Here is a 51,752-nt window from a genome sequence, read left to right as displayed (position 1 = left end):
GGTGGTAGTTTATATTGAAACTTGGATTTCATGTATTTAAATACATTTGGAATTACACATTTGTGATAATGAAGATGCTATTTAATACATGAAGGGCCAGACTTACTAACAGCTTGCACCAGCGCAAACCATATTTTGGCATTAAGATAATACTGTCAAGATTTACTAAAGACGCGCAGTGAAGAATTAGCGCTTGAACACAGTTATTTGTGCCTGACCTTATTGTATATGCATTTGTAAGAGATTCCCTTTCAGACGCAAAATTTATGGGAGGAGAGTATTCAAATGAATCACGCAACACGGTTAACCAACATTTACGCTCATCAAATTACTGGTATTTGGGGCATTATTTAACAGCCTTTCTAGATCGTGCTTGTCATTATGTAAATGATCCGGCTGCGTCGGTGTTCTGGAATGTGTGCATTGTTAGGAAATCAGAATTTTCCCCTCCCATCAGCGCATTTACGGAATTGCGCTCTAACGCTAATTTACCCTGTTTAATAAATCTGGCCCTTAATATGATTTTAACACATTTAATTACTATAAACAAAGTGTCCTTTTTAAAAGTGTACTTAAGTGTGTTAAGAAAATCAAAGTTTACTCTCTTTAAGTAGACTTAAATTGCCTTTTACAGTATTTCATCAATTAATGGAGCTGAGGAAGAGTGTTTAGACCCTTCCCATGAAACAAATTTGACTGCAACAAATCAATAAGATGTAGATGGAGTCTGCAGGGAGGCAATAAAGAGGTCTGCGGTCAGGCCAAGTTCTCGTAAGACCAGGGCAATGAAAGCAGCTCTTTACTGCTACTGAAGAACGGAGGAACAGAAAAAGAGCTAAAGAAGTGATGAGAGGGAGGGTGGCTGGAGGAAAATTTACTGAAATCTACTTGGCTCCAGATTCATACTAATTCAACTTAACAAAGACAAATGCAAAACAAGATCCAGCAGAAGAAAATGGCTGCCAAGAGAACAAAAAAACATTGAGGGTTAAGACCAAATACATGCAGTGGGGATAGACAGAGTGACACAATAAATAAGCTAGATGAAAATAGAGAGAAAGATTATTTGTTTTTCTTGTGATGAAGAAGTGGCGCAGATAGGGATTCTAGAAGAACTCGTCTCACGAGGCCGAGATGAGAATCTGTGGTTTAACACTTCTGTTTGTTATCAAATCCAGAACAAACATGTTGTTGGAGCCTAATCTGTGATGGTTTGAGGTATCTCTGGTTGTCATGTCATCTTTCAGTTTGGATTTTGTTCAAGGGCAAATTAGGGCCAATTCTTGCACTAGTCAGAACGTTTCTTGAGTTCCTTATAGTCTGGCTGTGCTCAGGCCCAAAATTCCCCTTAGTTACTCAACACCATCATTGATCACGACCTGTACAATAAGCATTGCACCATAAACACATAGCACTGACGCCCTACATCACCGTAATCCAGCACCGTCCTAAATGAAGCTTGAACCGTCTCCAAGATCAAGGCTGAGAAATCCCCGAGCTTAAAGCACATTCGCTCAAATCAAAGACAGCCAGTATTCGCTGCTTTGTCTCGCCTTCTTTCATTCTCTCTCTCGCTCATCCCGCTAAATGAGGAACATATGTCCCCACCCCATCCCTCACGGAATAAAACTTTCTCTGCTTGCCTTCATTACTTCCTCTTCTTCATCTGTCTCTCAGTCCACGCTTTCTGAGCTGCTCATTCCTCTGTTCGACTCATTCCACTTTGATGCTGCAGCAAACTCCAGAGAGAGGGAAAAATAGAGAAAGTTATGAGCATGAGAACACATCTTCAATTAATACTGCTTCTTCAATTTCATTTTAATTGCTACTTTTACAGTTTACTCTGCACTGTTGGATGGTCTTGTCATGCAAGAAATTTACTCAAAATTGAAATTGAAACTGAAAGCACGAGAGAGGGAGACGGTGAGAGATCAAATAGCAGTGTTCTCATTACCAGGATGATTAGCTGCTCTGGAACAGTAACAGAAAGGTTGAATAACACTACAACACAAGATCACTCACTCTCTCCTATAAATAAAGAGCTGAGCTCTGCTCATTAGCCAGAATACAACTTACTGCAGTAATATTACACAGAACAAAAATCTAGCACATTACTTTTATTATTTGTAGCTTCAATGAGAAACCCCCTTTTTTTGATGAGGTGAGGTATTTTGAGGAAATGAATTTAAAAAAAAAGTGATTATTCATGTAATTGTACTTTTGTCTGGAAATCTTGAAACGCTTACTCACATTCTGTTGCATCTATGAATGAAATATTTTCATTTAGATCATTTGCATTTAGATCTTATTTAAATCACATTTATCTGTACATTTTCAACTTTATTTGCATGTAAATGCTACCATCATTTACATAATTAAATACACCATTTTTTTTTGTTTTTATGTGTAAAGGCCTGGAACTTCTAGGCAAAAATGTACACTTCTATAAATGGAAACACAAAGACAATCTGAGAATGCATCATGTATTTGGCCTAAACTGCTGTCATGACATGAAAAAAAAAAAAAAAAACTTCATTCCATAATCCTGTCACAATAATAATAACTGAATTCCATTTTTTTGTTTGTTCAGAATGCATGTCTTTAAAAAAAAAAACATTTTAAAAAATAAAAAAATGAAGAAATGCAGCTTATAAGGCTTGAGTGCCAAATAGACAAAAAAAAAAAAACATTTTCAAAACTTTAAAATACATAAATACAAAAATAAACTGAAATTTACATAAAAACAAACAAAAACTAATCATTCCATTAAAGGTATTGTGAAAACCTGTTTAAATTGTGTTTTTTTTTTTTTTTTTGCTAAAAACAATTTTTCAGGAGACAAAGCAATTAGCTTTAAGCTATTACAATCTGTTTTAAAGACTTTTTCATTCAAATCAAAGTGGATATAAAAAAGTTTTCCTTATTGAAGAATCACCCACAAAAAAGATGATTCATGGGTTACTGGAGTAACTATGTTAGAACAATAATACATTTGACAAGCCAGAAAAATGTAAGCTAAAGAAAAGAAAAAGAAACACACTCCTCTGACACATTTCTTTCACATTGTTGTGGCAGTACTCACCCCCTGTGCAGCTCCTAAATGAAGAAAGCATGTGATGCTTTGCCGTCCTTATGGCAACCAGTGAGCAATAAAGGAAGCTGGGGTGAGGTCAAAGCAGAGTCAGGCTGTCAGCTCTTCATCTTCCCTCTTCCCCGGGTCACACTGCTCTGACAGCAGAAAAAACCAAGTCTCTATGGGTTTCTCTTAGAAAAGCACCTGGATGTGTTTGCTTTAAAGCTTAATAGGTCAGAAACTACTTGAATTATGCGTCATGTGTTAGATTCGTAGCAGCGGTCCTAGACAGTCAAGGTACTTATGCCAACATGGGGACATTTCAGAGCCACAGTGTATAAAAATCCTAAAAAAAAAAATAACAACTAGTTTGTAAAGTTTAATAAAAAAAAAAAAAAAGAATACTGACCGGTATAGTTATTTAAAATGCTCTTTCATTTGTTGTATTGTATTATATTATTCTACTGACAACTGATGGAAAACAGGAAATAGCTGAAATTATACATCAATTATGTAAATTAAGAATGATTTTTCCTCTGTAATGGGAACAGTGTCCGTCGCACAAAGGAGAAAACAGGCTCTTCTTGTAGTCTAAATCAAAATGAACCAATAATCTAACAGCTCAGAGGAATGAGTCCCTCATAAAGCCATGCTGAAGAGGGATTTCACAATCAATGATGCATTGTGGTTTTCCAGGCTAATACTAGAAAAGAGGAGAATATCAGGCCAAGAGCAAAACTTTTTTTTTTTTTTGCAGTTTACCTGAGGTAAAAGTGAGATCTATGTGTGACATTCAGAAGAACACAGGACATTCAATCAAATGAAAACAGCGGGAGTGGGGTTGGAGAGGGTCTTCGTCCCATCAGTGGCTCGTCACCCCGCGTTCATTTCATTAATGAACACAGGCAGAGACCAAAAAGAGCACATTCAAGACTTTGATGGAAGGATTCATGTGTGGAGATCAAGGGAGATGAGAAAGAGAGAGAAGAACGGATAGAGGGAGCGGGGGGGAGAGAAAGAGGGAGATAACATAGTGCCAGCAGCGCATTCGGGCAGATTACTGAGGTATATGAGCTTCACGCAAATTCATAAAGCTAATATCAAAGCAACAGCTGCAGGAGATTCTCCCAGGCTGAGGGGAGAGAACATGTCAGGACAGAAGCTAAAAGCAAAAAGATAAATGTAATCATCTTAATGGCAACTGGAGGAGAGTATCATCATGTGTGTGTGTGTGTGTGTGTGTGAAAGTTTGTGTGATACACACGTCTGCCACTTCCAGCTCGCTCTCATGCTGAAATAATAATTTCCTGAGAAGCTCTTGGTGCTGTCTTCAGGGTCTAATATTTTATACAGGAGCTATCTAAAAACTCTAAATGAGTTCTGGGCCTCCCTCAGATTACTTTTCAAAAAACATGTTAAAAAATGCAAACGCCTTCAAAGAGCCACATGAAGTGACTTCCTCTTCTTCAACCTTATTTGAAAATGACTGTGATAATGGAGCAAAGTTACTGGGATAATTAAATTATTGTCTTGTTCCCCTGACTTTCCCCCTTCATTTCTTGTTATCCAAAATAGTACATTCACATCAAAAATCCTATGAATCACGGGTGTAATAGACATTTTGGTTTTTGTATGTTTCTTTCATTTGCTCTTTAGCTCTTAAGTAATTAAGTGCAGGTTAGACCAAATAAAGAATGTAATGCTTGTACTAAAAGAAAATAATAAAAAATAAAAAAAAACAGCTGAGAGGCTGCAAGAAAAGTCATGTGATGGAAAATTAGTTCATGTCCTTATTCTGTTCTAGAAACCTCTTCTAAGTATTGATACTCATGTGTCAAAGATGCAAGATATGTGTGAGACACATTCTTAGCTTCTAAGAAGATGATTTGCATTAAATACTTAGAAGGGGAAATAGACAGATACCCAAAAAGGAGACATTATGATGAGTATGAATTATGATTGGATGAGATGGAAACATCCTGGTTTGATATCAATTCTGAGTCAAAGTGTTCGTCTCTGTTATGCGCACTGCTGATGCGCTGTATGATAAACTCTCTATTTTTTATTCTACAATACTCTCAGAGTTGTTGCTTCACAATACGAGTTTGAAACATTTTTCCACAACTGGTGCAATGTATAACTTGTATGAGATTTGAGTATTTAAAGGGATAGTTCACCAAAAAAGGACAATTCTGTCATTAATTACTCACCCTCAAGTCGAGTTCATCTTTCATCCAAGCTCATCTTTGGAAATTAATATATATTTTTGATGAAATCCAAGAGCTTCCTGACCTTCCTTAGACAGCAAGGGAATTACCATGGTCAAGGCACAGAAATGCAGTCAGGACATAGTAAAATCACTCCATGTGACATCAGTGTTTCAACTTTAATTGTATGAAGCTACAGGAATATTCTAAGCACTAAGTAAACAAAAATAGCAACTTTATTCAAAAATTAAATGTTCCAAAGATGAAGATTTTATGGGTTTAGATCAACATGAGGGTGAGTAATTAATGACTGTATTTTCATTTTTGGGTGTACTATCCCTTTAAATACAGTAGATTTTCTGTCATCGTTTGCTCACCCTCGTGAAGATATTTTGAGAAACCTTGTTTGCTCACACAACTGAAGTCCACAACTTTGGTTCAGTTTGCATGGTTACCAACATCCCTTCATTTATTTTAGGTTCTACTAAACCATACAAGTTTGGAATAACATAACTGTGAGTAAATGATGACATTTTATTCTTTAATATCATCCACTAAAAACTTAAACATGCATACAATTTTGTTTTTAAAAAAAACCCTTCAGCAATAAAAAATATCAGCAAAAACTAAATATTTTAAATCATGGTTTATAATACCTTAAGTATGATTTGACCCCTTTAAACCATCCACCTTTTCCGAGCTGTTCTCAAAAGCCTTCTGAGCATGCCCAGTAACTTCTGCCCATCAGTACCGTTATATGTCACTGTCAGATACGGAGGACTCAGGGAGGAAAATAGGGAGAGGGGCAGCCATAATCGAAAGCATTAAATATGAATTATGGATGATATTATGTGAACCAGCGTGGCTCTTGGCCAGACCCTCCCTCCCCCACATGCAAGGACATGACACAAAAAGATGCCATGTCCTCAGGATGTAAGACAGTAAATTAAAAAAATGAGTGGTATACGGAGAAAGAGGTGGAAGAGAGGAGGGGTTGCTGCTATGTAGCATGAACTGATGTACTGAGAAGAGACGAAGGGAAAGGTTGCTGCAAGACAACACAGACCAAATAGCATCACTTACAACTTGTTTAACCTTAAATAAATTAATAGGTTACCAGAAAAAAAAAATTAAGCAGCACAACTGTTTTCAACATTGATAATACTAAGAAATGTTAATTGAGAATGTTGCACAGAATGTGAGCACTGAATGTGACACTGGAGACCGGAATAATGACTGCTGAAAACTTAGACGATAGGAAACAAATCACAGGAACTCCACATTTTCATGCATTCGAACACATGTACTTCTTAGAGTCAGAACATTACGAGAAAGGTAATGGTCCGAAGACTGCGTAACAGTCTAGGCTCCACGACTCCCCTTATCTACACAGCCACATCAAAGCATCCACTGGCAATACCTTGAGGTCACTAAACTGCTGATAACCCTTCCGAAAATGCAATGGAACATTAGATGTCACCTGAATTGCAAATTAAATAGCTGCTTTTCATTCTGCAGATTAAGTTGCCTGTCGCTGTGGGCAAAGATAAATCATTGATAAAATATGACTTATGTAGCATTCATGAGACGCGTCGACAGCATGCTCGCAGGGTTCTGGATGAAGAGAACTTAAGCAGGAGCTTAGCTTAGCTTAAATGTAAGAGACTATTATGATGCTTATTATTATCGTTACCTTAATATTGTAAATGCTGTGACCCTGCGATGCTTGCAGAAAATTGCTATTTGTTTTAGTGGCCTACATGTGTCATATTCTAGTCATTTAACCAATGGTGTGAGTTTAGGGTGGGACTACCTGTGTGTAACATTTTGTACAATTTGATGGCACAGAAATGACACACTTCACCTTTAAAATGCATTCATTAAAATTCATGTTTATGGTGTCTTAAATTGTTAGATCAAACTAAAGCAAAAAAGAAAATAAAAAACAGGCTCACATAGGGTCTAAATGAATTTCAAGGTGCTCCCTTTTACTATTTTTTTGTCCTCTTTTGACCTGCATGTCATCTCTGTGATTTTCAATGCAATCTGTTTAAATGATAGCTGTGCTAAGAGCCTTGAGATGAACGAAAAACCATTCATGAAACTGTGCATCAATGTGTCATCTGTCAATTTTACCTTTCACATACACACACACACACACACACACACACACACACTTGTGCGCACAGCTTTTTCTGAGAGTCCTTAGGGTACATCTCTGAGTACCAGACACAGACAGCAAAGAGAGCCTCTGAAGTCATCTAAAAAGTGCACAGACAGCACCAGTGCCAAATGTTCTTTGACATGCAACATGATGTCCTCAACTTAGCTTAAATTTAAATAAATCTAAAACAACACAAGACCCAACTGAATTTTTACTGCATGAACTAATCACATCATGAGAACTTTTTCTGAATATTTCATATTGTGGTACACTGGAACATATACAGACTTAGAATGATGTTATGTAAAAAATGACACATTTTCATTTTGAATGAAACTATCCTTGTAAGATTAACATGAACATTTGGCAGGTGCTTTTATCCCAAACAATTTAAGGCCTATTCACACACACAAAAAAAAGATAACTATAGCACTATAATAAATGGACGATATAACATTCTGTTTATTATATATGTGTGCTGCAGAATCCTTCTAAAAAAAGGAACTGATTGGAACTCATTGTCACTAGCTTTGTCCCAGTTCAGAGGCCGCATTCTTTGAAGGACATGGACTTCAAAAGCCATGATTTCGAAGGCCACGAAGGTCAGACCAAGCATTGCTAACAGGACTTTTTATTAAAAGTTAGATTCAAATCTGAAAAAAAAGGGTTCACAAACTGTCTAATTATGTTCTCCTTGGTCTATTTTTGTACATAATAAAAATACTAAATTATCTATAAAATCGTATCGTAGTATGATAAAAGTAAACATATGAAAGAAAGGGTTTTTGAGACCTAATACTTACATTTAATATAAAAAGTATAATTCAGCATTTTCTCTCTCAAAATAAATAAAATAAAATCCTATCGTCTCTGATGCACAATGAATGTTGGGATAGTTTTTTTTTTCTAAACACTGACAGTCATCAGAATTTATGCATTATCTAGAGAGTCATCACACTCATTTTCAAGCCACTAAAAGGACCTTTCCAAATCCAGTGTGACTACTGAGGTCACTGAAGACTAATCAAGCCCTGAGAACTCTTGTGAGAATCTTTCATCTGTTTGATTAATCATTCATGTTAAGTGTTTAGTGAGCATCTCTTTCTTTGTGCTGTGGGTTATGCTTTCTGTCCCCAGGGCCCATAAAATACCCCTCATAAAAGCATCACACACACACTAACACTCACACATATCACTTACCCCTCTTGAGTGAAGAAAGCTTCCTCATGAATACTGCTCTCAGATTCAGCCTTACTTTCAAGAATGAACTAGTGTTCATCAAGTTTAGTCGTAGTGTCACATGCTTAGCTGGGATAGCAGTGAAATTGTCATAGTTTACAGAATGCACAAAAGCTTGTGTGATCATTTTGTGTGGCTATTTACTGATGCATGATGTGTGAACCCATATGAGTGGGTGCTTCCAATCCATTCTCTATGGGGGATGAGAGTCAGGCTTGAGGGATTGAGAGCGGTGCATAGCAAAAAAATCAAGGCAATCATTATGAGGTGAAGGTGAGCCAAGATTGTGACATTTGTCATGAGCATTTCAAAATCTGGTGCTGATAGTGCTGGAGTTTCTGCTGGATCTAATCAAAACCAAAACCTAAAGAGATAGTTCACCCAAAAAAGAAAACTCTGACATCATTTACTCAATTCTCAAACTCATAAGACTTTGGTTCATCTTTAAAAGAAAAATTGAGGTATTTATAATGAAATCTGAAAAATGTTTGTCCCTTCACTTAACTACTGTATCATTTTGATGCTGATGATTTCTGTGGTTAAGTTCAATTTTTTTGAAGAGACCTGAATACTTTATTTGATGAACAGATCATTTACATCATATACATTGATCAGCAAACAGCTCAACCATACTTTTATTTCTTTTCAGACCATTTATGAGGCAGATTATCAAAACAATATTACCATAGTGACATCACTATTTCTAAACGAATACATTTTGACGTTTGCATCACCAGCTCCATATATATGTTTTTTCTGACCAGGTAAACTTGCTCGGTAGCTCACCTGGAGCAGCACTGCACTTGTAATGCAGAGCTTAAGCACGAGTCTATTGGAACACAAATCGATTAAATAAAAAGAAAAAAACTCAAAGACTTGTTGAAGCAAGATAAAATTGCATGGTTGCTTCAAAAAACTAATTTCCAGGGCTCTAGACTTATTCTTTCCATTGGTCTTGCTGGTGCAACTAACTTTCTCAATTTGATTTTTTTTTTTTTGCAACATGGGATTAATCAATACACGCTAACGAATAGTTTTTCTGTTATAGTAGTTTATAGTTATATGCTAACGAGTGTTCCTCTTTTGCTATGTTATAAGTCGGCTTCAGATGCTTTCACTTTCAAATTCGCAACCTTAATGTCTCAATTTACAAAAAAAGATCATTGTCTCTTGTGCTTACATCTACTACACACCATTCACTTTTGGAGACTAAACCAAATACTTGAAAGATGGAATACTATACTTTACTTTGGAAATATCAAAAACCGTGGAAGAAGTAATGCAGAAAATAATTTTGCAGAAAATCATGTTTTTCCAATGAGTTTGGGTTGGTTGTTTTGATTAAAGAATGCATTTAATTACAAATAAATATAGTCAGACGTCTTTTTCCAGTGAAGCATAGATGCTCTTGGATCATTCACAAATCATAATGGAGAACATGATCATCAGGCTCAAAATAATGAATAAAAAATAAAAAGAATAAATAGATAAACAAGCAAAATATGTGAAATTTTTGTAAAAGCGATGAAAATATTTATTTTCTCATTGTACACTTCACAAGATCATTGAATAAAAAGGACTCTGGAGCTTGTTTCAAGAACAAGTGGACATTAAATGAATGTTCTCTGTTTCGCTTAGTACCACCAAATTCTCAATTTATCTTTAGAGTACGACATAATGATCTGACAGCACCCTTTGAAAAATGCTCACAAGCTTTTAAAATCTGAGACCCGAGTCTGCCAGCCACCCTACTCAAATACAAGGGCAGTGCCATGTCAGTGTGGATTCTGCCAAGTAAATGGCACCACTTATATGAAGAGAGGGCTGTTAATGAGCCTGGAGATATTTAGCATGAACAGCTAATCAATGTAAGCCCTTGTGAGCATTACTTTTCAGCACTCATTGAGAAGCACTTCTCTCTTGAGGCAGGTGCCCTCTGAAGCAAATGAGGAAAGAGCCCCCTAAAGTCTGACACACAGACACACACATACGCACTGCCTGTCCACAGCCCTTAATATGAGCTATCCATCCTCCTCCATGCCCTATGAAATATGCCTGTAAATTACCACTAATGGGACCGCAAATGCAAGCTCGGCTCTGGCTGTCAGGGTGATGCATGCAGGGAGAGCAGACGGACGACCCCTCTTATGACTCAGGGCTGGTGCTGGGGAGTCATTAGCTTAGCTCCACCAATAGCACACAAGTTTCCTTGTCACTATACTTGGGAAAGCTGTTACAATTGAAGCTTTATGATATAGCTTAATGACACTTTAAAACGACCCCTCTAAATAGTTACCAATTTATGGCAAAAATTGGTATTAGAGGAAGCAATATATTTTTTAAATATAAAAATGTCAAAAGATGCAATACCATTTATTTACTGATTGATTAAGTGTATTTTTACAAAGCAAGGCTGCATTTAAAGCTGCGGTAGGGAACTTTTGACGCTCTAGCGGTTAATAAACAGAACTGCTTGCGTCTTGCGCTAGAACATCGTAGCCGGAACTACTTCTCTCTGTTTATGTCTATGAAGAATCACAAAGGTACTGGGTTACTCCGCTGCGGTACCCCCGAAGCAATCTAAAATAGTCCGAATATAAACACTTATTATAGGTGCACCCTAGTGATTCATGACAAGCTAAAAACACGGTTTGGAAAATGGATTCATGGTGTACTCGCTTATTATATAAATTTTTCTACATTTTGAACACAAACAAAGTTACAGACGGCAGCTCTGATTGGTTGTTTCTTACCGGGAGCGGTATGCAAATGGAAATAGGACCACTGGGAGGAGCCAGAGGAGCTTGATTTTTCTCACAGATTATCTGTCTCATATTCTACTGTCAGGATATAATGACAGGTTTAACAAATATGTAAAAAATATATTTACAAAAAAACTGATCCAAAGTGAAGAATTTTATGTTGTTAAAAAAACAAATGTCAGATAAATGTCATTTTTGAAGTTCTATTCATCAAACAATCTTAAAAAAAAATATGAGGTTTTCCATAAAAATATTAAGCAGTGCAACTGTTATTAACACTGATAATAATGTGGGTTTTTTGTATTTATTTATCAGCATATTAGAATGATTTCTGAAGGATCATGTGATCATGTGATCATGTGACACTGACGACTGAAGTACCGGTACTTAAAATAAATTACATTCTAAAATTAAGATATAAAAAAATTTTAATAATATATCACAATATTACTGATTACGTCTTTCAAAAACTCAATTAAAAAAATCTTGCTGTCCAAAAAAAAGACTTCAGTGACAAATCAGTGACAATCTCAGTCACAGTTTCAGCTCTAAACTTCAACTGGTACTGTAAACTTGGTAAATACTAAACACTAAACTACTTAATGGATTGAAATCATAGTGACAATTAGTTGCATATGATACATTTTATGACATGAATCTTTTTAACAAATGAATACTTTCAAACTGGACTTTGATGTGCTATGAGCTCTATATCACTGATAAGTCACTGATTGGTTTATAAACCTAACAATTTGATTCATATGGCAGAGTGCATGCTGATTATTATCTCTATAAAAAATAGGGATGCTGGAAAATTGATACCTGTTACAGAAAATGCAATTTTTGACAATAGATGCTCCCATCAGTAACATATTAATAAAACGGTCACTTAGCACTTAAATTGCTAAGTGGATGCCAAATGATACCAAATTAAAGTCTAAGTTGTGACGTGAATTCATTCTGCCCTGTAAACGATAATCAACCGATGTAGCACATCATAAGGTTTTCTGCAATTTTGTAACAGCTATTAGCAACAAATTGAGAGCCTTAGTACACTGAGGCATACTAGTCACCCGCAAGCGGAGACAATGTATTTCTCCTGCTTAATGAGATGTGACGGGCTGCCTATCTGTTCCATTGTTGCACATAAATACACCTAATGCATTGCATTGCCATCAGCTGAGATCTTATAGAGGGGGGGAGGCTCATGTAACAGAGCATGCCCTGCACTTGTTTGCACTGTATGATCTGCCATTCCTAAGCAACACTGTCACTGTTCCTGTGCTCTGTAGAAAGGGAGCCATCTGGAGCCGTATTTGGAGCAACCGTCATGTGACTCTAACATCTAACAATCCTCAAACTGACAGACATTATATCTGAGCACAGAGTAAAGGTAAGCTTGAAGTCTTAGTCAAGACACTTGACTTTGAACACCATTTTAAATAGTTATATGAACAAACTATTTTAAGATGACCCAACTTAATTTTATATTTTTTGAACAAACTATTTTAAGTTCACTAAACTTAATTTTATATTTTATGAACAAACTATTTCAAGTTCACTCAACTTAATTATTATATGAACGAACTATTTTAAGTTGACCCAACTTAATTTTATATTTTATGAACAAACTATTTTAAGTTGACCCAATTTAATTTTATATTTTATGAACAAACTATTTTAAGTTGACCCAACTTAATTTTATATTTTATGAACAAACTATTTCAAGTTCACTCAACTTAATTATTATATGAACGAACTATTTTAAGTTGACCCAACTTAATTTTATATTTTATGAACAAACTATTTTAAGTTGACTCAACTTAATTTTATATTTTATGAACTAACTATTTTAAGTTGACCCAACTTAATTTTATATTTTATGAACAAACTATTTTAAGTTGACCCAACTTAATTTTATATTTTATGAACAAACTATTTTAAGTTGACCCAACTTAATTTTATATTTTATGAACAAACTATTTTAAGTTGACCCAACTTAATTTTATATTTTATGAACAAACTATTTTAAGTTGACCCAACTTAATTTTATATTTTATGAACAAACTATTTTGGGTTGACCCAACTTAATTTTATATTTTATGAACAAACTATGTTAAGTTGACCCAACTTAATTTTATATTTTGTGAACAAACTATTTTAAGTTGACCCAACTTAATTTATTATTATTATATGGACTAACTATTTTAAGTTGACTCAACTTAATTTTATATTTTATGAACAAACTATTTTAAGTTGACCCAACTTAATTTTATATTTTATGAACAAACTATTTCAAGTTCACTCAACTTAATTATTATATGAACGAACTATTTTAAGTTGACCCAACTTAATTTTATATTTTATGAACAAACTATTTTAAGTTGACTCAACTTAATTTTATATTTTATGAACTAACTATTTTAAGTTGACCCAACTTAATTTTATATTTTATGAACAAACTATTTTAAGTTGACCCAACTTAATTTTATATTTTATGAACAAACTATTTTAAGTTGACCCAACTTAATTTTATATTTTATGAACAAACTATGTTAAGTTGACCCAACTTAATTTTATATTTTGTGAACAAACTATTTTAAGTTGACCCAACTTAATTTATTATTATTATATGGACTAACTATTTTAAGTTGACTCAACTTAATTTTATATTTTATGAACAAACTATTTTAAGTTGACTGAACTTAATTTATTATTATATGAACTAACTTTTTTAAGTTAGTTGTTGTAATAACTAGCAATAATGAACGAATGATTGACTCGATCATCTAGAGTCAAGATCCGGTTGCATCGGTTGTCGGATCAGCAGTAGTGATGGAAGTTCGGTTATTTTCTGCGAATCGGTTCTTTTGACCGTTCGATTCAATAAACCGGTTGAAGAAAACGGTTCACTGGTTCTTTTGCGCTCAATGTAATGGCGTCATTGGCGATGATTGCCCTTGATTCAAGCCTTCGGTTTACCCACGTCAGCACAGAATCAGTTCAGAATCAATCACCAAAAGAATCAGTTCAGTTCAGACGCTCTGTGTGTCGGTCTGCTTCACGCTGAATCACACATGCGCAGTATCATCAGCTCCTCGGTTCACGAATCAGACGCGTTTGACAGAAAACGGTTCTTGACTCGTGAACGAGTCAATGTTTTGTTCGTTTTCTGGCCCGGCTCGGTGTTCATCTTCAGTTCTCTCTTCACAGCAGTTCAGTCAGTGTACTGTTTGAGTAAATGAATTACTCCGGGATATTGGTTTGTTTGAACTCAGAGGGTGTGTCAGCCACATTAAAAAAGTTAACAGCTTAAGTAATTTGTGGGATTAATGCGTATTGACGATATTGGGAAAACATGACATTGCGATATTTAATTTTTCTGCAATATATATTGCGATATGAAATCTTATCAAATTTTTCTTACAAACATATATGGGGTGAGCACCTTACATTGTCATTTTAAATGATTTAAACATCAGAGTATTATTTAAATTAGAGTAAATTTTTTGTTTGTAAATTTAGGATATGGTTTGAATGTTAAAATTGTAATTATCTCTGCAGTTAAGGATATCGCACAAATTTGACAACACAGAAAATATTTCATCACTGGATAGTGATGTTCGACACCATCATGTCAATTGATTTTGATTAATATGCACGAGGGAGAGAGAGCAAGACAGAGCTTGTGATGTTTTGAAGACGGTGAAGATGAGCGTGCGGGCACGGCCAGGGCACTCTCACACTCTCTCTCTTTGCTCGTTCTTATATGAGCCCTGTTAAACTGACAGGACTTAAAAACACATGCAAATGATAAACTTTCACTCTATGATGGTTAAGCTGTGCAATTAATCCGCGAATCAGATTCGTCAAGGGCCAGGGAGCAGCTTGCCCATATGATTAATGAATAACGGATCAACTAAGACAGCCTACATCACAAATCCTGTGATGTGACTATCGTGGATTCGTACATCGTGATATCGATGCTTAAACGACGCATTGTGCAGCGCCTAACACGAACCGTTTCAAACGATTCAGTTCGATTTGGTGAACTGGTTAAAGAAGATCCAGTTACATCGAGTGATTCATTCGCAAACCAGATATCACTAGACAGCAGTGAACTCACTCACAACAGACACGGAAAGAGAAGACAATGATGAATAAAGTCGGTACAAAAGCAAGAAGACTTTGAGACGCGTCTCTGCGTGCGCTCTGAACACCAGAACACCGCGGTACTGAATTGAGCTCTTTCGCTTTTCGCTCTTTTTTTTCCTGTTTATTTAAACTGTGATTTGTATTTGCTCGTTCAGGTTCAGGATGACGCGAACGTCCTGAAGGAGAGCTCGGTTCAGTGTTGCTGTTCGCGAGACGCGGCTCTCTCTCGTGCAGACCGAACACAGCCCGAGTAACCAGATGCTCAGTTCAGCTTTCCCGCATCGCGGGGCTGAAGCCAACTTGATGTGTTGAATGCTCGGAGCACGTTATAAAACGTATTCTTAAAATACACATTTCTGTTTTAATAAATGCTCATATTAAATCATAGCATAACAAATAAGTTGGTACAAAAATAATCAGTGATACATTTGCGACCCCATAAAAATTTTGGTCGCAATCGCATTTCAAAAGGTCGCATATGCGACTATCTTGGTCGCAGTGTAGTTCGACTATATAAAAACAGATATACACGCAGCATTACAGTTCTGGTGAGGCACTTGAATGACTAACGTTACTTCAGAAAACTGAAGGAAGAGTTTGTGACGTTACCTTCAGAACTTCATCTGAACCAAGCGTATGTCAGCGATATCAAATGTAATGTTATGCGTTTCAAAATAACTGAGGTTGGTGCTCATCTATGGTGCTCATTCGTTTCCTTATAAAATGCAGAGAAGAGACAGTTCGAGTAGTAATCTTGTTTTTTCCTTAATATTTCATCGATGTATATTCTGACGGATGTCTTTACGCTGTCAGGTTTAAAGTAATTCCCTTTTATTCCCGCCTTTCTGAATCCATTAGTGATCCGTTGCACTCTCGCGCTCTGTTTGCACGGCCTCTAACGCAGCGCTGGGCTCAAATAATAACATACAAACTGTATTTTTATCATTCTCCACATAAGTTCAGCTCAGTACCGCATGGGAGAATATTTGGTTTAATATTTATAAGGAAAATCCTGTGGAACCGGCTGCGAAACGAACATTTACATACATACAGAAAATACGACTCTTTAAACCTTACTCTTCTAAGACAACAAAAGTAATTTTACACGTTAAGACAATAAATACAAATATTTAACTTACCAAAGTTGTATTCTGGTAAAATTTCCAAGCTTTGTGGAGAAACTGACCAGTATGGCTGATGACCTTCTTCTGTCTGCAATGGCCTTCAGGAGAATGACTAGATCTCGTGATAAGTGATCTTGAGAACGTGATATTGCTACTTCATTGATTCAAAACATTTTTTTTTAAGTTGAGAGAACAAATAATCTAGTTGAGTCAACTTTCGAGCTAGTTGAGACAGTGAAAACTTAAAATTTTTAGTTGAATAAACAAATTCAGTAACTGCAAGTTGTGTAAAACATAAATAAATTCGTTGAAATAACTAAACTGCTAAATAATTTGTTATATATATATATATAATTATATATAATATATATATATATATATATATATATATATATATATATATATATATATATATATATATTATATATATAATGTATTGGAGTGTATCTAAAAACAAATACATGTTCTAAAATTATACTTGACACATACCTGTGACTGATAAGATCACATTTAGCTTTTTGTTTCTCTATTATATCCAGTATATTTCCTTCTTCAACAGTGAAGTCTTTCCAAGACTCTGTCACTAAACAATGCAATATTTTAACGTAATCTGAAAGTATGATGAGTCAAAGTTTGTGAAATGTCAGCTGAGTGAAGCGTGATTCATGACATTTCTATGATTCTATGGGAGCATTGTTATGTTATACTATGTATGGCCTTTTTAATAACTTACCTCTCACTCTCCTAGTCATGCATGCTAGTCATTTCAATAGAGACATTGATGAAGTATTTAATTTGAATTAGAGTCTCATTCTACCTCTCATGAGTTCAAAACGGATTGCTATTAATAGCATTAGAGCCTATTTAGCATTAGAACTACAGTCAGAAAGTCCCATCTAAGGGATTTCCAGCCAAATATACTTTTGTAAATTGTTCTCAAGCTATTTTGTTGAACTAAAAGCAAGTATGCTACTTCAGTAGACTCCTGTTACTATAAACACACCCTGCGCTCCGGAGACACACCAGACAGTTCGGCTTGGGTTACTGAGGGCATGTGAGGCAGCTCTCTCAACCTTTACAAAACACTGAAACCTAAGCAACAAGGAAAGTTGCCAATTTAGATACTGCACATCCTTCATGGCACACAATATACAGTAGTCTGAGTCACTGATATCTTGAGGGGTGAGAAGTAAGAAGGAAAGTAGTGTACCACCCAAACTGCACTGTGACATGCTCTCAGATTCATGCACATGTAAACAGATGCTCTGGGACGTCCCGCCAGCTGCATGAGACATCATGACACCATCTGAGGACTCAAAGAGCAGGTTTTGCCCATCATAGATGGACAGGCAAATAAAATAAACTAACAGGGCAGGGTCACTGGTTCACTTGCTCAAATAAGCACACAGAAACGCTCTCATACAGCATGACACACCAGCTTCTTATTTTCATTGCACTTTACAGGAAAGAAACTCTTTCTTGGAATAGAAACTGCTGGAAGCCGCACCTATTACGGATGTTATTTGACGTGTTCACGTATTTGCCCATTACAGAACAAAAGGTCTCTGATTGTGCAAAGTGTCCATTTAATGTTTAACTTAAAAAGTGCCCCTCTTGCACTTCCTTTAGGTTAAATCAGACTGAGACTCAGACTGAGGTTTATCTGTAGTTCCTGTCAGTAAACCTGTAAACGAGAACCAAAACAAATCCAAAGATCTCTAAGCCGAAAAGAAGCCTAATTGTGTGCAATCATTTGTCTATTATTAACTTCGCCATTACTTCCTCATCTTTTTTAAACTGCTTGAGAAATCTGAAAACCACAATCGTAAATCCATGACTGTAGATAAAAAAACCTGAAAGATTTCCTTCCAGAAATATAGCCTAAATAAAGCCAGATTAAATCCTTAGTTTACACTTTTTTTAACTAGAACATTTAATGCTTCATTCTGCACGACCGTATGTGAGATCTAGAGCTAATTAGGAGTTTAATGAGGAAAAAGTCATAGTTAGTTAAAGAATTGAGACATGAAAATTGGTCACCAAACCATGTTGAAGTATAGGCTACTTAACGTATTTTAAATTTTGGTAAGTAGCATCACAGTGTTACCATTTTTACTTCCTCTTTTTACTTTAATTGTGTATTTATTCAGAGAGTCTGTTTTTGGAATAAAACTACCCCAGTTACATGTTAACGTTGGTTATTGTTCATTTAGTTAATCTTCCTCATCAAACACACCTGATTCAATTAACTCAAGTGTTTGATAATGAATGTTCAGTATCACCAACAAAACTGAATTAACAATGATTAATAAAGAGAAATGAACATTAAACTATAGAATAATCATGTTTTCGTTTGCATATCATTTAATCTGAATGACTGTCATTTTTTTGCAGTCTTTTTGCCTTTATTTAGTAACAGTAAAGTCTCCCAGCAAATAATTTCCTGCATAGATTTCTTTGCATGACATATCCTTGTTCTTTCAGTACATTATTATTCTATTATCGTTTTTCATTCGTATGCAACCTCTCATTGTTTTGCTTCGGTGCTGAGAAATCAGATCATTTACAAACAGTGAAGGAAGTAAAATCCTAAAGTCCCAAAATAAAACAAGACCTGCTTCTGAATGTGAAAGCAAGGCGTTTCCAGATTAATGGAGCAAACATAATGAACAAACCTTCATTTGCTTCCTTCTTCACTGCTTATTAATTCATTTAATACAAAGTAAAGAGAAACTTGCATGATGCTCAATAATAATAATAATAATAATAATAATAATAATAATAATATATTAAAAGAAACTGGCAAACTACAGATGATAAATGGTGTTTAACACAATATCTATCTCTCTTTCATTCTCATCAGAATCATTTTAAACAGAGAAATAACTGTAAGTTAATTAATTTTATTGTTGGGCAAGTTATATTCTTAATTTTAGGTTATAATAAAAATACAAATACAGATTAATTTTTGATACTACCAGAATATAATCACACAATTCAACATTATTAGCTTTCATTGACAAAAATAGCTTTCACTGACATTTTCCAAAGAATCAAGTTATTTAAATATGTCACAGTCTTAGCCAGCATCACCTCATGAGGTATTTGGCATTAAAAGATTTGGTGTGTGACAGGAAAACAGTTTACAATATCTGTTAAGAAATCTTGATAATGTTTCATCTGAACATGATCTGACCCATATTTGTGAAAGACTGAATGACCTCTGGATGTGTTTGCCTACAAACCAACAAGAAGCTTTGTTACTAATTTACTAACACTATTTCTTCTTCATCTTCCTGAAGCTGTTTGAGAATCTACAAAACAAAGAAACTCATGATAGTAAATTAAATGTATAAAATAACATTTCCTTCCAGAAATATAACCTAAATAAAACCAGATTAAAGTCTTCTGTGCAAGATTGAAACAAATGCAAACCAGTTTATAACAATGTTTTGTCCAGGAATTGAAGTTTGAAATTAAGATACCATTGCAGATATTATGAATTATTATTGTCAGCGTCACCATTCACACATCAAAGCTTTTTTAATTGCTTTGTTTTACCTATTTGACTGCTGTTTGCTCTGAACGACTGTCATTTGTTTACAGTCTTCTTTGTCGAGTAACCATAAAGTTACCCAGCAAATCATTTCCTGCACAGTTTCCTTTACATGACACATGCACTTTCCTACAGTCAATTAGAATTCTATGATCGGTTTTCATTTGTAAGCAACTTTTTATTGTTTTGCTTTGGTACTGAGAAACCAAATGATTTTACTAACAGTGAAGGAATTAACTGAAAGGAAAGAAGAAATCCTAAAGTCCCCAAATGTAACAAGACCTGCTTAATGTTCGTCATGTTTACCGGAGCCAGCATAATGATCAACATTAATTTGCTTCCTTCTTCACTAATGATTAATTCATTTAATGCAAGTTACAGAGTAACTTGGATGATGCTTAAAACAATATATTTAAAAAGGAAGAAAAAAGAAATAAACTGTACAGTGAATGATAAATCGTGTTTACGATACTATATATATCTGACTGTTTCTCTCTCTCACTCTTAACAGAATCAGTTTTAACAGAGGAATAACTGGAAGTTAATTCATTTTATTGTGGTGCAAGGTAATATTCTCAGTTGTAAAAGTTTCAAGATATTATAGGTCAGTCGTTTATAAATAAAGAATAATTTCAGATACTAAAATCATATGCAACTCAACATTATTAGGTTTCACTGACAAAAAAGTTATACATTTTCGATGTGATTTATGAAAGCAATACTTAATGACCAGTTAGTGACTCCTGTAAATGTTTATGGTTATTTTAATGGCAGTTTGTCTAGTTATTTTAACCCGCCAAAGCGTCACCAACCTACAGCCTCACCTTGTGAGGTATTTGGCATTAAAACATTTGGTGTTTTACTGGAAAACAGTTTACAATAATAGCAAACTACTGAGAAAACTTGATAAGCTTTATCTGAACATTATCTGACCCAGTGTTGAGAGGGATTTAATGAAGGCTGGGGATGAGTTTACCGACTCTAACCCTAACACTGTTTCTTCTTCATCTTCCAGAAGCTGTTTTAGAGCATTCAAAACAACAACAACAAAAAAAAAAAAAATATATATATATAGTGAATGAAATATAAAACTATATCCTTCCAGAAATATAGCCTAAATAAAGCCAGATTAAAGTCTTATGTTCATGGTTGAAACAACACGCAAACCGGTTTAAAACAATGCTTTTTCAAGAAATCTGAAGTTGCTTCATGTCACTCACTGTTTAACTTGTAATTAAGCTGCCAGTTTGTCAAGGTGTCAAGTTTTTCATTGTAATACTCCAAAGTGTTATCAAGCTACAACCTCACCTCCTGCCTGAGGTTTGCTGTCATTAAAATATTCTGTTTGCAGGAGTTTGAACATTTTCAAGAATTGGCAATGTTAGAACAACGCTGTATGATTTTAAGCCAATAACTTCTGAAATGATATTTAAAGGTACAATTTGTAAGGGATTTGCAGTAAAATATCCAAAAACCACTAGGCTAGTGTTATATATTTTGTCCAGCTGATTACAAACAATATCTCTAATGTTTTTAACTACTTGTAAATCATGAGAACATTCCAGGGGGGCAGGGTTTCATATTTTTTTTGAAGCACCCCTGGGCGCCGCCATTGACTAGCGGACCCCCACCTGCTGTTAGCATTCCATTGACTCCCATTCATTTTGGCGTCACTTTGACAGCGAATAACTTTACATCTGAGGCGTTTAAAGACTCCATTTGTCCATTCATTATTTCTAAAGAAACACAAAATTTTAGGAGGCATGAAGTCAAGGGAGAAGCCCATAGAGAGTCCATAAAAGCAACAGGACAATATTATTCAACAACGTCTGCTTGATTCGGTGGGTGATTCAGATTTCTCTTGGCACAGGCATTAGAAGACTTACAGTTGTCAGACAGGTTGCTCACGTGACATCTACGTCATCAAGCTCAGTTTGAGTCTGTGCAGTACGCTCGACCCCCAGGAAGTGCTTGCTTCTAATTGACTTCATTTGTCTCTGTTGAATCCAATGTGGTCGCTGAATCCATTTCTTTTACTGTCTATGGAAAATTCCCATTCTAAACAGTGACACGGGGCAGTGCACTCGCCTGTCAATGATGTTAGTTACCCTTTGTGACCACCTTTACTGACGTAGAAACCATGACAACAGTGTCATGGACAAATGCGGAAGTAGCTTCGCGAAAAACTTCAAATAGAAAGAGATGCCAATCTCGCTTGTGTTTTACTCGACTGGTGAGTTGTTTTGATTCATATCTTTACAGAAAACCTATGCTATTATAACGATCGACAAGATTAGTATTATAGGGCATACACGGCAAACGTGGGGCATCGCATCTCTAGACCTGCGCGAGGACGCGTCTGATCCATAGTCTGATCGCGTCTTTGAATTGACTTTGTATGTAATCTACTCACGCAAATCATCGAATTTGCATTGAATCCATGATTTATCTTTCCGTCTGATTGATTGCCATCAGTGGTTGGGTAGAAGACAACAAATCCCATCATTCCACGCTCCTTATTAGCGTCATCAAACCAGGCGATTGTTATTGTTTTGGTGGTGCACCCTCTAGTGGCAGGTCCTATAACCTGTATCTTTATATTAAAATGTGATAAAACAAAATAAGATTTTTGCATTTTTCTATTAATAACACTTTGAAAGAAATCTGTTATTATTAACGAAGTAGAAGGCCATCACACCCCAGTATTTGAATGAAATATTAAGAAGGTCTTACAATTTATGCAGACATTTTTGTGTCATTTCTCTTATCAACTCACTGGCTGATCCTGCACATCTAAAATATGCTCAAAGTAAATGCACTAAGGGGGGCATCTTCCCCCATCTTACCGTATATATTTTTCTTAGAGTCATTGCCAAATTACTGACAAATTTGTATTATTTATGTTTTCACTGAAATTCACATGTACACTTCTGTGGCTGTGATTCCTACTAAATGTTGGTTCATTAGGCCAAACCAAATACAAATCCATGAAAAGTTTACAAAGTTTACATACATACAAATTTTTGCACTTGGTGGCACTAGAGGGTTTGAGGGGAACACCCTAATGTTGGCAGAACCTATTAGACCAGGGATCCTCAAATCTGGACCTCGAGATCCACTTTCCTGCAGAGTTTAGCTCTTTAGAGTTTAGCTCTAGCATGCTAATCAATGCCAATTAATGTCTATGGGATCATTAGAGAATCCCAGACAGGTGACTTTGATCAGGGTTGGAGCTAAACATTGCAGTGCATTGGACCTCCAGGGCAAGATTTGAGGAAGGGGGTTTTAGACCCATCCCACCCCAGCATTTTACATTGTCTGTTATTGACTCAGCCAGAAAAAAACAATCAATGTTACACACTTTCAGTGCTTGACTTTTCACTCAGTGGTTTTTTACCATCCTCTGCATGACTGTGAGTAGATGTATTCAGTCAGGACTCCATATTTATTTAATTATCAATATTTTATACAAATCTACAGTTTATTACAAATATAAAACAACACATTGACAAATATACACAATGTTACATTGTAATATTTCACAAAATTTATAAATAAATAGAAAAGGGTTTAAAATTACTAGTAAGATAATGATAACTGCACTTATATGGTAAAAATGATTAACAACACATTAATATTGCCTATTTGCAATATTTAGGCCTATTACCATCTTTATTCATGCATATAATTGTAATGTTTTTGTTTCCTGGCCCATTTGTCCAAAGCATCTCATGTTAACACATTAAATGGCTGTACAATACATATTGAACAATTACAGTACAATGGAAATGCATTGGGTGTTTGGCAGTTTCTATAAAGACTCGTCCTCCTCCTCCTGATGGTCATGTTGGCTGAGATCCAGAGAGCTCTGTGAGTCGGCAGGGGAATTTCGACCAATCCCAGAGTCCGTCTGAGTCTCTGACAAATTTGTCTGTGAGACATTGATATAACTGTGAGAATCTGTGACATCCATCTCAAAAGCTGTATTCATCTGACCATGCATGTGCTTCTTCTGAATGTCCTCGAAGATCTGAAGAACCTTGAGGAAATCACAGCACAACAGATTTGCTGTTAACTTCAGACAGCTGCATACGATTTTGAAAAATGGTACATGTGTGCTAGTTACCTTCGATTTAGGAATAAGCCCAACACGGAAAAACCCAATCTGGCCATTCTCAATTTTAGTGCAGTCTACCACTGTGGAGGCGATATTCTCTGGTGACGGCCCATCACACAACACCCCATCTACCTGCAGGATATACACCAATGACAGTTAAGTCCCCCAATAGGAAATACCTATGAATCCTCAAACAAATAAACCACCTACATACCTTGTCTCCAAGTTTTGAATAAACTTGGTTATGATGGGTAGTATCTGCCTCACCGGTTGGATTAGCAGAGGTTACCGCAATGGGACCCACCTAGTCAAACAGAAATGCATGGATAATACTGTAAAGGTGTATGTTAAACAGCTTTTTTATGAGCCAACATGACCATACATACTGCATTAATGAGGTGTGTAGCAACAGTGCAGTCTGGGTTTCTTATGGCGATGCTTTGCGGTGTGCCGATGTATTTGGATGAGTCACCCAATCCGAAGAATTCCATCCATGGAGCTACATAATAAATGGAGAGGTCTGGGTTATGACACAATGTTGTACACAACAAGCACAATGTGAATATCACAGTACCCACCTCTAGCTATAACTAAGCTAATGGAGGACGGCCAAGCAGCTTCCATAAAGTCCCAGAGGAGAGGGCTGATCTGGTCCCTGACTGGCTCCAACTGCTTTATAGATGAAACCCATAAGGACATGGGTCTTTCTTTCGCCTGTTTCTTTACCCTATTAATGTGGGATTGCATGGTTAGGTGACACTGGTGGAACAGATACCAAAGATTTTTAAGTATGGTTAAGGGATCTAAAATATGGTCATGCAGAATAGGCCATTAATATGTGCTTTATAAGTATTATTAAATAGCCAATATGCACATAATATGCATGATAGTAAGCAATTGGTTAATAGTGAGTTTTGGTCCTCAAACTGAAGTGTTACTGATAAACTTGAAATAGAAGTGGAGAAGGTAACTGACCTATAAGCCTTTTCAACAGCTTGTGGGCGGTTACATGCTGCTACAAGCACATAGACGGTGTCTGTGGGCATTCCACATATGCCACCGTTCTTCATGATCTCTGTCATAAAAGAAATCAAAGTATATTGGTATAGACACGCATGCATTCATGTGTACACCAATACATAGCAAATTTTCAAGTGACTCACCTGCAATTTGCTGAACGGATGAGGACTTCTTGGCTGGAAGGTGAGGACAGCTGTCTTTACCTCCTCCAAAGCCGCTCAACTTTATGAAAGGATCACCGAAAGGCATTTGTGGGCTTTTAAAGGTGCAGTTGAAAATGCTGGCCAGGAACATGTAGAAGCTGACCAGCCCGAGGATAATGGTCACGCCGATGTCATAGCCGTAGGGCAGCGCGCCTACTGCATCCAATAAGAAGCTAATGAGGATGAGTTGGAAGGTAAAGGTGTAGATGAACCAAGCCTTGTTGAGAAACAGGGCTCCAGCTGTAACTAACACATTGAAGACCATGAAACTGATGATCCCCACAGCTAGGTGTAGGCCACGCACATCTCCATAGAGGCCTCCGAAGCGCGTCAGTCCCCACACTGTCCACATGATACCATAAAGAACGAAAGTCGTACTCTCTAGGGTCTTTCCTCGAGCGAAGGCAACAGAGCCAGATATCAGGTGCAGCACACCACCAGAAACCACCGCCCAAGGCAGGATCAAAATGGACAAGGGGTTTCCACTAGTAAGCGAGGCTGTGATCGAAAATGCGGCCAGGACACTGCAGCCGTGGCCCAACACCTCAGCATCTGCATATTTAGAGTAGCCCAGATAGGGAGCGTGTAGCTCTTTACCATTGGTTTGTAAGACAAATCTATTACTGCGGGCCAACAGGTTCTTAAGGAAGCCTGCACCTGTAGGGATCTTGTTTGAGGAAGCCATGTTATAAAGGGTTATAAAGAGCACAAAAGCGGAGGCAACAAATATGGCGGCCTGTACGCCTTGTGTTCCCCTCTGAAAGAAGCTTTGGGGTTCAGATGCGATTGCAATACAGTATGCCACAAAAAACAGCTGGTAGATGGTGTTCACAAACCCTCCCTGCAAGTTAAACAAGGCCAGGATGAAAAACAACACTGAGAATACAACTGGGAACGGCACTGGGGAATAGGGCACCTGCTTTGTGAAGTGCACCACTAGTGCGGTGTACCCTTCAGTGAACCTCAGGATGGATGTGAAACCATAGAAAGTGGCTGCCAGGGTGTCCATAGATCTGTAGCTCTTAACACACACACCCAGCTGGAAGACACCAGCGGTCCACAGCCAGGGCACATGGCCAGAGAAGAGCTTGGGGACAACACCAAGCAGAGGACAAGCTAGCACACTAGCTGACAACAGGTTCATGATCAATCCGACTGTCACAACATCATTAGCCTCTTGAATTTGCACTGGTTTCATGCTATCTTTGTTAAATGTTCCGGGGAGCTGAATCTTTCTCTGTGTGATGTACGATAACAAACGGCCGCTTCCAAAGTAGGCACCCACAAAACAGACCATGAGGTAGCAGACGGCGGTGGCTGCCTGTCCGAAGGCCGAATCTGCCAGACCTGCAATCTGGTGGGCGCACGCTAGACATATGCTCAGGGAGATGAATGAGAGGACAACCTCGTGACATAAAATAGCCACGATGCAAATGACAAGCAGTGCAAGAGTGAAAGCTGCAAGGCCTGGCACCATGGCATCCCGCAGACCTCTGCTGCTATTTATTATGTTTTCGCCTGCAAGTATGTGCACTAAACCTGAACCACACCATAGGGCTGACACCGTCAGACACAGACTACCAAAGAGTACATTGTGGGCCTGGCTGCGTCGAACACCTGGATAAAAGGACAGTGAGAGGAAGAATGATGGACAGAGAGAGAAAAGATTACACGGTATGATTTATGTTTAAAGTTACACAAAAATAGTTTAAAGGTGAAATGTGTTATTCTTTACAGTAAAATAATATATATAAAAAAGAAACTCTTGAATGTTGTCAAGTCAGAGAGCTCAAAAACAGCAATGTTTTGATATTGTCACAGTGCCACACCCTTTTCCTAAAAATCTATCTACAAATAATCTACTTTGAGCTTCAAGTCTACATGTACTACATTTGTAACATTTCAAGCTAGATATAGTGACATTTATTAATGAATTAACGAATTGAACAAGGAAAAAATCTTTTTGACACTATACAACTAAGACAACAAAGACTATAAACACAGATTAAATAAATAAATAAAACTTTTGATCAAATTGTAAATAGAAAAAAAATCAGTGAATGTGATTTGCATTTCTGTGTGCAATACATTAAATCTTTTTTTTTTTTTTTTTTTTTTTTGTCCAATAATGTGTAAGACATACCTGAATAAACAAGCAGAGCAGCGAATATGAGGAGCAGAACTCCAAAAGCTGTGTTTGTGATCAGAGGTTCCTCTGGAGAGCTCGCATAGTTATTCACCAGAATCAACAAAGAACCTATTCACAAGACATTATTATTATCATTATTATTATTATTATTATTATTATTATTATCCTATGAACATTACTTTTTTTTCCTTTTAGGGAGAACAGGGTTACCAGAGATAAACAGAATCAATGTTTTCACACCAGCGGTGTAGTTAAAGTACAGTAAACACGTTAGTTTTGCCCTCATACTTGGATGAGGGAAATAATAAATAATCCGTAAAGAATAAAACACATATTAAAAAGAAATAAAGTTTCAAGAATTACTATTATACTTAGCCTATTACAATGACAAAAAAAGATTTTTTTTTAATTTAGACATTTCTTGCGAAAAGGTTTATTTATTTATGTATTAATATATATGTAACTTCGAGGTAAATAACTGCGATTATCACTTATATACTCTCTAATAAATAATTTCTAAAATATCTTCTTCTTCTTCTGTTTTCTGCCACCTACCCCCAGAGATGCCCAGGACACCGATGGAAAAGTGCAGTGATTCAGACTCCGCCATTCTCAGTCAGATGCGCTCTTCTCACACGCGCACGGCTTTATACACACCCGTGACGTCATGCGCCGTGACGCCAGACATGCGCTTAAAAAAAACAAAAAAAAAAAACTCTTTATTTCCTCCTATCCTGGAGTTTCCTCATCCTTTATTACACTTCTGGAAAATTACAACAACTCTTTTAATACAAAACAAAATTAATTCAATCAAATAACTCTTATTTATTCAAACCTTTGCCATATACGTAATTATTATATAACTTATTTTAGCCTTTTTGTTTAATTAACTGAAAAAAAAAACACATAAAATATAGATTTTGTATGAATGCAGATTTATTTTTAAAACCAAAAACACGTTTTACATTAATTATTATAGGCTACATTAGTTTCAAATGAATTAACGAAACAACAAATATAGAGCTCAAGATGAAGATAAGTGTTATGAAACTGTGGTTGTCAGATGGTAATGTGATATGTTCATAACTGATGTGAAATACTGTTCCTGTGGATAGAACCTGTGTGAATCTGAGGAGAACTGACTTCATACAAAGAAAACAAAAAACAAAAAAACTAAAAACACACGCAAAACTTGTGCTGCATTTATGCAAGTACTTTGATACTTATCAAATAAAGATATAGGCTACTAAAGTTTATAACCTAATATACTCCAGAGCTCTCCACACTTCCCTCTTTCATTCACGTGAAGCTAATCTTCAGCCTCGGTACAGTGTGGTTAATATGGCACCAATACAAACACATACAGTTGAACTCAGGTATAAGGTATGACTAAGCAAAGTCTGTTCGGGAGAAGAGAGACAATAGCCCTATAGTTTAATTTTTCCTTCCAGGAACACGCCTTCATGGGAGGAACTGTCCCGACTCGATATAAGCAGCACTCAAGAGCGTGGAGAGAAATACTCTTCACTTCTCACCTCACCTCAACTCAACTCTCTTTACAAGGTAAGCTGCAGCCCTGCATTAAACGACCGCAAGTCTAGACTTAATGAAAACTTTAAGATTGTTGAACATCGAAACATCTTTTATTTTAACAGCAGGTAGGCAATTTTCTGTTTTAGCCAACAGTTCTGATATTTCTTAAACTTACTTCAAAATGTTAACCATCGTTTTTTATCAGCACGTGAAAACCTTTTGTAATAAATAATCCCTGAATCCGGGTTCTGTTCACTGCTTGTTTACGTGAACTCCGTGGAAACTGATCTGGTGTTACCTTGGCAAGATCTCTAGGGCACGAGTGTTATGTAAATATTTAATTCTGCCAGTGTGTAGGTGATTGCCACCTGCTGCCTGCTTGCCACATCTTTTCTCAGTGCCAAGAAGAGTCCCTTACTGTTCGAATGAATGCGTGCAGTTAGAGGCCAGCATTAATATTTCGTCTCTCTCTTTCTGTGTGTGTGTTTGAGCACAGTAAGCATGGTAAAGCGCGTGGCAGTGATTCTGGCCGGCTGCGGCGTGTATGACGGCACAGAGGTCCACGAGGCGTCTGCTGTGATGGTGCACCTCAGTCGAGCAGGTGCCAAGGTAAAGCACGCAAATAAAACAACACAAAGCTTAAAAAGGGTTCGAAAGAACACTCTGAAAATCTTTTTTTTTTTTTTAAACATAAACAGAACATGTGAAAATGCGCTCAGTCTCACACGCAGCTCGTTGCTTTGCAGGTCCAGATGTTTGCGCCTGATGCTGAGATGATGCATGTGGTGAACCACTGTGAAGGCAAGCCCGTGACGGACACGAGGAACGTGCTACAGGAGAGCGCGCGCATCGCCCGGGGTGACGTCACAGACCTGGTCAAGTTGGACGTAGGCGCCTTTGATGCGCTCATCATCCCAGGTGATCAAACACGCGCCCACTGCACGAAGGAGGACTATAGAAATAAATATAGAATGATAACTTCATTAAAATACAAATGAATGGACGGACGATCAAGTTCTGTTTATTATAAGTGTGTGCTGCAGTTTTGACTTCTGCTGCTTCATTATCATCTCATTATTATCATTACAATTAACGTCCTTGATATGAATGTTAAAATTAATTGAAATTATTATTTAGGCTACTTATTTATTTACCTACCTACCTCATAAAAGACCTTTATCTACTACTGATTTTAAAATTGTTTACATGGGCGGGTCGATTTTGGGCTTGTAAACACTTCTTCATTGATTGTGTAGCATATGAAATATGTAATACATTTAAAACTCTTTTAATTTAAATTATTACAGCTTCCAAGACTGCTTAATCATAAAAAGAGTTAGTTATAGCAATATATGGGATCATGATTGGCTTGATTTATTGACGCATAAAAAATCAAGAAAACATTTTGCAGCATGAACCTCCGACTGTACATCAGGTCTTACAAATTAAAAACCATTGATCACAGACGAGACACTAGAGTTAACACGCTTACATGTTACTCCATTCATTTATTTAAAAGTCTGTTCGCAAAACTTGTGTCAAATGCCACTGGTTTACCAAAGAATCCACAGAGAAATGAACTGAATCAAACTCTACTGAGACTTGCACATAGCTGAAAATATACAGTTTCAAGCTAGACCAATCTACCCATTGTTTTTTTTTTTTTTCTTAGTAACGTAAAAAAAAAAAAAAAAAAAAAACGAAAGTTGACTAACTTGTAGGACTAGTTTACGCCTTTTATGCAACTGGCCGTGTCAATAAAAATTGTTTTTAGACTAACAAGGAAGTTTTGAATTCTGAAACTGAAAGTCTGAAACTTTAATTAATAGCATAGTGACATCTTCTGTTAAAATATCAAGGAAAATTAGATTTCTTTCTCCATGATCTCTGATAGTAAATGTAACTCTTAATGTGTCGTACAGGTGGTTTTGGAGTGGCTAAAAACCTGAGCGACTGGGCCACCAAAGGCAAGGAATACTCAGTCGAACCTGAGGTTGAGAAGGTCATTAAAGCTTTCCATCAGGCCAAGAAACCCATGGGCATGTGCTGCATCTCTCCTGTGCTGGCAGCCAAAGCTATTCCCGGGTGTGAGCTGACCGTCGGCCACGACTCGGAGTGTGAGAAGTGAGTCTGGGCAGGTTTTTGCTCTGGGCTCTGATGATGTTAATGGTTCAGAGGTGCTTTGGATCTGAACTCAGTGTTGTCTTTCTTATGCTTGCAGGTGGCCATACGCTCAAGTGGCTAAAACCATGGTTGAAATGGGCTGCAAACACTTGAACAAGAACGTGGGCGAGGTGCACATCGATACCAAGAACAAACTGGTGACTACGAGTGCGTTCATGTGCAACGCTCCGATCCATGAGATCTATGACGGTCTGGGTGTCATGGTACAAGAAGTTCTCAAACTAGCTTAACTTTCACTGTCTAAATATTGTTACATCAATAGATATGTTTATTTATTAAAAATGAATAATGTTGTCATTTAAACCCAGAAAACAACCCATCACAAAACCAATGAGACCAGTTCGTTTTCAGTAAAACAGGGCAAACATACTGTCAGTGTTTGTATTTTTGTGGTAGTCTATTATCAATAAAACTGAACAGATTTTAAACATTTCCTTGTTCATTGATGTGTTAATGTTGTTCATATCATTATAGACAAGCTCAATTATTATTAGTATTAGTATTATTTTAACTTTTCTTGTACACTTTTTTTTTTTTCTTTAAGATTGGCAGCTCACACCCCCAAACACTGGCATCACTAAAGTGGATTTCAATTTCATAAAAAAATAATAATAATAATACATGCATAAAAATAAAACACATATTAAAAAACTAATATAAATTTCAAATAATATTTTGTGACAAATAACACATTTGACAAATTAAAATTAAACAAAATACAAAGAGCCAAAAGTTCAATACACTTGGTTAAATCAGACAGTGGGATCATGTTAGATAAGAACCTAGGATATCACACACACACACACACACACACACACACACACACACACACAAACACAGACACACACACACACACACACACACACACAGACACACAGACACACACGGACAGACAGAGAGAGAGTGAGTCAAACTAAAATTTATTTCATTCAAGTTTTGGGGTATAATATGACACAGTTTGTTTTATATTGCTATCTTCACTTATGTAAATGAACTATAGTGTCCTTCACCCACTAGTAAACAAATGTAAAAAATTATATCTGGTGCCTAAATAATTTTTGGTCTGACTATATATATGTATACAGGTGCATCTCAATAAATGTCGTGGAAAAGTTAATTTATTTCAGCGATTCAAATAAAAATTAAGAAACTTGTGTATTAAATCAATTCAGTGCACACAGACTGCAGTAAGTCCTTGGTTCTTTTAATTGTGATGATTTTGGCTCACATTTAACAATAACCCACCAATTTATTTTCTTAAATGATGATATTTGTTCCTCCAAATTAATTTAATAAATACATCATAATTTTTTTTACATGATGAATCTCGAACAAAAAGAGATAATGCCGGATAAACAAATCTAGATACTCCTTCGACTTTGCTTAATAGAACCCTGCCTATAATACTCAGATCTCTTTGTAGCCAATTACTGAATATACAGGTGCTGGTCATATAATTAGAATATCATCAAAAAGTTGATTTATTTCATAATTCCATTTAAAAAGTGAAACTTGTATGTTATATTCATTCATTACACACAGACTGATATATTTCAAATGAAATGTTTATTTCTTTGAATTTTGATGATTATAACTGACAACTACAGAAAATCCCAAATTCAGTATCTCCGAAAATCAGAATATAACTTAAGACCAATACAAAGAAAGGATTTTTAGAAATCTTGGCCAACTAAAAACTATTAGAATGAAAAGTATGATGATGTACAGCACTCAATACTTAGTTGGGGCTCCTTTTGTCTGAATTACTGCAGCAATGCGGTGTGGCATGGAGTCGATCAGTCTGTGGCACTGCTCAGGTGTTATGAGAGCCCAGGTTGCTCTGATAGTGGCCTTCAGCTCTTCTGCATTCTTGGGTCTGGCATATCTCATCTTCCTCTTCACAATACCCCACTGATTTTCTATGGGGTTAAGGTCAGGTGAGTTTGTTGGCCAATTAAGAACAGGGATACCATGGTCCTTAAACCAGGTACTGGTAGCATTGGCACTGTGTGCAGGTGCCAAGTCCTGTTGGAAAATGAAATCTGCATCTCCATAAAGTTGGTCAGCAGCAGGAAGCTGCGTTGACCTTTGACCTCAGAAAACACAGTGGAACAACACCAGCAGATGACATGGCACCGCAAACCATCACTGACTGTGGAAACTTTACACTGGACATAAAGCAACGTGGATTGTGTGCCTCTCCTCTCTTCCTCCAGACTCTGGGACCCTGATATCCAAAGGAAATGCAAAATTTACTGTCATCAGAGAACATAACTGTGGACCACTCAGCAGCAGTCCAGTCCTGTTTGAAGCGAGACGCTTCTGACGCTGTCTGTTGTTCAAGAGTGGCTTGACACAAGGAATGCGAAGCTGAAACCCATGTCTTGCATACGTCTGTGTGTAGTGGTTCTTGAAGCACTGACTCCAGCTGCAGTCCACTCTTTGTGAATCTCCCCCTCATTTTTAATGGGTTTTGCTTCACAATCCTCTCCAGGGTGTGGTTATCTCTATTGCTTATACACTTTTTTTTCTACCACATCTTTTCCTTCCCTTCGCCTCTCTATTAATGTGCTTGGACACAGAGCTCTGTGAACAGCCAGCCTCTTTTGCAATGATCTTTTGTGTCTTGTCCTCCTTGTGCGAGGTGTCAATGGTCATCTTTTGGACAACTTTCAAGTCAACAGTCTTCCCCATGATTGTGTAGCCTACAGAACTAGACTGAGAGACCATTCGCTTGTTAGAGTGTGGCACCAGGTGTCTTCAATATTGAACCTTTTCACACGTTTCTAATTTTCTGAGATACTGAATTTGGGATTTTCCTTAGTTGTCAGTTATAATCATCAAAATTAAAAGAAATAAACATTTGGAATATGTCAGTGTGTGTAATGAATGAATATAATATACAAGTTTCACTTTTTGAATGGAATAGGTGAAATAAATCAACCTTTTGCTGATATTCTAATTATATGACCAGTTCCTGTATTCTGAGCTTTAATTTAGGATAAATTTTTAGTTCTAGTCTCTCAGCCATGTCAACACCTACCTTTCATTTGACTCATGAAGGCACAATATTTCACATTTTGTTTTATATAATTTTAATCCAGAAGTATCAGAGAATGAATGTACTAACTGAAATATGGTAGATAATTGTTCTTTATTTTTCAAAAATAAAAAAATTATTATCTGCAAGTTGAGTTAATCTGATTGTTTATTAAAGATAGTAATTCCAATTCCACTTTAATGGAAATAAATTCTACTACAATAAGAAATAAAAATGGGGATATAGGACACACTTGATGTACTACTCTAAAGATGGAAAATCTTTTAGAGGAATTAGGATATCAATTAATAGAACTATTCATATCTCTGTGAAACATTTCAATTACAGGAATAAATCTATCCCAAAAAACAAGATTGTTTTTCAACAAATTAGAAAACTTCATAAGACCAATACAAAAAAATAAATAAAAAAATAAATAATAATGATAATAATAATAAAATGAAAACATGTTTAAATAGTTTTCCTTCTGGAAAGTATGTTAATTTACTGTACATGTACTCAATACTTGGTAGGGGCTCCTTATGCTTTAATTACTGACTCAATTCGGCATGGCATGGAGGTGATCAGTTTGTGGCACTGCTGAGGTGGTCTGGAAGCCCAGGTTTCTTTGACAGTGGCCTTCAGTTCATCTGCATTGTTTGGTCTCTTGTTTCTCATCTTCCTCTTGACAATAGCTCATAGATTCTCTCTGGGGTTCAGGTCTGGTGAGTTTGCTGGTCAGTCAAGCACACCATCACCATGATCATTTAACCAACTTTTGGTGCTTTTGGCAGTGTGGGTAGGTGCCAAATCCTGCTGGAAAATGAAATCAGCATCTTCAAAAAGCTGGTCAGCAGAAGGAAGCATAAAGTGCTGCAAGATTTCTTGGTAAACAGATGCAGTGACTTTGGTTTTTCAAAAAACACAATGTAACAACACCAGCAGATGACATTGCATCCCAAATCATCACAGACTGTAGAAACTTAACACTGGACTTCAAGCAATTAGGGCTATGAGCTTCTCCACCCTTCCTCCAGACTCTAGGACATTGGATTCCAAATAAAATATAAAACTTGCACTCATCTGAAAAGTGGACTTTGGTTGTGTATCTTTTTCTTTGACACTTTGACACTTTTTCTTTCCATTCAACTCTCTGTTAACATGCTTGGATACAGCACTCTGTGAACAGCCAGCTTCTTTGGCAATGAATGTTTGTGTCTTACTCTCCTTGTGAAGGGTGTCAATGATTGTCTTCTGGAGAACTGTTAGATCAGCAGTCTTCCCCATGATTGTGAAGCCCAGTGAACCAAACTGAGAGACCATTTTGAAGACTCAGGAAACCTTTGCAGGTGTTTTGAGTTGATTAGATGATTAGCATGTCACCATATTCTAATTTGTTGTGAATTGCTGGTTTCTTGTTAAATGTGAGCCAAAATCATCACAATTAAAAGATCCAAAGAATTAAACTGCACTGAAATTGCCCTGAATTTATTTAATACACAAGTTTTACAATTTGAGTTGAATTACTGAAATAAATAATTTTTTTTTCCATGACATTCTAATTCATTGAGATGCACATGTATATATATAATTGTGGGAAGTGTAAGGTCCTCGCTTTGAAGGGTTTTCCAGTTTTTCAATCGGGTTTAGATCAGGATTTTGATCCATAAATTTAATCATTTCAGTGATCTTAGCTTCAAGGAACTGTTTTGCAGTGTTGCAAACTGCATGTTGCTGAAGAAGTTTCTGATAAAGATTTGCATTCACTCTGTCATGTAGCCAGGGTTTGTGGGGCCCCAGTGCAGGCTGAACTCGTGGGCCCTGTTTGAAATGGTGTAAATAGCACAAATGAAACGTTTAACTGGAAGTCATGACATTTGCAAAGTATGGTAACCCATACTCGGAATTGGTGCTCTGCATTTAACCCATCCAAGTGCACACACACACACAGCAGTGAGAAGTGAACACACCCCCAGAGCAGTGGGCAGCTATAGATCCAGCACCCAGGGAGCAACTCGGGGGTTCAGTGCCTTGCTCAATGGCACTTCAGTCATGGGTATTGAGAGTGGAAGAGAGCACTAGTCATTCATTCACTCCCACCCACCTACAACTCCTGCCAGCACTGAGACTCAAACTGGTGACCTTCTGGTATCAAGTCTGGCTCTCTAACCATTAGGCCACAGCTGCCCCTGTACCCTAACCCTAACCCTAACCCTAACCTTCAAGGTTGTATGTGTCCAGATACAGAAACTGAATAATCAAATGTAAATAGCATTGCATTACATTTTTAAGATTTATTTTTGTTTTGTTAAAACTACAAAGTAATTCAGTAAAGAGCAGTAAATTATTTTCTCCCATGTCATTTCTTGGATTAACATTAAGGACACTGACAGCAACTAGTAAATTAGGCATGGCCACTTTAAGAGACAATACATTCAGTATAATGATACACATCTGATTTCTTTCTCAACTGTTTGCTTACATTTAAGACATGAACAACAACTTTTGAGAGGATACTTGCAAAGACGAGTTTGTGTATGTTTGTGTCGTTTCAAAAGCCTTTGTCTTATGTGAATGACCAGCCTTTTTGGGGGACTGTGATACTATGAATTAGTTTCATCTGATCAGCAGTTCATTTTCAAATATCTCATTTAAGGTTTTATTATTATTATTTTTTTTTAAATACTGTGCATCAGAATACAATAAGTTTATGAAATATGTTTTTTTTTTAAAATCCTGTTAGGATGAATCTAGACCCAGAGCAAGAGACAAAGTAATGAGTCCAAGACACAGACCAAGACCATGCCTAAACTCTCTTTGGACTTCAAAAAACTACTGTCAGGATTTTCTGCAGAAATACCATTAAAAAAATAAAATAAAAATAGAGCTAAAAAAGCAGTGACCGTTATTTATTAGGCTGACCTTATGCATTTGTAGGTGTTTCTCTTTCAACATTTATTAAGGTTTGCAGTAATGAGTTTAGTAGTATGTGTGACATTACTTAAAGCCCAGGAAAAGCATGTCTTTACGTACTGCACTGGACCTGGATGCAATAGCTGCTAATTTGTGCTGCTCTCGGTGGATAGCATTATGTGCTGTTGTTGTTGCTCTGTCTTTCTCTATTTGTTGTATCATTTGCAAATGACTTACAGTAAACATCCAGAGGTAATATTTAACAATTTATTGAGCATTTCAGATCAGTTCCATATTCAGAAAGTGACAGTCAAAAGACACATACAGTTCAAAATCCCATAACACATGATTTCCTGAAACGCCTGAAAGATAAATACCCACATTTTAACTTAAAAAGGAATATATGACATATAAATATAAATATAAACTTTAAAATTGTCACAAGTAATGCTGAATAATAAGAAAAAAATGGTAGAATGACTGAAACGCTATTCCATGTGACACACACATTGTAAGAGCTTAATTAGTTCATAAAGCCAAAGCATCCATGTCCTAAACAAAGAGGTCATTATAAGCCGGTCACAGTCCGGAGGTTTTGGAGAAATGGTTGTATTTGTCAGTACCGCTGACCAGCACCGTGGCAGGAAAAGTCCTGGGACGCTCAGGGTCCTGTCAGCAAAACACACACATATTTATATGCTTTTTCTAGCTTAATGTCTGTGGTTATGTCTATGTGAAATGTAGACTAAGTGAGATGTTTACCTGGATTGGAAAAGTGCATGTAGGGACATATCGGATCACATAACCACAGCGCCTCCTATTAGATGTGTTGGGATCGCTGGCATGAACCAGAAGTCCATCATGGATCTGAATCCAGAAGCAAACTTCAATTAAACTCAGATATAAGCTTGATTTGAATGTTTTTCATGGTTTTGACTGGTAGTGTGTTATTTTATCAAACTGTCATGGCAAGGGTTCATACTCACAGACATCTGACCAGCTTGAAGGGGGCATAAGATGGCCTTCTCCGTCTCCACCAGCTCCTCTGGGATCTCCTGGTTGACACTAAGCATGTTGCCAGCTCGTTTTGCCTGGTGATGGGGCAGAAGACCATCGTGGTGGCTTCCTGTTGGGAAATAAGTTTAGACACATTACGAACCAGACAAAGTGACACTGTCCATCTTTCAAACAGAGACTGTGTTCATACCTGGAATGACCTGGAGTGCTCCGTTGTCCTCGAGTGAGTCATCCAGAGCGAGCCAGACGGACAGAACGGGACCTCCATCAAAGCCCCAGTACCTGGAAAACAACACATGATTACTGAACACTCGGAACGCATATCTGAGCCAACAGAAACCGAAACGTTTTTATTTCCTTCTGTGGAATTGTGCTTACTTCATATCCTGGTGCCAGGCCACAAACGGCATCACTTCTGTCTTCTCAGTGCCGTCCTTTTCCTTATCACAGGTGTTGTTCAGTTGGATGATGCCATTGCTTTTTTGCGTTTTACGTACTGGATATTTACAAATGAATCTTGAGTCCAGGAGGATGACGTCTGGCCCCAGAACCGCTGTGACCGCCTCCAGGAGCTTAGGGTGCTTGGCGAGGCCCATCACCCAGTCCAACTCCTTGTGGACATTATGAAGGCTGTAAGCGGTGTAATCTTCACCTGTTGAGGAACACGTGGATTAATTCAAGTCCAAACATCAATTCAAAGGCTTACCTGTGTCCCTAGAGCACAGGTATATTTGTAGCAATAGCCAACATTATATTGTATGGGTCACAATTATTGCTATTATTTTACTTTTATGATTTTTTTTTTTAATGTACTACCATAAATATATCAGAACTCATTTTTTGTGTATTAACAAGAACTTCATTTGGACAACTTTAAAGGTGATTTTCTCTGTTTTACTCCCTCAGATTCCAGATTTTCAAATAGTTGTATCTCTAACAAACCAGACATCAATGGAAAACGTATTTATTCAGCTTTTAAGATAATGTATACATCTCAGTTTCAAAACATTGACCCTCATGACTGGTTTTGTTGGCCAGGGTGGCAGCACTGAAGCTCACCATGTTTTCTCTCCAGCTCAGCGAAGGCGTCCCGGGCCTGCCGCAGCTCTTCAGGACTCAGGATGGGAATGGCCGACATGTACCCCTGCTGCTCGTAAAAGGCCTGAATCTCAGCCGCGTCTCTCTTCATGTCTGAAAGTGCAGTGAATCTTCCTCTGGTTTGCTGGAGATGGCTGAGAACGTTGTCTCTTGCTTCGTTTGCTTCTCAAGGGCTTTGCAAACTACACAGGGAAAGAAAGCCCGTTTTTATAACCTGGTCAGAAAGATGGGAAACAGAACTTTGCATCCACATTCAGTCATTTCCATTTTCGACCTCTGAAAAACCTCCTTGTTTTGGCTCTGCTCCACCCTACTTATTCATGGCACATTTATTCCTGGCTGTTTTTGCAGGAGCAGAGAGCGCTCTAGTGACTGGAGGCAATGGTCCATGAGCAATTAAATGGGAAGAACATGCTACTCTTAAGTGCTTGAGGGTGGAGGTGAGCCTCGGTTAGCAGATCTGGTAAATACTGGCAGCTAGAATGCATACTCAGGCTTTACCATCTATTTAGTAAACTCATTTCCATTGCTAAAGTTCACAGAGTTCACAGAGACAACAAAAAACACATACCTGAGATGCTGTTTTCCTATAGTGCTGAGTCTTGGTTCAAGCTGTAGACAAAGTGGAAAGCACAGCATAAAACAATTATAAATCTATGGAGGAAAGTATGGAAACTGATTCATATTTTATTCAGCCAATACCTGTCCTTTGCTCTTGGCTCTTCAGGCTGTTTCGTCCTGGGATGTCTTGCTCTTCACTTTCAACTGTGTTTTTATACAATCAGTTTTGTATTAGGCTCCTCCTCCAAAATGACATCATGGCACACTTTTCTATTTTAGACACCAGGATAAAAAAGAAAATATTTGAACCATCCTATCATATGTGCTAGGGTGTGTAAGAATGCCAAAACATGTCACAATATTCTGTGTTAGTCAGTTAATGATGCTGGAAATTTTAGGAAGCATTTCCTTTTGTGAGTAATATTCTTTGTGTTTATCTGTAACCGGATGATTATTACTCAAGAACACAATGCTATTGTTGTCTCTCTCGGTACGTGATGAAAAGGACCTACATTGTCACCTGCTGATAAAATATAGAATGATAGACATTTATTCATATATGAACATTTCCCCAAACCATACAGGAGGCACTTACCACATATTACACTATTTATTTAGCTACAATCTATTCAAATCTGTGAAAAATGTCTAAAGGTCAACAAAATGGCTTAATTATTAAAAAAAAAAAAAAAAAAAAATATATATATATATATATATATATATTTTTTTTTTTTAATAGTTCCAAATCTCCCCCTTTGACTTGTTTTGTTGTCCAGGGTCACATTTTTATTTAAATAGAAAAAGAAAAATCCTCCAATAATAATATGACCATTAATATATTAAATATGTGTTTTCAACATATATTTTGTTATGTCTGTTATATAATATAGAAATAGAGCTATAAGCAATTTCCTTCTGAAATATAATTATGTCAGTGTTTATTTAATATTTGTACAGTATGAGTAAAATCGTAATCAAAGAGTTTCGATGGTTAAGAATTTACTTGACAAACATCTTCTTTAGTAATGCAGTTTTATTAAAACAATACTTTTTTTAAAAACATTATAAATCTGATGTGCTATAATAACACATTAAAACCTGACCTATATAACATGGGCAATGTACAGAGGAACCACAAAATCAGACATGAACTTTAATAAATGAGATTACAACTGAGCAAATATCCTGGAAACAAAATAACAAAAAAACAATCAGTTTATCACAAGGAATGAGCTGAATGCAGGGAATTCCAGAGGCATGGGCTTCCTTGTCGCCAAAGGTTCAGAAATGTCTTAAATCGTTTCCTTCTTAAAGTGAATTGTTTTTCTGTAAAAAGTCAGTTAATATATTACCAATAAGTCAGTTGACATATTAACAAGACAAAATAAATGTGCTTATAAAGATTACGGTCTATACTGTCTGACTCGGATCGTTTGAGATTGGTGTTTTCAGTCAGTGAAGTGGTTCAGATTTATTTACACAGAGACGAAAAGTGCACAGTTTCCTCACAGTCATTGTACAAACACAGTCCTTTCAACAATACAATAAAATAAGAACCTTTTATAAATAAAGCAGTCACAAGGAAACTCTGGAGTTTTTGAAGATACAGAGTAGCATGAATGTGTGTGTGTGTGTGGGTTCAGGGGAAGTCCGGCTGGCCGTGATGCTCACAGTGTTTGGGACACACGAATCCCCCGCGCTGCTCTTCTCTGGGCTTCCTCCGGTCAGATCTGGGCCGGTCCTGCTCGTTGTTGCAGCGGTGCACCAGAACCGGGTCTTTCTCGGCTGGAGATTTCTTCATCAGCAGTCTCTGGAGAATACGTTTGTCTGAGCGCTCCTTCTGGAAATCATCCTCGTACACCTTCAGCTGAGAAAACAAACCACATTTAAAACAGATGAGATATCTGTCTGATAATGTTTTTGCAATATCAGACTCTAATGATACAGAAATGAAATGGCAAATAAATAAATATTAATGCGCATATCCGGTTGTCAGTCCATAAAAATAGAAAGAGAAGATAAGACCAGATAATCATCAGGTTTCCTGTGAAACACTATCTATTTTAGTGTTTAAGTTTAGTAAGATGCATCATCTCCAGTTTTTTGTAACATAATCTAAAAACAGAATTAATTACTAACTACTAATTACGTCTTCAACAGTGTAATTAGATTACTGTGCTAATTGCTCTGTCTAAAAGCACTGCATTACTTTTTACGAATTACTTTTTAATTAATAGACCAACCTTGACCGCATGCAACTGATCTTTTATTGAAATAATATAAAATTACATCAATTATTTTTGAACTGACCAAAGAAAGGGAGATGGTTCTGTTAGTAGAAATTACACTTTGGTGTTAAATCAACTATTGTTTTACATCAGAACAAACAAATTACACTACAGACAAACTGTATTCCCTTCCTTTACTCTTTTAAGGAAACATAATTCAATTATGAGAATTAATTCTAAAGTAATGGCCCATCACTGATAATCTTTTATGACATATTCTACGTCACTGCAGGGCATCACAATTAGTTTCACTAGAAACCATCAAACTTCATTTCCTCTTGCTATAATTTTTTTTAATACAATGGAATGGAAATCTTTGACATGGAAATCAGATGAGTGTGACCTGCATTGATATACACAGGTGACAACATAATGATGAAAAAATGGATTCATTTCCTCATAGAAACACTTCTTTCAACTTGTTCATGAACTGTTCATTATTCTGCTTCTGTGTTCAATAATCTTTGCATTAGCTCAATGGGTCTGCTCTCTGTCACTGAATCAAACACTTAACAGGGTCACATCATTGTGATAGTCCACTTTATATACTCTAGCTTCCTCTCATAGAGAACTAGTAGACTGGGAGGTTAGGGCTTGTTTCACAAGTTGCCATGTTTTACATAACAAAGTTACTTCATAATGTTACTTCACCCAAAAAATGAAAGTGCTGTCATCATTTACTCACCCTCAGGTTATTCCAAACCTGTATGAGTTTCTTTTTCCGTTGAACACAAAAGAAGAATATAGGTTGATTGAAAGGTTGATTGTCCCTACTGACTTCCATTGTAAAAACAAAACAAAAACAATGGAAGTCAATGGGGACCATTAGCTTTTCTTTTCTTTTTATTCTTTTCTTTCCTTTCCTTTCCTTTCTTTTCTTTTCTTTTTTTAAATATATATATATATATATATATATATATATATATATATATATATATATATATATATATATATATATATATATATATCTTTGTCTGTGCATATATATATATATACACAATATATATATTGTGTTCAGCTGAGGAAATGATGACAGAATATTCATTTTTGGGTGAACTGTCCCTTTAATTAAGTACCATCATAATAAAGTTTTAGCAGATATTAGTAAGGCAGTCTACTAAATCTAATATTCTAATAACTGCTAGCTGACATTGAGTTTGTCAGTTATTATAGTTAGTAAAATGTCTCATTATAATTAGTAAAATCAAAATAAAGTGTTAGCCCAGAGTTGAGAGGAATCTACCTCCAGACAGAGGGAGATGACTGTGTTTGGTAGGAAACAGTGATTAGCTAGTAACATGTGCCACCTGGTGGTGTGTGTGTGTGTGTGTGTGTGAGCTCTCATGTGCCACCTGGTGGTGTGTGTGTGTGTTAGTGTTGAGTGTGTTTGAGTGCTCTCAGGTGCTCATCTGGTGTGTGTGTGTGTGTGTGTGTGTGTGTGTGTGTTAGTATTGAGTATGTCTGAGAGCTCTCATGTGCCACCTGGTGGTGTGTGTGTGTTAGTGTTGAGTGTGTTCACCTGCTCCTGCAGCAGGGTCATCTGCTGACGCATGTCCGCCTCTCTGCGCCGCAGACGCTTGTTCTCCTGCAGCATGCGCTCGTGGTCCTTGTGCTCGGTCTTATAATCAGCCTCGTAGATCTTTGTCTGTGCATGGATAAAATCAAAGTTTTTTACAGTTACAACAGAGTAAAACATCCATGCAGCACACACACACACATTCACACACACACAAGGGGCAAATATTATAAGTTTATCTTCTTTCTGCTGCTTTTCATTTCTTTTTTTTTTAAAAGAATGAAATAACATATGAAATGAAAAAAAAAGAAATATATATAGGTAAATAACTGCAACTTACATTACTTAAACTATTACTTGTTATATTAATCTTAAATTATATTACCAAATAAGCCTTTGTTGTCATTCGTAAACTACTTTGGATAAATGCGTCTGCAGAATGTAAATATTTGACCTTTGGTTTGCCTCCTGTACTGGGGTTTAATGTTTAACTCTACAAAGCCCACTGTGTCCTATCTGATATGCAAATATCAACGTGACAAAACCCGGTTTCTCACACCTTCTGTCGTCTGTTTGCTAGTTCATACTCTTTATTTTAAGGAAAAAGAAAATGCAAAAACAACCACCTTGAGCTCATTTTTAACATGCTATCTTTACTGATTTTTAAACAGTCTTTGATATTGTTAGTAATATTTCCAGATGAACTCTTACTGGACTGAAGCAGCTCGGCTTCACTTGATTCTCCATCGATCATTTTATCAAATAAATCACATATGCATTATCTCTCTATTTCGATCTAAATCTTTTAAGGGTTTACAGGGTATATTAACAAGTCTCTTTTCAAAGTGACGTTGAATGTTATGCACAGATGATAGCTCACCTGACACCGCAGCGCCTCCAGCTGTTCTTTAAGATCCTGAACTTCTCTTATAGGGTCAGATTGAGTCTCTATTCCCATGCCGGTCAGTCTGAGACTGGACTTCGTGCCCGGAGACGCAGGAAGCCCCGGAGTCGACCGTACATCCAGAGACGGCTTCGAGGGGCCCTGGACCAGCTGAGAGTCTGAGGAGCCACTGATATCTGGAGTCTTCCAGAGAAAACATCAAGAAACGTGTTGAAGGATAGTCACCTACTGTAGCACACGCAGCCGATCTGATGCTGTCAGCTCACCTGAGTTCCTCTAGTCCACTGCTGGAGATCTGTTTGGTGCAGTCGGCTCTCCAGCAGTCTGATATACTCCTGCAGATGCTGGTTTTTCTTCAGCTCCTGCATCAGTGTTTGCTCATAATACTCCCTCTTGTTCTGCACACACAAACACAAACATCAGAGCGATTCACAGCAGAACATCTGTCACACAGTGGCGTTCCATGCAGTGTGAATTTTGACAGCAAATTTGGGATTTAGTCTTAGTCTTAGTCTTTTGAATAATACACCATTTAGTTTTAGTCACATTTTAGTCATCTGAAATGTTTTAGTCTTAGTCTAGTTTTAGTCTTAATCTAGTCTTAAGACTTTTAGTCTTAGTCTAGTTTTATTTTAGTAGAACAAAGTCAACTTAGTTGACTTGACTAAATGTTTCCATCAGTCTGTTATGGAATGGTATTTATAAAATAAACATAAGGCCTGCTCTCCATGAAAAATATACATGCTCTCTGAAAAAGATATGCATTCGTCCTGAATGATATGCAATGCATATGACATTCTTTCAAGATGAAGTACAGTATTATTGAAATAGACAACCACCTATATTATATTTGTATTATATGTTCATTCTATTTCTTTATTTGTGCTATTTACACAAAGTTTACATTTTTTTAAGTTTGTTTTTGTTCATTTAAAATAGCACTGCATAGTCTTCACTGTAAAATAAAATACACAATCAAACCAAAATGTATTCAGACACCTTCAACGTTTCTTACAATATCACAGTTTATTTGCTGTAGTTTATCTCAAGTTTATATCAAGTTTCATCTTGATAATGTCGGATGCAATGCTTAATTTGGTTCAGTCTGTGGTGTGAAAAGGTTGCATTAGCAATTAAAGAAAGAAACACTTAAGCAAAACATGCTCAGGTCCCTAATAATTTCTTTCTTTCTTTTTTTTTTTTGTCACTAGTAAAACAATATAATCTATTCTATCTGATTGACTTTGGATAAATTCTTGTTAAAACTACAAAGTAATTCAATCAAGAGCAGTGAGTGATTTACTTTCATTTTCATACATTAAAGACACTGCAGCAGAGCTAGTAATTTAGGTGCGGTCACTTTAAGAGACAAATGCATCCATTATAAAGATACGCATCCGATTTCTTTCCAACTCTTTACTTTCACTGAAGACATAACTACAGACTTTTTCGAACACACTTTCCAAGACGGGTATTTCGAAATATTTAGTATGTATTTGTTGTCGGTACAAAAGCAAGAAGACTTTGAGACGCGTCTCTGCTTGCTCCCTGAACACCAGAACGCCGCGCTGCTGAATTGAGCTCTTTCAATTTTCGCTCTTTTTCTTATGTTGATTTAAAATGCAATTTGTATTTGTTCGTTCAGGTGCAGGAGGACGCAAACGTCCTGAAGGAGAGCTCGGTTCAGTGCTGCGCGAGTAACCAGATGCTCAGTTCAACTTTCCCGCATCGCGGGGCTGAAGCCAACTTGATGTGTTGAATGCTCGGAGCACGTTATAAAACGTATTCTTAAAATACACATTTCTGTTTTAATAAATGCTCATATTAAAACATAGCATTACACATAAGTAGGTACAAAAATAATCAGTGATACATTTACGACCCCATAAAAATTTGGGTCGCAATGGCATTTCAAAAGGTTGCAGTGTAGTTCCCTGTGTAAACAACTTAACTGCTATGAAAACGTCCTCGAAACTGTGCGAATTTCTGCAAACTCATCTTTGTTCTCTGTGTAACTGCTGCGTTTGTTTAGCTGTTGCGCTTGCATTTGCGCGGCTTTTTAAAATGGCTCGGCTGCTTCTGCATAGATCAACCTACCCTCAAAGATTCGCTCTGATTGGATCTCTTCTCCATTCGTCCCTCCCATATATTTTCGTCTCATTTTTATTCGTTGACTAAAGTGTCAGTTATATTTCGTCACGTTTTTCGTCATCATATCTGACTTTATATTTAGTTTTTATTTAGTTTTCGTCCGTGAAAAAGGTTAGTTGACGAATATTTTTCGTCATAGTCTTCGTCAACGAAATTAACACTGGTTCCATGAAAATATACGAAAAAATGGACTGATATTCCACATTTACAAACAAACAAACAAAAAGGTTCCATTTAGAACCAAAACAATGTAGAAATAGAAATTTTTAAGTTGCACACAGAAAATTGTTGATGGTGAATAAATGGCAAATTACATTTTGAGGTAACCTAACCTTTGAACGTATAACTTTTGAAGATCTTACAGTATAACCAGGTGCTTTTTTAAATCCCCAAATAGCCACATAAACAGTACATGAACCCTTTACAGCCAAAATGTTCTTTGCTGAACTTGAGGCTATATGAAATGTAACCAAAACCTCTAGCCTTAAGTTACTTGTTATTGACAAACTGTCCTCCTAACCTGCTTTAGAATGAGCAACACCTGTCTAACCATCAGTGCAACAGATGAGATCTGTCGACCGGCAGAGCACGAGAGCCTGGACCTCATCCAGCTCTACATAAATCCACACTCCGCTGTCTTTAGTGTCCAGAGCATGTGAGCTTCATCAGGATCAGGGTTATCCTGCCTCATATTCCTGCCTCTTGACCATGCAGAGCAGTCATCTGAACTAATTACTCCAATATCCTCTGATGTCTTCAGATATAAAGAGCTCCAGATGTAATAAATCAGGTGAGAGGTGACTCTTCACACATACTGCTTCTCCCATCTCACAGAACCAGGCTCCTAACATCCCAGCTGACAAAAGTATGTTTTCAGAATGCTTTGCTAATTTTCCCATTGAGTTATGGAAATCTTGTTAATGCAAATGTTAAAGACATAAATCAGTTAATGATGATATTACTGGAAGGACCTTTGGTCTGGTCTGGTCTTTAATAATGCACAGTAAAACATTAGCACAGAAACATTATTTATACATTGCTCATGATTGTTTTTTGTTTTTCACACATGAGGGTGAGTAATTTATGACAGAGTTTTCTATCCCTTTAAGATGCAGATCAGGAAGAAACAGTTACACAACACAAACACACACACACACACACACACACACACACACACACACATAAAATAAATAATAATGTTAATAATAATAATAAAATAAACATGTCCAACCAGTGGAGCAGGACTGTTGGCTCAACCGTTGACTGTGTTGCTAGGTAAACTAACGATATTAGCACTTGTGTTTAGCGGTGGTGGAGACACTAAAAATTGACCCTTGTCCTTTGAAACAGCGGCGGTGTACGAGTGTGTGAGTGTGTTTCTGCCCACATACTGTACCTGTTCATGTTCCACTTTGAGCAGCAGTCGGCTGTTGAGCTGTTTGAGGGCCCTGCTCTCCTCCTCGAGGGCCGCCACACGCTGCTGGAGCCCCACACTCGTGCTGTGATAGATGTGATCCCACTCCTCGTTCAGCTTCATCAGCTGACACACACACACACGCACACACACACACACACATTGCATTTTTACATCAGTGTGGGACTTTCTGTTGACTTTGTTTTTATATATTCATTACATCATTTTTAAGTCCCTTTACTAGTCCAGTGTCCATATAACGTACTGCACTATGAGTGTATGGACATTTAAACCCCACAAATAAACCCCACAGCCAAATCAATCTCAGCTACACAGAACACCTTATTTGGTCTAAGTGTGTCACCTTCTAGAGGAACTGTGGGATAAAAAGAATGTTTATTTTTTTTTCGAATTAAATTTGAATTTGATGTTTTGAGCTGCTGTAATTCTAAAAACTATTAACTTTTTTTTTCTTTTTGTAAGGTGAATTTCACAATTTCACATAATGCACTTTTAGTACTAACAAAAAGGTTTTTTGGACTATAATATAATCACACTGTTCATGAATATGGAAACAGAAAGCATGTTTGTTTTCAATGTTTTTTTGTTTTTGTTTTTTTTTACTGATGTTTGTAGTTTGTAGTCAAACCATGTAGCTGATTATGAAAATATAATCTGAGTAATAAGGCTGAAGTCAGCGCTGGTGGTTTATTCTACCTCTTTGTTGAGTCTCCGGAGCTCAGTGTTTTTGTTGAGGAGCTGAAGCTTCTCCTCATCAGAGGAAGTGATGGACATGCTCTCTGTGATGAGGGTTAAGTGTTCCTCGCCAGAGAGGAGAGACTCCCCCTGTGCTGCCTCCTCCACCGGCCTACAACACACACACACACACACACACACACACACACAGATTTTTAGATAAAAAAGTGAGGCCCAAAAGTGTCCTCATAAATCACCTTCACATTATAATAACTATGTCATACCCATGTTACTATACAAATATGTGTCCTCATAAACCACATAAACACACACACACACAAAACATTTTAGGATCTCACATTAATATTGTTGTTGTTAATATTCTTATAATTGTTATTATTAGAACCACTTTGTACAGACAAATGCTGGCTTGTTTACAACGTTTCACCCTATTTTTAACCTTGTTTTCTCACAGGCTTCCTGTTATAGGTTCCTTTCACTCTTGACTAACCCTAATCTTCAAATCTAGCTGCAGGCATGTTTCGAATCGGAGGAAGACATCATTATTACGCTGTTTGGGGACATTTGCACATCCAGTGCTGTTTGGATTTTGTCAGGTTTGGTTATTCTTGTGAAGATCCTCTTGAGAACAGCTTACATGAGACGGGCCAGACCACACATATTACATGTTAATAAAAAGACATTAAGTACAATCAGTGTGAAGCCGTTCCACAAAATAATAGCAAATTAAAAACATTAATAATATATACCTGTAATTGCATTGTAACGGGATAATTTGAATGGATAATGAGAAGCTAAATCAGGCGAATCATTAAAGCTAAAACCTCTTGTTCTTGACAGCCTTGTTCTTCATATCCATAGGGAACAGCGCTGTGCTGTCATTGCTGTCGAGGTAATACAGTAATAGACAGATGGAGAATCTCAAGCAGCACAACTAAAGTCATGGATGTTATGCAAATGTTCCCCGAATTCATTACAGCCTCATGAAGAATGACTCATGCTAAGCTGTGACTAAGTATAAACTAATAAAAGTTACTCAAACACATCACCAGGCCCTATAAAAAAGAAAATGAAAATGAGTCGAAAAGCCCTGGGAAATTAGAGCTGGGGTGTTTCTGTTAGTCCCTTCCTGTGAGACTTCGTATGTCTTTCCCCTTTAGGATGTCACACAAATATATCACAATATGACTGCACTTTACACATTTCGGTAACACTTTAGTATAGGGTCCAATTCACACTAATAACTAGTTGCTTATTAACATGTCTATTATTAACATATTGGCTGTTTATTAGTGCTTATAAAGTACATATAATGCATGACATCCATAATCCTACACAATAGCCTAAACTTAACAACTACCTTATAAACTATTAATAAGCAGCAGATAAGGGGTTAATTGAGGGAAAAGTCATAGTTAATGGTTTGTTAATAGTGAGAATTGGACCCTAAAATAAAGTGTGACCCACAGGGCTCATGCTTACATGAATTACTAGTATACTGGCTGTTTATTAGTATTAATAAAGCACATATTAATGCCTTATTCCGCATGAGATCCCTTAATCCACTCTAATCCACTAGCAGTGGTGAAAATCTTAGTTAATAGTTAGTTAATCATGAGAAATGCATACACCATCCATACACCTATCTATCTATATCATGGTTTGTGAATATGGTAGTTAAACAGAACCAGTGTGTATCTCATTTATCTGCCAAACATGTGACTCTTTGGAACACTATTGTACTAATTAAAGCATTCAATTGGCAAATTATTACAAAAATAGTGCCTACTTCCTGTTTAGACTTATTTGCTATAACAAACTGACTGTACACTATATAACTCTATGAGAGCTGCTGCTGACGTCCACTTAAACTAAAGAGAAGACGGTGTGATAGTACGCACTCAGACTGCAGGTCGTTCTCCTCCTCAGGTAAAGAGTGCTCTTTGCTGGAAGAGTCCTCTTCTGATAGTGACGACTGTGAACTTCCTTCCATCACCCTTTCAGATCTGATTAATAGCTGCAGTTTAATCCTCTCGTAGTTTTTCACTCCTAAATCCACAGCGTGTGTAACGTGCACAGTAGTGTGCTGATGTGATGTTATTCACTGGAGGGGAAGTTCACATATAAAGCCCTTCACTCACATGCAAGGCATCACAAAACAGGAAGTGATGCTCAGTTTGTCTCAGACATATCCCAACTGCATGACCTTTACAATCTAATTACAATATAATAATGAATAATTAATTTAGCCAAATGCCTAGCTCTAGAATGTGATTTATGATTTTAGAAGGTGATTTTATACGTTGTATAAGGGTTACTAGACTGAGATAGAAAATAAGGAAGTGATTTGATGGTAAGCAGCAGGGAATTTCCGCTTCAGCATCATCTGCTGTCCGTGGGCTTTCTGAAAGACTACTATTAAAAACAAAACCACGACATCTCGCTGTTAACACATGAGCGAAAGGACACTGGGGGATTGTGTTTCACTTCCAGAATGTCTGTTTACTCATACTGTTAACTCATGAACCATGGTAACCATACTTTCCACCAAAATAGTTACAGCAATTACGACAGTAATAGAGTAACAAATGCAATATTGTTTCAGTTTTGTATGACTTAGTACTGGAAAATACCAAGTTCCTTACGA

At 36.8% G+C, this 51,752-nt stretch overlaps 4 protein-coding genes across 5 annotated transcripts; 1 reads left to right on the top strand and 3 right to left on the bottom strand.

Moving 5' to 3' along the window:
* Positions 1-23,706: 23,706 nt before the first annotated feature.
* LOC113113567 (uncharacterized) lies at positions 23,707-28,383 on the bottom strand. The gene is made up of 9 exons (XM_026279830.1): positions 28,325-28,383; positions 27,764-27,877; positions 25,561-27,237; positions 25,373-25,472; positions 24,976-25,124; positions 24,784-24,896; positions 24,612-24,701; positions 24,407-24,529; positions 23,707-24,319 (listed from the first exon to the last, which is right to left on the bottom strand). The coding sequence occupies exons 1-9, from the start codon at positions 28,377-28,379 to the stop codon at positions 24,092-24,094; spliced, it is 2,649 nt and encodes an 882-aa protein (XP_026135615.1). The 5' UTR covers positions 28,380-28,383; the 3' UTR covers positions 23,707-24,091.
* An 834-nt stretch (positions 28,384-29,217) lies between these two features.
* Positions 29,218-31,918, top strand: LOC113113566 (glutamine amidotransferase-like class 1 domain-containing protein 3A, mitochondrial). Its single transcript, XM_026279829.1, has 5 exons — positions 29,218-29,332; positions 29,799-29,911; positions 30,049-30,220; positions 31,225-31,426; positions 31,524-31,918. Exons 1-5 carry the CDS (start codon positions 29,233-29,235, stop codon positions 31,714-31,716), a joined length of 780 nt encoding a protein of 259 aa, XP_026135614.1. The 5' UTR covers positions 29,218-29,232; the 3' UTR covers positions 31,717-31,918.
* Positions 31,919-37,731: 5,813 nt separating this feature from the next.
* Positions 37,732-40,317, bottom strand: LOC113114458 (probable alpha-ketoglutarate-dependent hypophosphite dioxygenase). 2 transcript variants are annotated; one of them, XM_026281387.1, is made up of 8 exons: positions 40,257-40,317; positions 40,126-40,166; positions 39,516-39,736; positions 38,835-39,108; positions 38,647-38,738; positions 38,426-38,565; positions 38,202-38,306; positions 37,732-38,108 (listed from the first exon to the last, which is right to left on the bottom strand). In XM_026281387.1, exons 3-8 carry the CDS (start codon positions 39,643-39,645, stop codon positions 38,019-38,021), a joined length of 831 nt encoding a protein of 276 aa, XP_026137172.1. In that variant the 5' UTR covers positions 39,646-39,736; positions 40,126-40,166; positions 40,257-40,317; the 3' UTR covers positions 37,732-38,018. The 2 variants fall into 2 exon arrangements, with proteins under 2 accessions (XP_026137172.1, XP_026137173.1); XM_026281388.1 differs by having other exon boundaries at positions 39,516-39,768; positions 40,257-40,302.
* An 813-nt stretch (positions 40,318-41,130) lies between these two features.
* Positions 41,131-51,224, bottom strand: LOC113113565 (uncharacterized). The gene is made up of 7 exons (XM_026279828.1): positions 51,007-51,224; positions 49,106-49,256; positions 48,371-48,514; positions 45,090-45,221; positions 44,800-45,006; positions 43,923-44,048; positions 41,131-41,982 (listed from the first exon to the last, which is right to left on the bottom strand). The coding sequence occupies exons 1-7, from the start codon at positions 51,096-51,098 to the stop codon at positions 41,755-41,757; spliced, it is 1,080 nt and encodes a 359-aa protein (XP_026135613.1). The 5' UTR covers positions 51,099-51,224; the 3' UTR covers positions 41,131-41,754.
* Positions 51,225-51,752: the final 528 nt, after the last annotated feature.

The sequence above is a fragment of the Carassius auratus genome, chromosome 14 (assembly GCF_003368295.1).
Source record: "Carassius auratus strain Wakin chromosome 14, ASM336829v1, whole genome shotgun sequence".
In the NCBI taxonomy this organism is placed as follows: Eukaryota; Metazoa; Chordata; class Actinopteri; order Cypriniformes; family Cyprinidae; genus Carassius; species Carassius auratus.
Note: the sequence above shows the minus strand (reverse complement) of the source record. Positions and strands in the feature narration are given on the sequence as shown.

Bases quoted from the DNA above. Each gene is read 5' to 3' on its own strand.
- LOC113113566 (XM_026279829.1), top strand. From the start codon at position 29,233: ATGGGAGGAACTGTCCCGACTCGATATAAGCAGCACTCAAGAGCGTGG. The intron at 29,333-29,798 runs GTAAGCTGCAGC...GTTTGAGCACAG, and splicing joins AACTCAACTCTCTTTACAAG to TAAGCATGGTAAAGCGCGTG. The intron at 29,912-30,048 runs GTAAAGCACGCA...GTTGCTTTGCAG, and splicing joins TCAGTCGAGCAGGTGCCAAG to GTCCAGATGTTTGCGCCTGA.
- LOC113113565 (XM_026279828.1), bottom strand. From the start codon at position 51,098: ATGGAAGGAAGTTCACAGTCGTCACTATCAGAAGAGGACTCTTCCAGC. The intron at 49,257-51,006 runs GTGCGTACTATC...TGTGTGTTGTAG, and splicing joins GAGAACGACCTGCAGTCTGA to GCCGGTGGAGGAGGCAGCAC. The intron at 41,983-43,922 runs GTGAACACACTC...TTGTTTTCTCAG, and splicing joins TGACCCTGCTGCAGGAGCAG to CTGAAGGTGTACGAGGATGA.
- LOC113113567 (XM_026279830.1), bottom strand. From the start codon at position 28,379: ATGGCGGAGTCTGAATCACTGCACTTTTCCATCGGTGTCCTGGGCATC. The intron at 27,878-28,324 runs GTAGGTGGCAGA...TCTTGTGAATAG, and splicing joins TGTCCTGGGCATCTCTGGGG to GTTCTTTGTTGATTCTGGTG. The intron at 25,473-25,560 runs GTGAGTCACTTG...CTTTTATGACAG, and splicing joins ATCCGTTCAGCAAATTGCAG to AGATCATGAAGAACGGTGGC.
- LOC113114458 (XM_026281387.1), bottom strand. From the start codon at position 39,645: ATGAAGAGAGACGCGGCTGAGATTCAGGCCTTTTACGAGCAGCAGGGG. The intron at 38,739-38,834 runs GTAAGCACAATT...GTTGTTTTCCAG, and splicing joins GCCTGGCACCAGGATATGAA to GTACTGGGGCTTTGATGGAG. The intron at 38,109-38,201 runs GTAAACATCTCA...TTTTGCTGACAG, and splicing joins CATGCACTTTTCCAATCCAG to GACCCTGAGCGTCCCAGGAC.